This window comes from Triticum urartu, chromosome 7, assembly GCF_003073215.2.
Source record: "Triticum urartu cultivar G1812 chromosome 7, Tu2.1, whole genome shotgun sequence".
NCBI classification, from domain to species: domain Eukaryota; kingdom Viridiplantae; phylum Streptophyta; class Magnoliopsida; order Poales; family Poaceae; genus Triticum; species Triticum urartu.
Window position 1 is genome coordinate 516,442,236 of NC_053028.1, and position 72,089 is coordinate 516,514,324.

The following is a 72,089-nucleotide window of genomic DNA, read 5'->3' on the forward strand; positions in this document are numbered from 1 at the left end:
CTCGGTGCAGTGGTGATTCACGCCGAAGGTGGTGAAGTAGCATCGTATTCATCATCGATGACACATGCATTCACTGTTGCAGCAGAGGAGGAGAACTCAGAGTCTTCAAGAGACGGAGTACGCCGCAGCAAGGTCCTTCTTGGAGGTGTTGAGTCAAACTTGAAGCGTTCAGAGAAACCATCCTCTTGAAGATCATCTTCAGAACACATAAGCGTCAGCCCTTTCCATGTACGCCGACAAGTTTCATGGGCGACAAAGGCATTCTTGGTGGCAAGGTTGCGAATCCTGTTTACGTCCACCAAGAGGCTTTGCATTTGGCGCTTCAGCCAGTCATGATGCTTATCCTGTTTCTGATGAAGGGCAACCAGAAGCTCTCGGTCATTGAGAACACGGGATCGCTTCTTGGGCCATTGTGCAATGGTGCTTTCAGTGGCTTCAGTGAGGACACGATGAGGTGCACGGGTAGTACCAGCCAGAGGATAAACACGAGTGACTGCTGGGTCGCCTTCAATGTGTTGAGAGAAACTTTGCTTATCAGTATTCTGAAGACTAAGGGGCTCCTTGGCAGGCTCTGTATAGATGGCTTCAACTGACATGTCGACGTCAGGCAGAAAAATCCAATGATTGCGAGCAGAGGGCTGATAGGTGACAGCTGAGTGTAGTTTGATCAGACGCATAATCCATGGGGCGTAAAACTTCAAGCCAAAGAGATCAGATCCGGATGCAGCAAGTTGGCGGATGAAGAAGTCTTGTGCATTGAAGCTTTTGCCGTGAAGAATATGGAAGACCAAAGTCTTCATTGCACCTTCCAGCTTTGCATGTGGAGAATGTCCTTTGATGGGCCAGAGAGTTCACCTTATGATGTGATAGATAGTGCGTGGCAGATACTCAAGGTCTTCAACAAAGAACTCCTTAGGATATTCAGCATTTGGAGGCAAAGGCTTCATCATGCTAAGCATCTGACTCATGTTGGGTTCAGGCTTGTGAAAAATGCTTTCCATAGCAGCACTGTGAAGCTGACAACCAGGTTCATAAAGATCTCCTAGAATGGGCAGGCCAGTGAGCTCAATGATATCTAAGGCTTTGGCTTCGTGATGAACATTGCCTGTCATCCACTCAAGGACCCAAGTCTTCGGATCCCTGTTGTAGCCACGAATATGAAGAGTGGCATAGAATTGGAGCAGCAATTCTTTGTTCCAGTGCTCCTTGTCAGTGATGAACTGCAACAAACCAGATTCTCTGAAGCAATCCAACGCTTCTTCCAAACAGGGCGGATGTAACGACCCGTATATTTTCACATAGTATTTCCACCCTTAACTAGATAATTAAGTAGAATCCATTAAGCAAATACATATCAGATTTCTTCAACAAGCATTCGTAACCACTCAAGTATATATATATTTATAATATATATAGAGAGAGAGAGAGAGAGAGAGAGACTAGACTATGCTAAGCTATACAACAAAGGGCACACCAAACTTAGACCAACCCAAAAATATCTCGTGGTCAAAGCAGTAAACAGTGAGACATATTTGGGATACACATTGACCACCACCATCACGTGCATTATAGATATCAGTAGTCAATTGACCAACAGTTGGTCTAGGCATGGGCTGCAACTCCTAGCCAATAGAGAGACTCCACAAATGACTACACTGTACAGCAGGGATGGGCAGCCATAACTAGCTAGGTACTAGAAAGAGAGGAGGAGTAACCTGGCTAAGGTTTCACCGTAGCACACTCTTCACTCTGCTTCCAAATAGCCAGACCAAGCTCTCTTCTTCTTCTCTGTAGCATTTCCATTCCCCTGTTCACAACCAACAAAGATCCAAGATCAATAAGTGAAGATGGTGACCTGAGAAATCATCAGTAGACTGAAGGGGACAGGCTGGAGCTACAATCTAGCCTACTGGAGTGGAATTGGAGCGTAGGAGCAGCAAGAGTAGGACCAACAGAGAGGGCAAAAGAAGAAAGGTGAGTTCTTCTTCTTCTGTCACTATATATTTCTCACATACACAAAGAAGACCAGCCCAGATGCACACACAAGTCTCATAGTCATTCACAGATGCACGCAGAAGTATCCTAATTATTCATAGGTGCACAAAAGTCACAGCAAGAACATCTACCCCAGATCTTGGAAGCAACAGTACTAGGAAACATGGATAAGGCATTAAGATGTAAAATAAAAAGTTCCCAGATTAATTAGGCAGCAGAAATACACCAAGATTATTCAAGGGGTGAACATGTTCAGTACACCCACATGGGAGCCATTTTAATCTACTAAATCTGAGAACTTGACTATCCTAAATATTGAGAAAGGAACAAGGGCACCACTAACCTGCACCCATGGTGGATCTGCTCCACGGACATGCACTGGAGCTCTGACCTGCACCATCCAGCATCACGGCGGCGCCCAACGCCAACCACTTCAATCTGGAGCAGGGAAATCACATCCCCAATAGGGTTTGACCTGCAAGCCAAAAGAACACACACACAGAGGGGGATTAGAGAGTTGAGGCTGAAATTCATGGGGATAATATGGGGATTCACGTCAGGGGAGAGAGAGTGTGGAGGATCTAGCAGCGGCATCTTTCCCGTCGCTGGCAGCGGCGCCGATCTGGGCAAGGAGCAGAGGAGCATCAGTCTGTATTATTACTTGTGCTCTCGCTGGACTAGTAGTACTAGTGGGTGCTCTGTTCGGTTGAGACTACTACATATAGAACTAGTACAGGGAAGAGAGAGATAGGCTTAGTTTAGAAGATAGGCTTAGTTTAGAGAAAGGGAGAGGGCACGTGGAGGATAAATTAGCTTAGTAACTTATCCAGGTGCACACCTAGTACGCGTACTAATGCAAGCTTAGTAAAAAGACATTAGAAAAAAAGTAATATTTGACTGTAGGATGACCACACTGCACCGACGTATATTTTTTCATTTTCCTAGTATTCACTCGACTTAGTCTCAAAATATATATTTGCCGAACTGCAGGAAGCAAGTACAGTCAGGAGAAGGAGATGCTACAGAAGCAACCTGAGTCCGGGTCTGAGTACGAGAACTCAGGCAAGCTCTCCTTGATCATGCTGAGTAGAGCTATTTTTGAAAAACACTATTCTTTGCTGCATCTTATCATCAACTTGCATAAAATGTTTTGGTAATAAATTGTGTGGAGTGACTATTGCCAAAAAGTTGGGTTAGCTGATGGAGCAGCTAATCCATTGATTTATTTATTTTTTTATAATTATTTGGTGGGTAGAGGGTGCCCTGGATGGACATACTGGAAGGTGGGGCCCTCTACATATGGCTAGTATATTAAGAATTAAATAACTTTCACTCGTTTTATGCGCCGTACTACAACCGTATCAACCATGGTCTCGTCTAAGACGAGTTGAGCCCAATACCATCAAGTTATTATACTCTCCACATGGGTAAGTAGTAGTAGGATGGGCGATGAGTTCCCACGCTAATGCCGGATGGGTGCATTAGCAAGCGCTATATATATTAAGCGTTGGTGGAGTGCGGGTTCCGAAACCCGACACAACGGCTAGTGACACTAGCCGGGTGGAGATATAATATACAAATGGGAAAAAGCTTAGGTTCTGAACCATGTCTCGCATCTAAGGAAATGCAGATGGCAATTATGGTTTCGAGCTCTATGGGTAAAGTGATACAAACTCTGCAGAGTTAAAGGAAAACATGAATTCATGCCAGTCTCTTGGATTGGGGATTATGGGGACCTATTGGTGGTCTATCTCGCAATACGAGTGTTTGATAGCTTTTATAAATTGAAATAAACTTTCTGCAACAAATGGTTATTTTGAAAGGTGTTGAGTTGAGGTAGGACTTGTTGATTTATATTGAGCTATCATGAGTGTTGCATTTTGCTTTTTGAGCTTGCTGAGTACTTTGTACTCACTCTTGCTATTAATCATCTTTTTCTTAGAGCAAAGCTTGTATGAGAATCCTACTGGACCAAGTGAGGAGAGCAATGGTGATGACTACAACTACACAGGGGACCTAGATGTGGATCCATCTAGTGCTATGTACGATCTGGATGCCACATATGGGGGTTGGGATGAATAAGTAACTATGATCTAGCTATGTAATCCAGAAACTATTTTATCATCATCTATCTAGTACTGCTAGTTGGAACTCCGGTGTTAGGAGATGTAATAATTTGGCAAAACATGTGAGAAGCCTACTTGAGACTTTTAGCCCTGTGTGGCAAGGTATTGTAATATAAATGACCATCTCTAGCTATTTCCCTGTTGCATATCTCTGACATGGATTATTATTTGACAAGACAAGATTTTGTCAAGAAATAATCCAAGGACTAGTGTCATTATCTATAGTAATAATGACACGGGTCGTCACAGGTGGTATCAGAGCCTCAGGTTTCGAGGGCCACGCAGATAGTTAGAGACGGTAGGAATACTTTAATTGGAACCCATACTTGCTATATTGCACTACCAATAAATCCCACATCATAATTATTCTGTCTAGTAACTTTAGATGACTACCATGCTAATTAGAAGCCTGTTGCAGGATGGTTCGAATTAGAATTCCACCATCAAGGGTTCGTGGCCAGCATGTCCTACTACTTTGGCAAATGATGCAGGAGCTTGGGGCACCATGTCCTCAGTTCTTTGAAGAAATGCCAGATGATGGAACACACTCCTACAGGCGTGTAGTTGTGGTGCTCAGCGGCGTTCCATCAGACATGGACTTCTATGTGGAGCTCTCCACAATGCAGCGGTCATCCGATGACACTCTACCCATGCAGGAGGTTGCCAAGGAAGCTATGCTTGGACTACGAGCACGCTTTGGAGAGAAACTGCGCACCACCGGATACCGAGACTTGCCAGCACTTGATTCTGGGGGTTTTGGGCAGAACCATCAGCAAGGACCTAGAGGAGCAAGCCTGGGTGTTGGGTCTTCATCAGCTCAGCCTACACCTGTCGCTTCAACAGTTAGCACTACTTCTAGTATGACAATGATTGCTGATACAATGATGTATCATACAATGAAGGAGGAGCTTATTAGACACCAGGAAGCAACCCAATTCTGGTATCAATGCTATCAGATGAGCGAACATGATAGGATTGTGCTTCAGGGAGCACTAAATGCTATGCCGGGAGGTCCTCTTAATCCTATAATAGTACCAGGTGATGTTCAAGAGGAAGAAGAGGAGGATCCAGAGGAAGTAGAACTAGAGGAACAGGAAGAAGTTGAGGGAGTAGAGAACCCAAATGAGCCACTAGTTCCACCCTCACCAAACGTACCACATGCACCACCCCAGCCGCTACCTGAACATATAGTTGAACCAGAACCAGCCCTACAGCCAGATATAGAGCAGCAGCAGCTACCCCACTTCCCTATTCCACGACCACACCAACCTGACTTTATCCACCCGCACATGAGTGTCAGCACGAGGGAGTACAGGGAGGCTGCTACCTATGCAAGTGTACTTGGGCTTGGCGCGAGTGGCAGTGGCAGAAGCAATGGAAGTGGCAGCGGTAGCAACAATGGCGGTGGCAGCGGCATCGCCTAATCAAGTTCCAATCTTCCAGACTCTTAGGCGTGGGACGCCTTGGCCATAGACTAATCTTTTGGGATCAGCAGTAGTTAGTGTAGTGGCAGCCTGAATATGTGTGTTTATGTAAGATATGTGTGAATTGCAAGGTAGAGTTTGTCCCCTATGTACTAGTAGGGACTGAACCCTACGTGGTGTGTGCTCTAGTTGTAATGCAGTTATGCCCTTAAGCAAGACTTATGTGATGTACTGATTGTAATATAAGTGCTTGTTCTGTAGTATATAACTTGTGTGCATTAGGAGGCTCATAGTACCCTACTATTGTGTGCTTTAGTGAGTAATCGGAGTGGTATCATTCTGGTTAGCAAGAGGCATTTGCCACCATGATTGCACTTCATGTTGGGTTACTGCAAATTTAAGGACAGCATGCTATTTATTGGTATCACTTGCACTTGTGCTTGCTGATTTGAATCAATAATCATGCAAAGAAGTAACCAACTAACTAGAAAAAAAATGCAGGATGAATAACAATGGTTTGACTGAGCAAGACCTTGTCTTTCGTTTGGGATCAAGCACCCATGATCAGCATGGGGGTACTCCAGTTTCAGAAAATCAAAGTGCCCTACCCGGAGCGGCACAACTTCCAAGCAATCTAGAAGTGGGCAATGCTGGAACTTCTGGACTTATGGGTGGAGAAGGCAATCTAGGAGATGTCCTTAAGTTCATGGAGAATTCTCGAAGGGAGTCCCAAGAGAACCAGAACCGCTTCCTCGAAGCGATACTAACAAGACTAGTTCCTGGAGGAGCACACCTACCCGTTGCAGGAGTTAGCTTGGGAGAATTTTTGAAAACTCAGCCACCCACATTCTCCAAGGCGGTGGATCCACTAGAGGCAGATGACTGGCTGTTAGAAGTAGAACACAATCTGGAAACCGTGGGGTGCTCAGATGAAGAGAAGGTGAGATATGCATCACACCAGCTAACCGGACCAGCAGCAGCTTGGTGGAGAAATTTCAGCCTTAACCGAGCAAATAATCAGCCTATCACTTGGGAGGAGTTCAATGAGAATTTCCGTCAGACCCATATTCCAAAGGGAAAGATGGATATAAAAAAGAGGGAGTTTCGCAATCTGACTCAAGGTAGCAAGAGGATAAACGACTACCTAAACCAGTTTAATGATTTGGCAAGATATGCTCCAGATGATGTGAACACTGAAGCTAAGAAAGTGGAGAAGTTTATGGAGGGGCTGCATCCATTCCTGAAAATGCACCTCTCAATTCACGGGATCACCCAGTTTCAAGACCTTGTCAACAGGGCCTTCATACTTGAGAATGAGCATGCCAACCTAAGTGAAGAGAGAAGGAAGAAAGCAAGGGTAGATCCACGCCCCATGATGCATCACCCACATCCTATGATGCCTGGACCAATGCGTCCTCATATGCCACCACCACGGCCTAGATTTCCTACTCAGCCAATCTTTGTTCCTAAATGTGGGAAGTGTGGAAAAGGTCATGCTACTCGAGATTGTATGACGGGTACAGGACTTTGCTTCAATTGTGGGAGACCAGGACACCACAAGCTCAATTGCACCTCTCCTCCCACGAATCCTACAAGGCCACCTATACAGCAGACTCAAGTGCATCGTCCACCAGCTGGGCGAGGACAAGGCGGACCTATGAACTATGCAGCAAGAGGAGCTGGGCGGGGAGGACAAGTAGGAGGACAACCAAGGCTGAATTATGTGGCTGCAGAGCAACTAGGAGAAGCTACAGATGTTGTCATCGGTAAACTACTCATTCCTCCTTCAGTTGGTACAGTTCTTTTTGATACTGGTGCCACACACTCATTTATTTCCCAAGATTTCGTGAATAAGAATGGATTAACATGCACACCGTTGGAAAAGGCTTTAGGAGTTAACTCACCTGGAGGGAAGATTACAGTAGAGGCAATGCGCAGAAATCAACCAATAATAATCCACAACACCAAATTTTCAGCAGACCTGCATGTTATAGAGATGTCAGGGTTAGAAATAATCCTTGGGATGGATTGGTTAGCTGCTAATGGAGTAAAAGTAGATTGTGAACTTAAAAGTGTATCCATAAGGAAGTCTGATGGCTCTAGGCTGATATATTTTGGAAGTAGAACCAGACCCAACAATCCCTTAGTAATGGCAGCAAGTGGACAAAAGAAAGAAATAAAGGATATACCTATAGTTTGTGAGTTTCCTGATGTATTTCCGGATGAACTGCCGGGTATGCCGCCTGATAGGGAGTTAGAGTTCAGCATTGTTTTAATGCCTGGGGCATCACCCATCTCCAAAAGACCCTACAAAATGTCACAGCCAGAGTTAGTGGAGCTAAAGAAACAATTGGATGAGCTGAAGGAAAAAGGATTCATTAGGGAAAGCATGTCACCATGGGGAGCACCAGTATTATTTGCAGAGAAAAAAGGATGGAGGGTTGAGGCTATGCACAGATTTTCGAGACCTTAACAAGGTAACTGTAAAGAATAAGTATCCGTTACCGAGAATAAATGATTTATTTGATCAACTCAAGGGTGCATGTGTCTTCTCGAAAATTGACTTGAGATCTGGATATCACCAAATGAAAGTGAAGGAAGAGGATATTGAGAAGACGGCATTTGTATCTCGATATGGACACCATGAGTACACTGTGGTTCCATTCGGTCTAACTAATGCCCCAGCTATGTTCATGAACTTGATGAACAAGATTTTTATGCAATATTTGGACAAGTTTGTAGTGGTCTTTATTGATGACATATTAATATATTCAAGAAGCAAGGAAGAGCATGTTGAACACTTGAGGATAGCACTTCAAATCTTAAGAGAGAATCAGTTGTATGCAAAATTTAGTAAGTGTGAGTTTTGTCTGGACCAAGTAGCTTTCTTGGGGCACGTAATTTCAGGAAGAGGAGTTGAGGTTGACCCATCCAAAATTGAGACAGTTGTGTCTTGGGCTCGTCCGACCAACCCAAGTGAGATAAGGAGTTTCTTGGGCTTTGCTGGATACTACCGCAGATTTATAGAAGGGTTTTCGCAGATTACAGCACCAATCACCAAATTGCTTAGGAAAGAAGCTAAATTTATTTGGACTGAAGAGTGTGAGAGAAGTTTTGAGGAACTAAAGAAAAGGTTAACTACCGCACCAGTGTTGGCATTACCTGAAAGTGGACAAGATTATGTGGTGTATTGTGATGCTTCAAAATCTGGACTAGGATGTGTTCTGATGCAAAATGATAGAGTGATAGCCTATGCTTCTAGGCAATTAAAGACACATGAAGTAAATTACCCTACCCATGACTTGGAGTTGGGAGCTGTTGTGTTTGCACTGAAAACATGGAGGCACTACCTATATGGTTCTAAGTGCACACTGTACAGCGACCACAAGAGTCTCAAATACATATTTACACAAAAAGAGTTGAACATGAGGCAGAGGAGGTGGCTGGAACTAATCAAGGATTATGATCTGACAATTAACTACCACCCTGGTAAGGCAAATGTAGTGGCAGATGCACTTAGTAGAAAGAAGCAATGCAACCACATATCAATTGAAGGGTACGGCAAAGAGCTACTGCAGGATCTTGCAAAGATGGGAATAGAGCTGAGAGAGGCCACATCTAGTGCTAATATAGCAGCCATGACATTTCACCCCACATTGCTAGATCAGATTAAGGAAAAGCAAGCAATGGATGCATCCATCAAGGAGGAAACGAGAAGAATTCAAGCGGGACAGCCTTCACAATTCAGGTTGGACCAGGAAGGAGTTCTTTGGAACCATAGTAGGATCTGTGTGCCAGATGACCTACAGATCAAGGAAATTATTTTGCATGAAGCTCATGACACTTTGTACACTATCCATCCTGGGAGCACGAAGATGTATAAGGATGTGAAGGGAAATTTTTGGTGGCCTGGGATGAAGAGGGAAATCGCAGAATATGTCAGCAAGTGTGACACTTGTCAGAGGGTAAAAGCGGAGCATCAAAGGCCTTTCGGGTTATTAAAGCCATTAGAGACACCAGAGTGGAAATGGGAAGATATTTGTATGGATTTTATTACTGGTTTGCCTATGACACCGAAAATGAAGGATGCTATATGAGTTGTGGTCGACCGACTCACTAAGTCAGCACACTTCATTGCTACAAACCAGAAATATTCCTTTGATAAGTTGGCTGAACTGTACTTAGAGAGGATAGTTACCCTCCATGGTGTGCCAAAGACCATAACGTCTGGCCGAGGTTCCGTGTTTACATCAAGCTTTTGGAAGAGCCTACAGAAGTCTCTTGGAACTGAGCTCCACTTTAGCACGGCTTATCATCCCCAAACTAATGGCCAGACAGAGCGGGTAAATCAGATCCTTGAGGATATGTTGAGAGCATGTGTAATGAACTTTGGAGAATCATGGGATAAGAATCTACACCTAGCAGAATTTGCTTACAATAATAGTTATCAATCCAGCATACAAATGGCTCCATATGAGGCATTGTATGGGAGGAAATGCAGATCACCTATATGCTGGTATGAAGTTGGAGAGAGACCATTACTTGGTCCTGACATAGTGAGAGAGAATGATGAGAAGATCCAACTAATCAAAGAACGACTCCAGATTGCACAAAATAGGCAAAAGAGCTATGCTGACCGGAATAGGAGGGTTATGCAATTGGCAGTAGGAGACTTGGTGTATCTAAAAGTATCACCTATGAGAGGGGTTAGACGCTTTGGAATCAAAGGAAAGTTGAGTCCTAGATATGTTGGGCCATTTAAAATTTTGGAGGAAAAGGGAACATCTGCTTATAAGTTGGAGTTACCAGAACGTTTATCAAGAATTCACAATGTCTTCCACATATCTCAACTTAAGAAATGCAACAAGCCACCACCACAAGTATCAGACTTGGAAATTGAATTACAACCAGACCTGAGTATGAAGAACGACCATTGAAGATCTTAGAAGTTGAAGACCGCAAGCTCAGGACAAGGACCATTCGGTTCTGCAAAGTGCAATCGAAGAACCACTCAGTTCGTGAGGCGACGTGGGAGAAGGAGGAAGACCTACGAGTAACCTACCCCAACCTTTTTAAGTAAGTTTTCGATTTCGAGGACGAAATCTTTTTCTAAGGAGGGTAGGATGTAACGACCCGTATATTTTCACATAGTATTTCCACCCTTAACTAGATAATTAAGTCGAATCCATTAAGAAAATACATATCAGATTTCTTCAACAAGCATTCATAACCACTCAAGTATATATATATTTATATTCATAAACCTCAGACAGTATAGCTGTACAGGTGTATTACAAATCTTTGAGAATATATATATATATATATATATATATATAGAAAGAGAGAGAGAGACCAGACTATGCTAAGCTATACAACAAAGGGTACACCAAACTTAGACCAACCCAAAAATATCTCGTGGTCAAAGCAGTAAACAGTGAGACATATTTGGGATACACATTGACCACCACCATCACGTGCATTATAGATATCAGTAGTCAATTGACCAACAGTTGGTCTAGGAATGGGCTGCAACTCCTAGCCAATAGAGAGACTCCACAAATGACTACACTGTACAGCAGGGATGGGCAGCCATAACTAGCTAGGTACTAGAAAGAGAGGAGGAGTAACCTGGCTAAGGTTTCACCGTAGCACACTCTTCACTCTGCTTCCAAATAGCCAGACCAAGCTCTCTTCTTCTTCTCAGTAGCATTTCCATTCCCCTGTTCACAACCAACAAAGATCCAAGATCAATAAGTGAAGATGGTGACCTGAGAAATCATCAGTAGACTGAAGGGGACAGGCTGGAGCTACAATCTAGCCTACTGGAGTGGACTTGGAGCGTAGGAGCAGCAAGAGTAGGACCAACAGAGAGGGAAAAAGAAGAAAGGTGAGTTCTTCTTCTTCTGCCACCATATATTTCTCACATACACAAAGAAGACCAGCCCAGATGCACACACAAGTCTCATAGTCATTCACAGATGCACGCAGAAGTATCCTAATTATTCATAGGTGCACAAAAGTCACAGCAGGAACATCTACCCCAGATCTTGGAAGCAACAGTACTTGGAAACATGGATAAGGCATTAAGATGTAAAATAAAAAGTTCCTAGATTAATTAGGCAGCAGAAATACACCAAGATTATTCAAAGGGGTGAACATGTTCAGTACACACACATGGGAGCCATTTTAATCTACTAAATCTGAGAACTTGACTATCCTAAATATTTGAGAAAGGAACAAGGGCACCACTAACCTGCACCCATGGTGGATCTGCTCCACGGACACGCACTGGAGCTCTGACCTGCACCATCCAGCATCACGGCGGCGCCCAACGCCAACCACTTCAATCTGGAGCAGGGAAATCACATCCCCAATAGGGTTTGACCTGCAAGCCAAAAGAACACACACACAGAGGGGGATTAGAGAGTTGAGGCTGAAATTCATGGGGATAATACGGGGATTCACGTCAGGGGAGAGAGAGAGTGTGGAGGATCTAGCAGCGGCATCTTTCCCGTCGCTGGCGGCGGCGCCGATCTGGGCAAGGAGCAGAGGAGCATCAGTCTGTATTATTACTTGTGTTCTCGCTGGACTAGTAGTACTAGTGGGTGCTCTGTTCGGTTGAGGACTACTAGTACATAACTAGTACAGGGAAGAGAGAGAGATAGGCTTAGTTTAGAGAAAGGGAGAGGGCACGTGGAGGATAAATTAGCTTAGTAACTTATCCAGGTGCACACCTAGTACGCGTACTAATGCAAGCTTAGTAAAAAGACATTAGAAAAAAAGTAATATTTGACTGTAGGATGACCACACTGCACCGACGTATATTTTTTCATTTTCCTAGTATTCACTCGACTTAGTCTCAAAATATATATTTGCCGAACTGCAGGAAGCAAGTACAGTCAGGAGAAGGAGATGCTACAGAAGCAACCTGAGTCCGGGTCTGAGTACGAGAACTCAGGCAAGCTCTCCTTGATCATGCTGAGTAGAGCTATTTTTGAAAAACACTATTCTTTGCTGCATCTTATCATCAACTTGCATAAAATGTTTTGGTAATAAATTGTGTGGAGTGACTATTGCCAAAAAGTTGGGTTAGCTGATGGAGCAGCTAATCCATTGATTTATTTATTTTTTTATAATTATTTGGTGGGTAGAGGGTGCCCTGGATGGACATACTGGAAGGTGGGGCCCTCTACATATGGCTAGTATATTAAGAATTAAATAACTTTCACTCGTTTTATGCGCCGTACTACAACCGTATCAACCATGGTCTCGTCTAAGACGAGTTGAGCCCAATACCATCAAGTTATTATACTCTCCACATGGGTAAGTAGTAGTAGGATGGGCGATGAGTTCCCACGCTAATGCCGGATGGGTGCATTAGCAAGCGCTATATATATTAAGCGTTGGTGGAGTGCGGGTTCCGAAACCCGACACAACGGCTAGTGACACTAGCCGGGTGGAGATATAATATACAAATGGGAAAAAGCTTAGGTTCTGAACCATGTCTCGCATCTAAGGAAATGCAGATGGCAATTATGGTTTCGAGCTCTATGAGTAAAGTGATACAAACTCTGTAGAGTTAAAGGAAAACATGAATTCATGCCAGTCTCTTGGATTGGGGATTATGGGGACCTATTGGTGGTCTATCTCGCAATACGAGTGTTTGATAGCTTTTATAAATTGAAATAAACTTTTTGCAACAAATGGTTATTTTGAAAGGTGTTGAGTTGAGGTAGGACTTGTTGATTTATATTGAGCTATCATGAGTGTTGCATTTTGCTTTTTGAGCTTGCTGAGTACTTTGTACTCACTCTTGCTATTAATCATCTTTTTCTTAGAGCAAAGCGTGTATGAGAATCCTACTGGACCAAGTGAGGAGAGCAATGGTGATGACTACAACTACACAGGGGACCTAGATGTGGATCCATCTAGTGCTATGTACGATCTGGATGCCACATATGGGGGTTGGGATGAATAAGTAACTATGATCTAGCTATGTAATCCAGAAACTATTTTATCATCATCTATCTAGTACTGCTAGTTGGAACTCCGGTGTTAGGAGATGTAATAATTTGGCAAAACATGTGAGAAGCCTACCTGAGACTTTTAGCCCTGTGTGGCAAGGTATTGTAATATAAATGACCATCTCTAGCTATTTCCCTGTTGCATATCTCTGACATGGATTATTATTTGACAAGACAAGATTTTGTCAAGAAATAATCCAAGGACCAGTGTCATTATCTATAGTAATAATGACACGGGTCATCACAACAGACCAGTTATGGCTTCAGTGCCAAGACGCATATGGGGAAAATGCGACATTGATTGTACAAGATGCATGAGTAATAATTGCACTGCTGATAGCTCCAGAACCGATCAGAAGATATTCTTGCCTTTGAGTAGGGGTTCTTGACGCTATTGAAGAAGGTGTTGTGTGCTTTGAAGCCATTGATATTGAACAATCCAGGTGCAGATGCAGTGCCTGGAAACCTAGGCAGCCTTGGCATTGGCTTCTGAACCTGAGGCCTGCGCTCGACGTGATAGCCAAATTGAGGACCAGCAGTAGGTGGAGGAACAAGAAGAGGCCATTTGACATTGATGAGCTGACCATAGTTGTGTGCTTGCTCAATAGTATGTGGCCTTGGTGGCAGAACAGGAGTAGTGGCATCAACAGAGGCGTCAGGCTGCACATCTGTTGCAGGTGCATCATTGGCTTCATTGACCTCTGGCACAGTGTTAGGTGCAGGCTCCACAGTGTCTTCAGCCATGACCACGTCATTGGCTTCAGTGGTGTTAGTGGTGGTAGCCTCAGGATTCTCAACCTCCACTTGAGGAGCTGGAGGGTCGGTCATGTTCTCCTCGAGAACAACATCTTGGTGAGACGGGGGTGTAGCAAATCTTGTGTCTCTTGGGGATTCTTCTTCATCTTCTTCTTCATCGGCTGATGCAGCCGGAATGTCTTCAGCAACTTTAGCTTCAGACTCGGAAACATTCACAGTAGGAGTGGCTTCGGGGAACACCTGACGTGCAACAGATTGGTGGTGCACTTCTCCTTCTGGAAAGCTCGAAAGAGGGACTTGGGGCCTTGGTCCTTTGCGAAGCCTGCATAACGCTGGCGACGCCTGTGGAGATGGAGTTGGCTGGGCCTCAAAGTCATCTTCTTCTTGCACATGTGGGGTGACGTGTTGTTGGGGATTACTCAGGGTGTCTTGTTGTTGTGGGTGATCAGCCCATGATGCATCCTGAGCAATTGGCGTCAGAGGACGACCAATGCTAATGAGTTCGTTGTTCGTGAGAACAGGCGATGATACCAAGTTGTGCTCGATCTGAGGAAGAACTACATCATCTTCAACATTGTCATGGTGACCAATGTCTTCAGCAGCGATGGGGTCAACTGCTGGAATGTCTTCAGCTTCAAGAGCCTCTGTAGAAGCAGGCTCATGAACTATCATCTATCGTTCTTGATGCGAAGATTTAGGACGAGCAACCGAGATGGGCTCGACAACAGGTGGCTCTGTGGGAGCAGCCCGATCTTTCTTGGTTTTGCGCTTCTTCTTGGAGGGAGCGACATCAGAACCTTCAGAATGTTTCCTCTTTCTGGCTTCAGCCTCGACAACCCTTGTCTTCTTTAATTCTGAAGCCACTATGGGGACCTTAGGCTTCGAGCCTGTCATACTGGCTGGGAAGACAATGGGATGTGCTTCCTGCCTTGTTGCTTCGGGTTCGGCCACAACTGGCTTCTTCTTCTTCTGTGCAGCCATCCTGGGATCGATACCAGGATGCCCAAGAGCCTTGCGCTTTTCAGCTTCATTGTAGGCTTGCACGCACTTGTCAGCCAGACTCTTCATGCGCTCACGAGAACCTTTAGCTTCTTCGTGTTTCTTGAGAAAGGCTTCCTTGAGCTCGTGCAGCATAGTCTTGAAGTTCTTGACATCTTGCACACTGAGCTTTGCCATGTGCTACTTGAACTGAGCTTTCTCATAGTCGATCTTTTGCTTCAGTTCAATGATGCGCTGAGCTAGAGCTAGCTCAGAAGCAATGGCGCCAGTGAAAGCGACGTTGAGGCCAATTGGAAGTTGCAGATCTTCAAAGCTGAGATTGGGGGTTTGAAACCACTCGTCAATGAAGTTGTGGATGATTGCCACGTCAAAGAGAGGCAAATCATTGAAGATTTCTGCTTCTTCCTTGCTCTTAATCAGTTGCTCAAGAGCGTCATCTGCAAGATCTTCATCGCTGGACAGATCAATGGCGTCGTTGTGCAGAATAGCAGCAGCAGTTAGTGTCTGATCAGTATTATTTCTCATCTCAATCTTTTTGGAGATACGTGATAGATCTTCAGACTGCACACTTTCTTCAGGAGGTGCAGTAGCCAGTGGCTTCGCCCGTAAGATTTTTGGTGCTGAGGCAGACTTTGAAGCTTTAGGCTTCTTCAGCTTCGTTGGCCTCGGTGGTGCAGGTGCTTCGTCAGATTCAGCATCATCTGCAGGTTGATCCACGACTGCCCCTTGAACCACAATATGAGTGATGAGACCTTCTAGGTTGTAGAAGGGCCCAACCAGATTGGGTTCAGCATCGCGTGTGCCGTCAGCCCGGGGAGCAGAAGGACCAGGGTTGAAGTCTAGTCCCAATGACTTCTTGTTTTCCTTGGCCGATGCCTTTGCATGCTGGAAGTTGCGCTTGAAGAGATTATCGTCACGACACCAGAGCAGTGATGATGGGTCGGCATTTTCAGGCTGTGGTCCACGGACCATACAAGGATAGAAACCCTGAGCAATAGCTTCAGCTCTGGTCTTCGGTGGAAGGCTTCAGAAGAGAATGTCACCCAAGGACTCTTGATGGCATTCTTCTCAGCATACTCCTGGGTCACAAACTTGTATTTAAACCATTGTTCGGCCCAATATCTTTGAATCCATTGGATTCGTGTCTTGCGCTGATTGTAATCCTCTTCTGGATCTGTCTTGTACAGCTCTGAGAGGTCATCGGGCAGATCTCTTGATGTTCCCCCTCGACGCTGTCTGCCACCCTTCCTTGCAGATTTCTCTGTAGCCATGAACTTCAAACTGAATGGCTTCAACACATTCAAAGGCTTCCGCTTGCTGGTCAAACAGGAACTGGCTTCGGGAGAGTTAATGTGATGTTGTAAGAATTCTGTAAACGAATGCAGACTATGAGAACCAAGGGATTCTCCCACGGACATGTACCTGTGATAGCATTAAGGTGCGAGGGAAGGGGAAGAGGTCATATGCATTCTCAGAAGATTTTGAAGATAAATCAGTTTAGAAGACATTGACCTCATAGTGCGAAGACATTCACTCATAGATAGAGAGTTGGTTCCAGATTTGTACGAATCCACGAATAAGTACAAGTGAGGAATCTAACTACTTTGTGAAGCATAAGTGAACATACTAGGCATATTATGAGATGAAGTATGAAATAGATCCAACTTGTGTGAACAGAAACTGCTTGTGGTAGAAAGTGATGAATCTATAGGATCAAAAGGGCCGTAAAAAGGAAGTTTTATTTGCCACACGAAGAACTGCTAGACGGAGTGGGAGAGGAGGCCGAGCAGTTCGATCGTCTGTGCCCTAACTTGGCGACGGAGGACACCTACGACGACGGCGGAGAAGATGATGTCCGCGGCCGGCGTGAAGACGGCGTCGGTGAGGTCGCGGCAGCTAAGCGCTTCGTCGCCGGCATCGTCGAGGGCTAGCAGTGGCGCTAAGGTTTGTGCGAGAGTGAAAGAAAAGATAATGACTGTGGTGAGACGTGTATTTATAGGGACAGGGACGGCACACTGTTATTACACAGGTGCCCCTGGCGATTCACATCTGGAGGACACGTGGCCATCATGCAACATATCAGAGGTTGTTCCACGTTCCCGCGCACGCCTGGATTGTCGGGTGGTTGTTCCCACTTCTCCTGGTTTCAGGTGAAGGAATTAGCATTGGAAACGGACTTAATGTTTGTCTCTGTATCTTCTACTGACAAGGACGCAGAGAAGACATTCGACAGTTTCAATAGAATGCATATGATTTGGACAGATAGAGTTTGAGATAGAAAGCATAGAGAGATTAGGGTCCGATCACATTCACTTAGTTCAAAAAATTCAACAAGGAAAACGTAGCTATAAGTGAATGCTGTAGAGGACAGAACACTAGTATGTATATATCAGAAGACAATCAAGTCAACATAGTGAAGATAATCATGAAGACAAGTTGAAATCGAAGAAAAACCAAATGTGAAGACATAGCAAATGTAACGCCATGGGTAAAACACTTCAAACAGAAGAATTTGGTGGTGGTGTTACCCACCGTATAGGAAGTATTAGACCCAGACACGACGCACAATTATCGTGGTGCTCCGAAGTCAAATTCCACGTTAATGTATTCACACTCAGAGTGTAAGTCTTCATTGATTGAAGATATACTTTACTTCGTGTGTTGCACATCTAAGTCATCAACGTGCATAAGTGTTAGGATGTGTGCCTGATCACAGGACATTTGAGGATTCCAAGATATTTAGCTCACACCATAACTTGCAAAACCTCTCTCATCCAAGGGCTTGGTGAAGATATCTGCCAATTGCTCTTCAGTGTTGACGTGTATGATATCAATATCTTCCTTCACAACATGATCTCTGAGAAAGTGATGACGAATTTCAATGTGCTTTGTCTTCGAGTGCTGAACTAGGTTGTTGGCAATCTTGATGGCGCTTTCGTTATCGCAGTAGAGTGGTACTTGCTTCAGGTGAATGCCATAGTCTTTGAGTGTTTGCTTCATCCATAGAAGCTGAGCGCAGCAAGATCCAGCAGCAATGTATTCAGATTCAGCAGTGGAGAGAGATACACAGTTCTTCTTCTTTGAAGACCAACATACAAGTGATCGTCCCAGAAAATGACATGTGCTTGATGTAGACTTGCGATCCACCTTGTCACCAGCATAATCAGTATCCGAGAATCCAACTAGATCAAACTCTGAGCCCTTTGGATACCATAATCCTAGTGTTGGGGTGTGAGCCAAATATCCGAGAATTCGCTTCACAGCTAAGTGATGCGATTCCTTTGGTGCTGCTTGGAACCGGGCACACATGCAAACACTAAGCATGATATCTGGCCTAGATGCACATAAATAAAGCAAGGAACCAATCATGGAGCGATATACCTTTTGATCGAACTCTTTACCATTGTCGTCGGGACCCAGATGATGTTTGGCTGGCATTGTCGTGTAGCCTTTGCAATCTTGCATTCCAAATTTCTTCAGGCAATCTTTGAGGTATTTCTCTTGAGATATAAAGATGTCGTTGCGTTGCTGACGTATTTGAAGACCAAGGAAGAACTTCAGCTCACCCATCATGGACATCTGATATTGCTCTTGCATCATATATCCAAACTCGTCAGTGTATTTCTGATTGGTGCAGCCGAAGATAATGTCATCCATATATATTTGGCACACAAACAGTTCACCATCATATGTCTTCGTGAAGAGAGTGGGGTCGAGGGAACCAAGTTTGAAGCCTTTGCTCTTTAGGAAGTCTTTGAGTGTGTCATACCAAGCCCTAGGGGCTTGTTTGAGGCCATACAGTGCCTTGTTGAGCTTGTACACCATATCAGAATGTTTTGGGTCTTCAAAGCCAGGCGGTTGTGCAACATACACTTCTTCGTCAATCTTGCCATTGAGAAAAGTGCTCTTCACATCCATTTGATGCATAAGAATGTTATGATGATTTGCATAGGCCAGCAGTATGCGTATGGCTTCAAGTCTAGCCACAAGAGCAAATGTCTCATCGAAGTCAATCCCTTCAACTTGAGTATATCCTTGAGCAACGAGACGAGCTTTGTTTCTGATAACTTGACCATGCTCATCTTGCTTGTTGCGGTATATCCATTTGGTGCCTATTATATTGTGCTTGCGAGGATCAGGACGCTTAACTAGTTCCCATACATTATTCAGCTCAAACTGTTGAAGCTCTTCTTGCATAGCTTGAATCCATTCAGGTTCCATGAAGGCTTCATCAACTTTCTTGGCTTCAGATATTGAGACAAATGCGAAGTGTCCACAGAAATTTGCTAGCTATGTTGCCCTTGTACGAGTGAGTGGACCTGGTGCATTGATACTATCAATTATTCTCTCAATCTGCACTTCATTTGCAACACGAGGATGTACAGGACGAAGATTTTGCTCTTACTGATCATTTTCATCGTTAGAAGGATTGTCTTCAGGCTGAGCATTGTTTTCAGGTTGATCAGGTGCGGAGATGATAAGTTCCTCTTCAGGCTGAGCTTCAGATGGTATGATTTCTCCAGTTCCCATAAGTTTGATTGATTCACTGGATGGAACTTCATCTAGCACATTTGGCAGGTGCTCTCTTTGCGAGCCGTTAGTCTCATCGAACCGCACATCCACAATTTCAACCACTTTATAGTGAAAGAGGTTGAAGACTCTGTAGGAGTGCGAATCCTTTTCATATCCAAGCATAAAACCTTCATGTGCTTTTGGTGCAAATTTTGAAGTGTGATGTGGATCCTTGATCCAGCACTTGGCACCAAATACTCTGAAGTAACTGACATTTGGCTTCTTGCCAGTAAGGAGCTCATAGGAAGTCTTATTCAAAAGCTTGTGAAGATAAACACGGTTGATGATATGGCATGCAGTATCAATGGCTTCAGGCCAGAATTTTCTTGGAGTCTTGTATTCATCAAGCATCGTCCGAGCCATCTCAATAAGTGTTCTGTTCTTGGGTTCGACGACGCCATTCTGCTGTGGCGTGTACGGAGCTGAGAATTCATGTGTGATGCCCAAAGTATCAAGATATGTATCTAGCCCAGTGTTCTTGAATTCAGTGCCATTGTCACTTCTGATGTGCTTTATCTTGACGCCATAGTTGTTCATGACTCGATTTGCGAAGCGTCTGAAGACATCCTGCACTTTAGTCTTGTAGAGGATTATATGCACCCAAGTATATCTTGAATAATCATCAACAACGACAAAGCCATAGAGACAAGCAGTAGTAGTAAGAGTTGAGTAATGAGTGGGACCGAAAAGGTCCATGTGGAGAAGTTCGAAGGGTTGAGTCATTGTCATGATTGTCTTTGAGGGATGCTTGGCCCTCATCATCTTTCCTGCTTCACAGGCACCGCATAAGTGATCCTTCTTGAACTTGCCGCCCTCGATGCCTATGACATGCTTCTTTCTTGCAAGAGTGTGCAAGTTCCTCATGGCAACATGCCCTAGCCTCCGATGCCAGAGCCAGCATTCTGAAGCTTTTGCTAGAAGACATACGGTAAGTTTTTGGTCCTGCTGAGAAATCTACCACGTACAAATCATCTTTTCGATACCCTTCAAACACTAGAGACTTGTCAGATTCCATTAGAACAAGGCAACGATATTTTTCAAACATCACAATCATGTTTAAATCGCAAAGCATTGAGACAGACATTAAGTTGAAACCAAGGGATTTAACAAGCATGACTTTATCCATGTGTTGATCCTTTGAGATTGCAACTCTACCTAGACCCAATACCTTACTTTTACCAGTGTCAGCAAATGTGATGTGACTTTTGTCAGATGGACATAAGGTTGAGTCCATAAGAAGGCTTCGCTTGCCAGTCATGTGATTGGTACACCCACTATCAATAATCCATTCTGAAGCAGCTGGTGTCGTACCCTACAGTGCAGTTAGGGGGATAGGCTTCACGAAGAGAATTGTGAAGTAAAAACATTTGACAAGCCAGTGGATTATGAAAGCTTAGATCAAGATTAGGACTGATAGGGCAAGTAGCAAGCGACTCAGGAACAAAAGTACATAATAAGACTATTTGGGCATTTGATCTTGCGCCCTACAAGATGTTTAAGGTCCCCAGCAATAACGACAGACGATTTTGGTTTTCGGCTGGAGACCTTTCCCTGCAAAAGAGAGTTAGCTTTCTTAGCCACCCACATCTTCAAGGATGGCTTCGAAGCAATGAGTCTAAGTGCAGCATCTGAGAACTTTGGATTTGGAGCCCTAGCAAAAAGTCTTGCAGGTGGACAATAGTACTCATAAGAATAAGCAGAATAGTTCTTGGTCTTATGAACATGGCGATTTGATGAACCGCGCTCATATTCATAGGCCTGAGTATGGCTTTCCTGCAAAACATTTGCATTAGTGCGACTCAGGTGAGTCCTCTGTCTATATGAAGCCTTTGGGCCGTATGAAGCCTGTGGTCTGGGGTTTGTCTTCTTCACTTGTGGTGTCATGACGACATTCACAGGAAGATTCTCCAAACACCTTTTCGGCACCCAGACCTTCTTCATAGGCGGCCCATTCCTGCAGTTAGTACCAATATACCTGGCAAACACTTCACCATTCTGATTCTTAAACAGTTTATAGTTTGCATCAAAGGATTCATCAATAACAATGGGATTAGCACAAGTGAAGCTAGATAGGGTGGATGGATCCACTAAAGGTCCCTTTGCAGCAACCCATGTGGTTTTGGGGTACTGCTCAGGTTTCCAGTAAGAGCCATCAACATTCATTTTTCTTTCGAACCCAATACCCTCTTTCCTAGGGTTTCGGTTCAGGATCTGCCTTTTGAGGACATCACATAGTGTCTGATGCCCTTTGAGACTTTTGAACATCCCTATTTCAAGCAATGTCTTCAACCTAGCATTCTCATCAACAATAGCAGTGGCATCCTCAACAGAGGGGTTAGTTATCACATCAACAGTTGAAGATATTGCAACAGTAGCAGCAGTAGAACATTCAGCAACAGAAGTAGCGTTATCACGCTCAATGCATTTAAGACATGGTGGTTCAAAACCTTCCTGAACGGAACTGATCTGTTTGGCATGAAGTGACTTGTTTTTCTTTTGAAGATCTTCATGAGCCGCTCTCAATTTTTCAAGGTCTTGCTTCCTTTGAAGATAATCATAGGAAAGCTTTTCATGAGATGTTGAGAGCGTTTCATGACGACTTTCAAGTTCCTCATACTTAACATGAAGATTTTTTGTCTTCAATTAAGGACTAAGATCGAGTCATTTCATCGTCCAACAGGTCATCGCTTTTGTCTAATAGTTTTTGAATATGTTCCATAGCTTTTTGTTGTTCAGTTGCAATTTTAGCAAGTGTTTTGTAACTGGGTTTGGAACCACAATCAGAGTCATCTTCACTTGATGTTTGATAGTGAGTGGCGCGTGAGTTTACCTTGGCACCGCGTGCCATGAAGCAGTAGGTGGGAGTGGAGTCGTCCTTGTCATTAGCATCGGCGTTGGTGACATTGTCTTCAGTGTTGAAGATGGACTTGGCAACGTAAGTTGCAGCCAGACTTGCAATGCCAGAATCGGACTCCTCCTCAGACCCCACCTCTGCCTCCTCAGAAGCGGACTCCTCCTCTGAATCCATTTCCTTGCCAACAAACGCACGTGCCTTGCCAGATGAGCTCTTCTTGTGCGATGAGGACTTTGAGGAAGACTTGGCAGAAGACTTTGAGTATTTCTTCTTCTTCTTGTCGTCAGAATCATACTCCTTGCTCTTCTTTTTCTTCTTGTTCTCATTGTCCCACTGCGGACACTCAGAGATGTAGTGGCCAGGTTTCTTGCACTTGTGGCATGTTCTCTTCTTGTAGTCATGAGCAGAAGCTTCATCATTCCTTGAGCTTGATCTTGAGGACTTTCTGAAGCCTTTCTTCTTGGTGAATTTTTGGAACTTCTTCACAAGCATAGCAAGCTCCTTTCCAATGTCTTCAGGATCATCAGAACTGCTGTCAGATTCTTCTTCAGACGAGGAGACAACTTTTGCCTTCAAGGCACGAGTTCACCCATAGTTAGGACCGTAGATATCTCTTTTCTCAGAAAGCTGAAACTCATGTGTGTTGAGCCTCTCAAGTATGTCAGACGGATCGAGTGTCTTGAAGTCAAGACATTCTTGAATCATCAGGGCCAGGGTGTCAAACGAGCTATCAAGTGATCTCAGGAGTGTCTTGACGACTTCATGCTTGGTGAACGCCGAGGGCTTGAAGCTCATTTGTGATGTTAGTGAGTCGATCAAACGTGAGCTGGACATTCTCATTGTCATTTCTCTTGAAGCGGTCGAAGAGGTTGCGAAGGACACTGGTTCTCTGATCCCCCTGGGTTGAGACGCCTTTGTTGACCTTGAAGAGCCAGTCCCAGACTAGCTTAGATGTTTCCAAAGCACTCACGCGGCCATACTGTTCTTTGGTCAGATGATCACATATGATGTTCTTGACAGTGGAGTCCAGTTGAACAAACTTCTTGACATCAGCAGCGGTGACACCTTCACCAGCCTTGGGAATGCCATTCTTGACGACATACCATAGGTCGACATCAATGGCTTCAAGATGCATGCGCATCTTATTCTTCCAGTAGGGATATTCAGTTCCATCGAAGACGGGGCACACAGCGGAGACTTTAATTATCCCTGCAGTCGACATAGCTAAAACTCCAGGTGGTTAAATCGAATCACACAGAATAAGGGAGTACCTTGCTCTGATACCAATTGAAAGTGCTAGTGATCGACTAGAGGGGGGTGAATAGGCGATTTTTATGAAAGTCTTCAAAACATGAAAGTTTGGAAGACAAACGATAGAAATAAACCTATTACCATGCAGCGGAAGGTAGACTACACTAGGCAAACCATAGTCAAGTATTCAATGAAGTGAAAGCACAATGACTAATAGCAGCTAGACAGTAAAGATCAGGTAGGAAGATATTGTGAAGCCAATCAGAACAAGCAGTCACTCAGTAAGTAAAGGGAAGGAAATGATGAAACCAGTGACTCGTTGAAGACAATGATTTGTTGGACCAGTTCCAGTTACTGTGACAACTGTACGTCTGGTTAGGGAGGCTGAGATTCAACTCAGAAAACCTCGTCTTCACCTTATTCCCCTTGAGCTAAGGACACCCAGTCCTCGCCCAATCACTCTGGTAAGTCTTCAAGGTAGACTTCCAAACCTTCACAGACTTCGTTCACCGGCGATCCACAATGACTCTTGGATGCTCAGAACGCGACGCCTAACCGGCTGGAGGATTCACAGTCCTCAAGTGTAATAAGTCTTTAGATCATACAGACAGGAAGACTTAAGTGATGCCTAACACTCTTTGGCTCTGGGTGTTTAGGGCTTTATTCTCGCAAGGAATTCTCTCTCAAAGGCTTCGAGGTGGGTTGCTATCAAACGACAAAAGCCGTGTACTAACTCTGAGCAGCCAACCGTTTATGGTTGTAGGGGGTGGGCTATTTATAGCCACTAGGCAACCCGACCTGATTTGTCCGAAATGACCCTTGGTCACTAAGGAACTGACACGTGTTCCAACGGTCAGATTTCAAACACACACGACAACTTTACTTGAGCTACAAGCAAAGCTGACTTATCCAACTCTGGACAAGATTTGCTCTCATAGTCTTCACTCGAAGACATAGGATTTTGGTTAAGCATCACTTCAGTCATTCTGACTGTTTCTCTTGGACCCCACTTAACAGTACGGTGGTTCCTATGACTCAATAAGGAAAAACACAGAACGACGAAACTGCTAAGTCTTCTCGCTCCATAGTCTTCATGCGATGTCTTCTCTTGTCATAGTCTTCAATGTGAATGTCTTCACATACCACCTTTGACTTCAATGTCTTCATACATTTTTAGGGGTCATCTCTGGTAGGAAAACCGAATCAATGAGGGACTTCTACCTGTGTTATCCTGCAATTCTCACAAACACATTAGTCCCTCAACTAGGTTTGTCGTCAATACTCCAAAACCAACTAGGGGTGGCACTAGATGCACTTACATTATTGCAGTATTTTCTACAGCTGAGGTCTTGTTACAGATTTTTTTTGCAACAGAGCTCTTGTTGCATAATTTTTTCGCAACAAAGATCTTGTTGCTGAATCATTTTTATGAGTTTTTCCGCAATAGAGGTCTCGTTGTATATATTTTTCGCAACAAAGGTCTTATTGCAGAATCATTTTTACGAGTTTTTCTGCAACGGAGGGCTTGTGGTAGAATTTTTTCGCAACAAAGGTGTTGTGCGAGAATCATTTTTACGAGTTTCTATGGAACAAAGATCTCATTGTAGATTTTGTTTACAACAAAGGTCTTGTTACAGAATCATTTTTATGAGTTTTTTAATACTGCAATAGGTCCCTTTTGCAGAAAAGCCTTGTTGCAGTAACAACCCCTTTGTTGCAAAAACAAATATCTTCTATCTTCTCCTTACGCCATGGCTATAGTTTGGGTTATGGATAATCTAAAAAGCAGATTGACACCGCCATTCACCATTGCTGGAGCTTGGCCCATGGATGATTTAGGAAACAGATCAACACCACTGTTCGTTCTGGTTGGAGCTTGGGTTGTGGATGATTTGGGAAGTAGATTGACACCCCCATCCGCCATGGCTGGAGCTTGGCTCGTGGATGGTTTTAGAAGCAGATTGAGTGAAGGAAGTGTTAGAGCATCATGGGGAGAGAGACGAGATCGAGGGGATCGAAAGCGGGGAAACAAGGGAGTAGGTGCTAGATTCGTCGAGCGGATCGAACGATTGTTTTCTGTTTCTGCAACATCGTTGCCTCGCACATGTGGTCATCGTTGCCTGTTATCGCTAGAGGCAAGCGGTAAGTGGTCCCAAGCTGCACGCGCAACCACGATCTAGTGGACCAGTGGATCGCAATCTGACGGCCGCGCGAGCGGCGGATGCGGCGAGAAGATCAATTGGCTTTTTTTTGAGACAACAGAAGATCAGTTGGTTGATTGGAAGGTTTTTCCAATAAAAATGGTTCAGGAAGGTTTTTCCAATAAAAATGGTTCAGGAAGGTTTAGACTTTTCAAAACCTTTGGGTGTATCGTAAATGGCCAGGACTTGGTCTTACCAGAAACCCTAGACACCACGGAACTTGGCCAGGCCCATGTGCTCATCCCGGCCCAAACCACAGCCAGGGTTTTGCCTGAAGCCGCCAGAAGTTCTCAAGTGGAAGCACGAAGAAGAAAGCACCACAAACCCTCGCCCCCGCGGCGCGTCCTCCCTCCAGAAACCTACCGCCGCCTCATTCTCCCCCACCACAGCACCCCTCCCAGTCCTCGTCCGATCCGCCCTTCCGGAGGTTTCTGGGAGAAGCGGCGCCAGCGCTCCGGCGGCCATGGCGCTCGCCTTCGACGAGTACGGGCGGCCCTTCATCATCCTCCGGGAGCAGGAGAAGAAGTCGCGGCTGCAGGGGCTCGACGCGCAGAAGGCCAACATCGCCGCCGGCAAGTCCGTAGCGCGCATCCTCCGCACCTCCCTCGGGCCCAAGGGCATGGACAAGATGCTCCAGTCCCCCGACGGCGACGTCACCATCAGTAATACCCGCTCCCTCTCGCTTTCTCCTGGTTTTAGGTTTTAGGTCTGGTCTTTCCGGTTAGCCTGGTACGAGATCCGGAAGTTTTCGCCTGCCATTGGATCTTCGACGTTGGTGGCAATGGCTGTGCGTTGAGGATCAGGGTTTCTCTTAGGTGTCACAGCGAGTCTTATGATGGCGAGATCTAGCTTTGTGGGATGCCCCTTACTTTCGTGCTGTTATGTTGTTGCTTGGGGAAGGAGATGGTACGATTTGTAGGGCTAGTTTGTTGCTTTCGTTATGTCTCTGCTCGGATTGGAATACTGTGTATCGGGGAAATGCTAGGTTGCCATTTCTGTAGCTATCTCTATCTAGTGGGTACGAGCGTGCTCTTACTTTTACTCCTGCAAATGTTATGCTGAAGTGAGGCGAGGTGCCCCATCCTATGTGGATCTGGAGATCCGGTTGTGTTTTTAGCACTTCATTTATTGTGCTCACGTACTGAATTGATTTGTCTCATGTTTTGTTTACTGACCTTCTTTCCAATGGATTTTCAGCAAACGATGGGGCGACGATCCTGGAGCTAATGGATGTTGACAACCAGATTGCGAAGCTCATGGTGGAGTTGTCCCGCAGTCAAGACTATGACATTGGAGATGGTACCACCGGGGTTGTGGTCCTGGCTGGGTCGCTCCTGGAGCAGGCTGAGAAGCTGCTGGAACGTGGTATTCACCCAATAAGGATCGCCGAAGGTTATGAGATGGCGTCGAGGATAGCTGTTGATCACCTTGAAAGCATCTCCACGAAATATGAGTTCAGTGCTACAGACATAGAGCCTTTGGTGCAGACCTGCATGACAACTTTGTCCTCAAAGATGTGAGTAATAACATATTGTGCTTAATCAGTCAGCTGCTTTAGAACCGAGTTATAAGATATTACCTCTGTCCCAAATTAGTTATCTTAGATTTGTGTGCATATGGATGTACCTAACACTAAAACGTGTCTAGATACACCTGTATCTAGACAAATCTAAGATAACTAATTCAGGACGGAGTGAGTATTATTTTGGCTTGAATCAGGCTTCACATTTTTCTACAACATGAAGGCTGTCAGGGGGAACATATTGACAGTTTAGTTCCCTTTGTTTTGCGAGAACCCAATTTATGGACAGTATACTTGCCTACAGTTTGGGAGAATTTCTGGTGTCATTTTAATTGCAGATGTTACTGTCTTGTACCGTTGTCTCTTGAGCTCATTTTGTACAATAATATCAATTCCGCAGTTCTACTTCTAAAATGGACATTACATGAAAGAAATATTCTGGTATAGCAGAAAAACTATTTGTTACAGCCTTATAAGTTGGAAGTATCCCTTCCGTTTTAGTATAACTGTCCTTGACCTCAAGTGAAATCTGTTTCAAATAACTCTAGCCTTGCTTTATTGCCTTACTAGATGTACTCATTTTTTGCTAACTCTTTCTTAGTGTTAGCGTTGGTCTGTGTGCATGGTGGGCTGATGATATAGTGGCAATGTGTAATGGATGGAGTATTTCTGCATGGGTACATTTTACATAGGTTATTTCAAACCTTTCTGATCTGTCCAATTATTCTGATTCTACAGTGTTAGCCGTTGTAAGAGGGCTCTAGCTGAGATTGCTGTCAAAGCAGTCCTTGCGGTCGCTGATTTGGAAAGGAAGGATGTAAATTTGGACTTGATTAAGGTGGAAGGTAAGGTTGGTGGGAAGCTCGAGGATACTGAGCTAGTACAAGGAATCATTGTTGACAAAGATATGAGCCACCCCCAAATGCCAAAGAGAATTGAGGATGCTCACATTGCCATTCTGACCTGCCCATTTGAGCCCCCGAAGCCTAAGACAAAGCATAAGGTTGACATTGACACTGTAGAGAAATTCCAGACACTGCGTGGGCAAGAGCAGAAATACTTCGATGACATGGTTCAGAAATGCAAGGTAAAAGCCTATAAAGGACAAACTGTTTATATATTGTGGAGTAGCTTGTTTTTGTATTCTTGGTTTGTGATGTGTGCTCTTTTACAATAACTAGATGGTACCTCACGTGTTGCGGGAATTGGTTGCAATATATTAATTTTAATGAGATTGGATTGTGTGGAATATAAATATTTTGATTGATAAGACGTGAACCAAAGTTAAAAATACGTAAGACTTATTGTATTTGATTATGTATAGTTGTAAATATTTATGAATACAAGTAGAATAATAGAATGAAAAATAATCCCATGCACAGTTGCATGTTGAGGTGGGCCTTGTCCCGTCTATAATTGTATGGTGGTGTGGCATGCTTGCATGTTGAGATAAATAAGTTAGTGGGGATGGCTCTTTTAGATATATATAGGATACATTATTGTTAATACCCTTAGGCTGCAAAAAACACTTTCTACCTCCCCTTATTAACATTTATGTTACTAATGCTATGCTGTACGAAGTGTATGCACATCAATCTGTTTTTTATGTTCAGTGTATGATTTGCTCAAAACATAATCACGTAACTATGTACATTTTATAGGATGTTGGTGCAACCCTAGTTATTTGTCAATGGGGGTTTGATGATGAAGCCAATCACTTACTAATGCAAAGGGAGCTGCCGGCTGTCAGATGGGTTGGTGGTGTTGAATTAGAATTAATTGCCATTGCGACAGGTAACCTACCTCTCTTCATGTGTTTCTAAATTATATTTTATGGCAGTACGTAACATTTAAGAACTGAGTGCAGGAGGGAGGATTGTTCCAAGGTTCCAAGAGTTGACTACCGAAAAGCTTGGGAAGGTATAACCTGATCTGTCTATATCTTTCTTCAAACAAGTAATATGCATGCTATCTTGTGAGGGTTCAACTGAGAGTGAATGTAACCGTCTGTGGGTTTCTGAGGGCGACCATTCACCACTACTTGATATGCTGAATGTTTATCTCCAACCCTAAATTCAACCATCATGCTATCTTGGTAGCCGAGTTAGTGGTTTAGTCAGTTTCTTGAAAACACCATGTGAATGCCTTGCACTTCTGAACAGCAGTTACATTAGAGAATGCAGAGGATGTATTGTTTGAACTTTGAATTGCATATGCTTGGTAGCCATCTTAATTTGCTTTGTAAAGCATAAGATTTATGTTTGTTTGCTTGTCCTGCTTAAATAGGCTGGATTAGTCAGAGAGAAGTCATTTGGAACAACAAAAGATCGGATGCTATACATCGAGAAGTGTGCCAATTCCAAAGCTGTAACTATTTTCATCCGTGGTGGTATGTTCTGATGTATATGTTTTTTCTTTTCTTCATATTGACACATGTATGCTCAGTGATTTGTTGGGCCATGGAAGCATTATCCCACCAACCACGAATCTGTTCGAGACACACTTTACAGTTAATACTGGATAGCCTGGATATTGTTATATCAATTGGCAGTATTCGTATGAATTTTCAAAGCAATGGTTTTAGAAGAAAATTTTAATGCATGTCAACTCCATATTAGATCGTACCAACTGTTAATTGTAATACATGAGAAATAATTCTTGTTTTCACTACAACTGAAGAAATGCTAACATGTTTTTAATCGTGATTATATTTTATCGTACTTGCCATACCTCAAGACGGCTTATAAAATGACACCAGTTAACTACAAAATTTCTAATTTATGCCATGAACTATCCAAAGTCGTCCAATAGACCCTCAAATGTTGATCTGGGTGATTTGGGAGTCTGTTGGTAACTAATCCACATCATTGAGCTATATATTCAATACCTCACTGGTATTGAATATAACTCCTTGCCTGTTTGGATCTCACTGGTTATGTAGTTCTGGGGCTTTTAGTAAGGACATGTTTGGTTTGTGCCCAAAGTTGCCCTGTCAAAAAAGTTGGCTAGCCAAAAATTTTGTTGAGGTTTTGCTTGCCAACAAATTGGATAGAAAATGAACTAGAGTTGGTAAATGAACATTTGCATGCCAAACAGTTGGTATCATCCAAACAAAAAGCCAATGCTTTTGTGATGACCGACAAATTGGGAAGGTACACTTTGGTCACAATCTGAACATAACCTAGGCACCTCTGTTGTTCATGATAATGTCCATATTTCTTGTTGAATCGTTATACAGTCATATCATAACATTAAAGTCATCTGTACTATTTAGCTTTGTGCTGTTACTTTTTTAGGATTATAAGATTGAAGTCCTCAAAATATTTGAGAAACACCAAGCCTAACTGCTGTCTTCCAGTCTTAGTTAGTATACATTTCAGTCATATTTAGGCTAATAATGTATATGGGTATCTTCTGATTGGTATTCTGGTATTGCACAGGCAACAAAATGATGATTGAGGAGACCAAGCGAAGTATTCATGATGCTCTATGTGTTGCAAGGAATCTGATCATCAACAACTCAATTGTGTATGGTGGTGGCTCAGCAGAAATATCTTGCTCAATTGCTGTTGATGCTGCAGCAGATCGGCATCCTGGAGTTGAGCAGGTAATTGTGGTTTTGGAACTGGTACTACAAAAGAAATCCATATATGTTTTCTTCTAATTGTGCTTCTTTGTATTTTCAGTATGCAATCAGGGCATTTGCTGATGCTTTGGATGCCATTCCACTAGCTTTAGCTGAAAACAGTGGTTTGCCGCCTATTGATACTCTCACTGTCGTAAAATCCCAACATGTCAAGGTATTTTGTTTTCTCTGTTGATTTTGACAGTCACTTTAAAATGTCGGTTGTCAGCCTGTTCTTCTCTCTTTAAAACATCCTCCTTGTTCTGTTATACTCCTACTAATTAGCCGCCTGTGTTTTTGTTGGGCTTGTGATAGAATTTATTTCAGAAGTTACTTTTGGCTAGTGCCTGTGCTTAGTCCTTATAGTCCTTAGTCCTTCCCCACCTGGCATTGATTGTGCTTGATGCTGTACACGTTGTACCATCATGTAAGTCATATTATGTAGTGTACGATGTGAGGGTTCCAGAAACCAGCACTAGGCATGTCACTGCCAGTCACCAGTGTTTTTGAGCTCATATCTACTACTCCCTCTGTAAACTAATAGTGATCTAAAAGATCTTATACGTATTAGTTTACAGAGGGAGTAATTGTTATGGCATTCCTTCTGAATTGAGGGTAACATTTCATTTCTGAACATATTTCTAGGAGAACAATTCCCGCTGTGGCATTGATTGCAATGATGTTGGTACCAACGACATGAAAGAACAGAATGTTTTCGAGACTCTGATCGGCAAGCAGCAACAGATCTTGCTGGCAACACAGGTGGTCAAGATGATCCTCAAGATTGATGATGTCATAACGCCTTCTGAGTATTGATGACGCCTTCAAGAACGGGAATCGACTGTGCTAAGTGGCATGCGCTCCATTAGTCAGCATATTTTATATGGGTTGATTTTGATTTGCTCCTAGAATTCTTACATGGAGTGGTCACTTGTTTTGTTTGATGAGCTATCTAGTTTTGTGACGTGCGTTCACACTTTGTAGAGCTTGAGACAGTAGCACAAGTCATGTCGATACCAGACCATTCGTTGTGTTGTTCAGATGCTTAATGTATGGTTTTGGACCACTAATTTGTCTGCTTTATCGTAATTGTTTCATTTTTTTGTTTGCTTTGTCTAAAGTATCTCAGGTAAAGTTGGTGTGAGTCAGACTTACTATATGTATCGAGTTGCTTGTTTTTGTACCGATCAGTGCCAGGAACGGTGCACATGTCTTCAATTTACTTACCTCTGAAAACTAAATTATACGTGACATAAACTGAAAAGCTACTTGTCTTACGGAGTCTGTTGGTGACTTTAGATGTTAGTAACGGTAGTGAACAAAACATCTGTGTTTACAATTAACTTCATGAGTAAAATGCGCCTCTTATGCTCCTTGGAAGAACCGGAATTAGCCATTTGCGATCAGTTCCGAACAAATCCTATGCCAGTTGAGATGAAACACGCCTCTGAAACTAGGTAGATTTTGCTGCCTATTCCCTCTCTCGAGTAAGTGGCCTCTATTTGTTGCCGCTCCCCGTCCATACACCTGCAAAACGGAGGGGAGATTCTTGAAAGATTTCGGCTTGTAGGTTTTTGTGCCCGGGATTCTGAAGCTAGCAAATTTGTCTTCAGTAGAATCACGGCAGTGCCTGTGACTTCTGGAAATGGGACATCTCTACAGAGATTTTTCGGGTCGCAAATGGAGTTGATCCTACACCTGTTCATGAAATAATTAAGGAGATAGCAGGGGGCAGTCACACATTTGCAGGAGGTAAGCAGCAGTGCATGCTAGATAATGTTGCAGGTGACTAGAGGCATGGAATGACGGTTGGAGAACGCAACAGCTTTATTGAAAGAGAAGTACTCTAACTGGATGTTGAACGCACTTGCCAGATAGTGCAAAGGCTAGACGATGCTGTTAGGTTGCTTGTGTGTATTCTAGTCGTTCAGCTAGTTAGGCTTATCAAATGAGGTAGTTGGCTATGGACACACTTTGCTATGTGTGTGTTAGTTGGGAAATAAAACTCAGTGTACCGTTATTATGTTCATTGGGGTCACAATGTGTGAAGATGAATTGAGCACTTTTGCGGAAGATGATCATTATGCGTGTTTCCTAGAGATTACTTGTTGTGCATGTGCTCTTCAACAATACAGACAACAACATTGCTTTTAAGTGACTATAACAAAAAGATCATCACAACAAGTTAATCACATGATGTAACAAAAGCAGCATCACCACATTGCATCCAAGAAAGCTAACAATTGTCCAAACCAAATATTGCTCTAGTTTGAGATGCTTGAGCACTAGAAGTTCTTCATTTGCATCTGCCTCTGCCTCTTCTACCATCCCTTTTGCCATTGCAACCACAAATACCGAGTCGCTTCTCCCATCTTCGCGGCATGCAAGCACAAGCGATGGACTATGCATGAGGACATGAGGGACAATGCTTGGCCGAGCAAGATAAACCCTTCCGTGGAGATCACTTTGGGCCACATTATCGAGTTTGTGGTCCTTTGGGTCCGCTTAGAGCACTTCCATCTTCATATGAGTACTCCGCGATGTCCGCGTATGAGGCACAATTCATGGGCTCAACGTTGACCACCATGGACAAGACTGTTTGTAAGGTTTGCCCTCCACCCCTGGTCAAGTTCTTCGCCTGGCTAGCATTGCAAAATAGGCATTGGACGGCGGACCGATTGCAAAGGCAGGGATGGCCTAATTGTGGGCTATGCATGCTATGCAAGAGCCAACGAGACAGCCCCACCTTTTCTACAAATGTCGTTTCACGTTGCGAGTGTGGAGGATAGTGAAGGATTGACTCGGTTCGGCGAACCTACCGATGGATCAATGGTCGAATGGATATTGTCAAGAAATGGTGGACCAACATGTCAAGGCCCAACACAGCTCTTCGTAAGGCCATGGCCATCCTCACCATGCTTGTCACTTGGGTGTTGGGTCATTTGAAACGAGAGGAATGCCAGAGTGTTGCGAAAGAAATCGACACCACCATTCTACATTCTAAAGCTCATTAAGGATGATGCCAAACTTTAGGTCACCGTGGGGGCTAGGCACTTGGGCGCTATTATGCATGCCACCAGAGTAATCTGATGATGTAATTTTTGTTGATGAGCTAGTTGGGCCGCCCATTGATGACCCACAAGTATAGGGGATCGATCGTAGTCCTTTCGATAAGTAAGAGTGCCGAACCCAATGAGGAGCAGAAGGAATCAATAAGCGGTTTTCAGTAAGGTATTCTCTGCAAGTGATGTAAAGTAGCCGTGACAGATAATTTGATGCCAAGATAATTTGTAGCAAGTAACAAGTAACAAAAGTAGAAAGGTGCTTGAGGAAACATGGTAATTCTGTCTAGTCATTTTAATCACGATTCATTGACTCACATTCATTGCTTTGATAAATTGTTATGTGGGTGGACTGATGCTAAGGTGTTGTTCTTACTTGAATAAACAATCTACTTATGATTAGCCCCTCTCGCAAGAATCCGCAATTACGAAAGAAGAATTAAGATAAATCTAACCATAACATGAAATATATGGATCCAAATAAGCCCCTTACATAATAGCGCATAAACTAGGGTTTAACCATCTGTCACTCTCGCAAACCATCATCTACTTATTAATTCTACAATACCTTCCCCTAGGCCCAAGCATGGTAATGTGTCATTTAGTCGACGTTCACACGATACCACTAGAGGAAAAATAACATAAGACATTATCAAAACATTGAACAAAAACCAACTTCACATGATTACTCATAACGAGACTTCTCTCATGTCCTTGAGAACAAACAGAACTACTCAAATCATATTCATGTTCATGATCAGAGGAGAATAATATATTACTAACAATCTGAACATATGATCTTCCACCAAATAAACCAACTAGCATCAACTACAAGATGTAATCAACACTACTAGCAACCCACAGGTACCAATCTGAGATTTGAGACAAATATTGAATACAAGAGGTGAACTAGGGTTTGGAGATGAGATTGTGTTGGTGAAGATGTTGATGGAGATGAGTCCTCCCATGATGAGAGCAACATTGGTGATGAGGATGGCTTCTATTTCCCCTCCCGCAGGGAAGTATCCCCGGTAGAATCGCTCCACCGGAGAACAAAAGTGTTCCTGCCCAAGTTCCACCTCGAGATGGCGGCGCTTCCTCCCGAAAGTTGTCTCTTTATTTTTTAGGGAAAATGGCTTCATATAGAAGATGGGCCACAGAGGCTTGATGTGGGCCCCACAAGTTCTAATGATGCGCCCTAGGGGGCGCTGATACGTCTCCAACGTATCTATAATTTATGAAGTATTCATGCCATGTTTGCAACAATTTTATATGGTTTTGGTATGATTTTATTAGAACTAAACCGGACTGATGTTGTTTTCAGCAGAACTACCGTGATGTTGTTTTTTGTGCAGAAATAAAAGTTCTCGGAATGGGTTGAAAATTTACGATGATTTTTTATGGACCAAAAGAGATCCCCGAAGCACCGGAGTTGGACCAGGAGGTGACCGAGGAGGCCACAAGCCTGGGGGGCCCGCTCCAAGCTTATGGGCCCCTCAAGCACCCCCTTGACGTGAGACCGATGCCAAAAATTCTTATAAATACCCAAACCTTCGAAAAGAACCCTAGACCGGAAGTTCCACCGTCGCAAGCCTCTGTAGCCACAAAAAACAATCGGGAGCCCGTTCCGGCACCCTATCGGAGGGGGAACCATCACCGGAGGCCATCTCCATCATCCCGACGGCTACCATGATGAGGAGGGAGTAGTTCACCCTCGGGGCTGAGGGTATGTACTAGTAGCTATGTGTTTGATCTCTCTCTCTCTCTCTCTCTCTCGTGTTCTTCACTTGGCACGATCTTGATGTACCACGAGCTTTGTTACTATAGTTGGATCATATGGTGTTTCTCCTCTCTATATTCTTGTGATGAAGTGAGTTTTACCTTTGAAGTTTCACTATTATCAGATTGAATACTTTCATGGATTTGAGAACACTTGATGTATGTCTTGCGTGGGATACCAGTGGTGAGAATGGGGTGTTCTATGTATGTTTTGGCACTCAACTCGCGGATTCCCGAGGTGACATTAGGGTAATCTATGCATAGGAGTTGATGCACGTTTTCATCCTTGTTTCTCCGGTAGAAATCTTGGGGCACACTTTGAGGTTCTTTATGTTTGATTGAATATCATGAATCTGAAGTTGTTTGATGCATATCGTATAATTGACCCACAGATATTTGTGGTGACATTGGAGTATCTAGGTGACATTAGGGTTGATTGATGTGTATCATATGGTGTTATTTCAGGACGAACTCTAGGGCGGTTTGTGACACTTATAGGAATAGCTCAAAAGATTGATCAGAAAGAATAACTTTGAGGTGGTTTCGTACCCTACAAGCAATTTCATCTTATGTTCTCCGCGATAGGAACCTTGGAGTAACTCTTTTTCGCACACTGAGAGATTTCCATATGATTTAATTATGTTATCATTGTTGAGATACTTTGCACTAGTGAAAGTATGAACCCTAGGCCTTGTTCTCAAGCATTGCAATACCGTTTTTGCTCACTTTTGTTACTAGTTACCTTGCTGTTTTTATATTTTCAGATTACAAAAACCTATATCTACTATCCATACTACACTTTTACTATTGTATTGGGTGTGTTGGGGACACAAGAGATTTCTTGTATTTGGTTGTAGGGTTGTTTGAGAGAGACCATCTTCAGCCTATGCCTCCCATGGATTGATAAACCTTAGGTCATCCACTTGAGGGAAAATTGCTACTGTCGTACAAAACTTTGCGTTTGGAGGTCCAACACGAGTCTACAAGAAGAAAGGTTGCGTAGTAGATATCAAGCTCTTTTCTGGCGCCGTTGCCGGGGAGGTGAGTGATTGAAGGTATATCTTTAGATCTTGCAATTGAATCTTTTAGTTTCTTGTTTTATCACTAGTTTGGTTTATAAAATAAAACTACAAAAAAATGGAATTGAGGTTGCCTCATATGCTTCATCTTTTTAATGTCTTTCTTGAAAATGATGGAGAGAAAACTTGTGCTCAATTGTTAGAAGAAGTTAATAAAATGTTTGGCACTAAATCTTTGAATGATGAGCATGATTGCAATGTTGTTAGTATGAATTCTTTTAATACCCATGATGCTAATGACATGCAAAGCCATAAGCTTGGGGATGCTATATTTGATGAAGATGATATTTTGATTCCCCAAAGTTTTGATGTGCAAATTTATGATGATGATAGCATGCCTCCTATTTATGATGATTATGTTGATGAAAGTGGGTTTGAAAGAGTGTCAACTCTAGTTAATGATCCCACTATTTTGGAGGATGTTGAATCTTTTCACAATATTTATAAAAGTGGATTTGGAGAGGTCATGACTTTATTTAGTGATGAATCCACTATTTTGGAAGAGGTTTCAATTGATTATGAGAACAAAGTTGCTATCTATGATGATTATTGTGATGACATGTATGTTATAAATAATGATGATAACCATGAAATTTGTCATCATGATTTTAATGTTCAAATTGATTATGTGAATCAAGTATCTCATTATAGTAATTTTGTTGAGTTTGCTCCCACTATTATGAATGAGAATAAATTTGCTTATGTGGAGAGTAGTAAAATTTCTATGCTTGTGGATCATGAAAAGAATGCTTTATGTGATAGTTATACTGTTGAATTCATTCATGATGCTACTCAAACTATTATGAGAGAGGAACATGTGCTTGTAGGGTTGCAATAATATCAAGTTTCCTCTCCATGTGTTGAAAGTTTTGAAGTATTGCTTGTTTTGCCTTCCTATGCTAGTTGATTCTTGTTCCCATAAATTGTTTGCTCACAAAATCCCCATGCATAGGAAGTGGGTTAGACTTAAATGTGCTATTCATATGCTTCATGATGGTCCCATTATGTTTAAATTCTTATCTTTTATGTGAGCACCATTAAACTCATTATGGCTAGTTAGGGGCATAAAACAATAGCGCTTGTTGGGAGGCAACCTAATTTTTATTTTGTGTTTTTGTTTTTGCTTATGTTTTCAGTAAATACACATTATTACATCTGTAGTGATTGTGTTTTAGTGTTTTAATTAGTGTTTGAGCCAAGTAAGACCTTTGGGATGGTCTATTATGATAGTTGATTTGATCTTGCTGAAAAACAGAAACTTTTGCGCTCATCGACAGAATTTTAGAAAATCACAGAAATGTGCTTTTGATCTGAATTTTTACAAAGGATTTATGTAACATCCTAAATTTTCAATTTGGAATGTTATACATTAGATCATCATTTGCATATCATATTTTATTGCATTTGGCTTGATCCTAGAAATTCTACGCAACTCAAGGACCTACGGAGAGAGTTTGGGATTTCATTATTTTCATATTCGAGTTTTCTCGAATTTTGGAAAGAGAATCGTTTGATTTTAATTATTTTCTATTCGATTATTTCTTTAATAAAAATAAAAGAGAGAGAATAAAATGACTTCCTCAAAATAGATAAATATCAAAGATTTCATATTAAAATCAAATAAGATTTTCATTCGGAGATTTATTGCTATTTTATTTGAATTAGGAAAAAATATGCATTTTCCAAAATTGCATTTTAGGCCCAAATAAATGTTCACCTTGTCCGTCTTATTTTTAGATGATGGGGAGAATTTATTTCGGAATTTTTGGAATCCGTTTAGTATTTCTTTTCTTTCTTTTTCTGCATGTCGGAATTATTTAAAAAAAAGGACAAACCGACTTCAGGCCGTACCCGGCCAGGAGACCTCGGGCCGACCCTCTTATATGCCGCACCTGAGCCAGCCCAGCCGTGCCTCGCCCCGAACCCTTACCCTAGCCGCCGCGCCGCCGCCGCCGCTGCCGCCCCGCGCCGCCCGTCGCGCGCTGCCGCCGCCACCCGCCGCCCGCGCCGCTGCCGCTGCCGCACCGGAGCCACCCGCCGTCACCGGACCTTGCCGGACCCGAGGTAGCCGCCTCGGTTTTCTGAGAAAACCGTTTTTTTTCGAAATCCTAAATCCGTTTTTATTAGATCTCGGTTTATTTTCGGTTTAGTTGTTTAGGGAACGTCCGTTTTTACGTTCGTTTTAACGAACGGTTTTCACCGTTTAGCCACAGACAGCGAACGTTCGTTCGTTAGCCTGTTCATCAGTTTTTTCTTTTTCTTAGATTTTCCACGATTTTTTTCGATCGTGATTTCTAATCTGATTTTCGCTTTAGTATAACTTTTCGCTCGTTTATCAGAATCAGGCGATTCAAGCGCGTAGAGTTTCGTCTCGAAACCCTCTTTCCGTTTAACCAACTTGAACAAGATTTTGATACAGTAAAATTTGACTTTAGTCCAGATTAGTATTCAGATCTGGTTTCTTTCGCAGTTTGAGTTTCGTTGCTCCGTTTGATTTGATTCTTTTTGCAAACCGGAGTTCTTAAGTTGAACTTTCTGGTTAGATCTCTTATTTGAGTTTTACCTGTGCCCTTGTTTGATTGCTGGTTAGATCTCTTATGCTTGTTTGATTGTGATAGAGTACCCGGAGTGCGAAGCGTGCTACATCGAGTCTCTAGGTTTCACGGATCATCAGCAAGGGAAGTAACACTTTGATCATATCCCTTTATCACCCAGTTTTTATGCATTAGTTTCAACCCTCAAACATTGCATGGCTAGGACTTGATAACATGTGGGATTGGGAAGTAGATGAGGTAGTACCTATTCACCTGTTCATTATCAAACCTTTGGGAGTTACTTCTACGTATTGCTTATATTGTATGCTATGCTCGTAGACGTGGATTGAGTTTGAGTGAAGGCATGACAGATGTGAGATTGTTAATTAATGGTTCAACTTAAGGTGGCAACTTTAATACACATCTGGGTGGATTGCTTGTCGGGCACCTGGAGAATCCAGTGTTGTCCTAGGATATCCCGGAGTACCCATGTGATAATCTTAGGGTCCGCCACCCAGGCTCAAAGGGAACTGAGATATTTCATGCTAGAAACTTCCGTGTGCAGCCACAAGCTATTATGGGCTCTAGCATAGTTGAGTAAGTTGCGTGAAGCTCTTGAAGAGGTAGACTAGCAGATGTAGTGGGTTGTAGGTGGTATAGTCTATCCGGAGTAGAGAGTTAATGCTTCTGAAAGACTATGTCTCGGTCATCCGTTTCTCAAACACCATGTAGTGCGAGAAATCCAATGGAGGAGATCGAGTCTTGTGGGGAAAAGTGCGCAAAACCTCTGCAGAGTGTACAAACTAATCATGGTTAGCCATGTCCCCGGTTATGGACATCTTGAGTATCTAGTACTTGGATTATCATATGTATCTCATCACTCTAAATTAATATTGTTTGGTTGATAATTAATTTTTAATTGGGATTGAGTTGGAGGAACCTTCTCAATGATGTTTCAACTACCATGATAGTTAAATAAAATCTATTCCTTTGTTGTAGGGAAAAATTGGCTTTTCGCAAAACTTTAACCGTAGAGCTTTTCACCAGCCAAATATGCATATAGTGATAGCATTATTCTGTTCTTGCTCTATCGTGTTATATTGCCAGCATATTCCATGTGCTGACCCGTTTTCGGGCTGCAACGTATTATGTTGCAGACTTTTCAAACGAGGAGTAAGGTTTGTTAGGTCGTTTCCGTGCAGCTCAGCTATGCCGTTGGAGTTGATGGACTCACTTTATCTTCCAAGCCTTCCGCTGTTATCGTATTAGATGGCCTTAAGCCATATTTATTGTAATAAGTTCTCTTTTGAGACATTCGATGTAATAAGTGTGATTGCTACTCTATTATAAATCCTTCGAGTACTGTGTGTGTCAGCATTACCAATCCAGGGATGACACTGAAGTACAGAGACTTGACCGTTTGAGGTCGGGTCACTACAATTTATATACAAATTGCCTAGATTGTCCTAATTTTTTAAAAAAATTGGAGTTACATAAGTATACGAAATTTCCATATTACTACAGACTGTTCTGTTTTTGACAGATTCTGTTTTCTATGTGTTATGTGCTTATTTTGATGAATCTATGGGTAGTATCGGAGGGTATGAACCATGGAGAAGTTGGAGTATAGTAGATGTAACACCAATATAAATTTAGAATGAGTTCACAATAGTACCTAAAGTGGTGATTTATTTTATTATACTAACGGATCTTACGAGTTTTCTGTTGAGTTTTGTGTTGTGAAGTTTTCAAGTATTAGGTAAAGTTTTGATGGACAAAGGAATAAGGAGTGGTAAGAGCCTAAGATTGGGGATGAACAAGGCACCCCAAGGTAATATTCAAGGACAACCAAGCATGTAGGCTTGGGGATGCGCCGGATGGCATCCCCTCTTTTGTCTTCAATCCATCGGTAAATTTACTTGAGGCTATATTTTTATTCACCACATGATATGTGTTTTGCTTGGAGCGTCTTGTATGATATGAGTCTTTGCTTTTTAGTTTTCCACAATCATCCTTTCTGTACACACCTTTTGAGACGGACACACATTAATCGTGAATTTATTAGAAAACTCTATGTGCTTCACTTATATATATTGAGCTAGGTAGTTGCTCTAGTGCTTCACTTATATCTTTTTAGAGCACGGCGGTGGTTTTATTTTGTAGAAATTGTTGAACTCTCATGCTTCACTTATATTATTTTGAGAGTCTTTAAACAACATGGTAATTTTCTTAGGTTATGAATTTAGTCCTAATATCATGGGCATCCAAGAGGGATATAATAAAAACTACCATAAAGAGCATTGAATATATGAGAAGTTTGATTCCTTGCATTTGTTTTGAGATATAAAGATGGTGATTTAGAGTCATTCTAGTGAGTAATTGTGGATTGATAGAAATACTTGTGTTAAAGTTTGTGATTCCTGAAGCATGCATGTATGGTGAACCGTTATGTGATGAAGTCGGAGCATGATTTATTTTTGATTGTATTCCTTATGAGTGGCGGTCGGGGACGAGCAATGGTATTTCCTACCAATCTATCCCCCTAGGAGCATGCACATTAGTACTTTGCTTCGATGGCTAATAATTTTTTGCAATAAGTATCTGAGTTCTTTATGACTAATGTTGAGTCCATGGATTATACGCACTCGCACCCTTCCACCATTGCTAGCCTCTCTAGTACCGCACAACTTTCACCGGTGCATTAAACCCACCATATACTCTTCCTCAAAACAGCCACCATACCTACCTATTATGGCATTTTCATATCCATTCCGAAATATATTGCCATGCAACTTCCACCGTTCCGTTTATTATGACACATACCATCATTGTCATATTGCTTTTTGCATGATCATGTAGTTGGCATAGTATTTGTGGCTTGGCCACCGTTCATACTTTTTTATACATGTCACTCTTGATCATTGCACATCCCCGTACACCGTCAGAGGCATTCACATGGAGTCATATCTTTTGTTCTAGTATCGAGTTGTAATTCTTGAGTTGTAAGTAAATAAAAGTGTGATGATCATCATCATTAGAGCATTGCCCCATGTGAGGAAAGGATGATGGAAGCTATGATTCCCTCACAAGTCGGGATGAGACTCCAGACTTCAAAAAAAATTAAAAAGAGGCCAAAGAGCCCAAACAAAAAAAAGAGAGAAAGAGAAAAGGGACAATGTTACTATCCTTTTACCACACTTGTGCTTCAAAGTAGCACCATGTTCTTCATGATAGAGAGTCTCATATTTTTTCACTTTCATATACTAGTGGGAATTTTTCATTATAGAACTTGGCTTGTATATTCCAATGATGGGCTTCCTCAAATTTCCCTAGGTCTTCGTGAGCAAGCAAGTTGGATGCACACCCACTTAGTTTTCTTTTGAGCTTTCATACACTTATAACTCTAGTGCATCCGTTGCATGGAAATCCCTACTCACTCACATTGATATGTATGATGGACATATCCATAGCCTGTTAATATGCCTAGTTGATGTGAGCCTTTCTCCTTTTTGTCTTCTCCTCACAACCTCCACCATATTCTATTCCATCTATAATGCTATATCCATGGCTCATGCTCATGTATTGCGTGAAAAGTTGAAAAAGCATGAGAACATTAAAAGTATGAAATAAGTGCTTGGCTTGTCATTGGGGTTGTGCATGATAAAATACTTTGTGTGATGAAGATAGAGCATTGATGTCGGCTAGGACAACGTCGGTATTTCCCCAAAGAGGAAGGGATGGTGCAACACAGTGACGATAGGTATTTCCCTCAGTGAAGAAACCAAGGTTCTCGAACTAGTAGGAGAACCAAGCAACACAACGTAAACAACCCCTGCACACAAATAACAACCACTCGCAACCCGACGTGTTAAAGGGGTTGTCAATCCCTTTCGGGTAACGACGCCAGAAATTGGTGCGCAGACGGGATAAAGTTGTAATAGACTGAATAAATAGATCGTAAATAGAATAAAGTGCAGCAAAGTATGTTTGTATTTTTGGATTAATAGATCTGAAAATAAATGGCAAATAAAAGTAGATCGCAAAGGCAAGTATACGAGAAAGAGACCCGGGGGCTGTAGGTTTCACTAGTGGCTTCTCTCGAGAAAAATAGCAAACAGTGGGTAAATAAATTATTGTTGGGCAATTGATAGAACTTCAAATAATCATGACGATATCTAGGCAATGATCATTACATAGGCATCACGTCCAAGATTAGTAGACCGACTCCTGCCTGCATCTACTACTATTACTCCACACATCGACCGCTGTCCAGCAGGCATCTAGTGTATTAAGTTCATGGAGAAATGGAGCAATGCAATAAGAATGATGACATGATGTAGACAAGATCTATCTATGTAGAGATAGACCCCGTCATTTTATCCTTAGTAGCAACGATACATACGTATCGGTTCCCCTTCTGTCACTGTGATCAAGTACTGTAAGATCGAAGCCACTACAAAGCACCTCTTCCCATTGCAAGATAAATAGAACAAGTTGGCCAAACAAAACCCAAATATTGGAGAAGAAACACGAGGCTATAAGAGATCATGCATAAAAGAGATCAAAGAAACTCAAATACTTTCATGGATATAAAAAGATAGATCTGATCATAAACTCAAAGTTCATCCGATCCCAACAAACACGCCATAAAAAGAGTTACATCATATGGATCTCCAAGATACCATTGTATTGAGAATTCAGCGAGAGAGAGGAATCCATCTAGCTACTAACTACGGACCCGAAGGTCTACAAAGAACTACTCACGCATCATCGGAGAGGCACCAATGGAGGTGGTGAACCCCATCCGAGATGGTGTCTAGATTGGACCTGGTGGTTCTGGACTCTGCGGCGGCTGGATCAATATTTCATCGACTCCCCTAGGGTTTTGGGAATATTGGGGTATTTATAGAGCAAAGAGGCGGTCCGGGGAGCACCCGAGGTGGGCACAACCCACCAAGGCGCGCCTGGGCCTCCTGGCGCACCTTGGTGGGTTGTGCTCTCCTTGGAGCACCCCCGGCATAGCCAGGGCCCATTAGGTGTCTTCTGGTCCATAAAAAAATCTTCGTAAAGTTTCGTGGCATTTGGACTCTGTTTGGTACTGATTTTCTGCGATGTAAAAAACATGGAAAAAACATCAACTGGCACTTGGCACTATGTCAATAGGTTAGTACCAAAAAATGCTATAAAATGACTATAAAATGATTATAAAACATCAAAGATTGATAATATAACACCATGGAACAATCAAAAATTATAGATACATTGGAGATGTATAAGCATCCCCAAGCTTAACTCCTACTCGTCCTCTAGTAGGTAAGTGATAAAAACAGAATTTTTGATGTGGAATGCTGCCTAACATGTCATATCATACTCTTTTCTTTATAGCATGGACATTTGGACTTTTATATTTTTCAAATCAATAGTCTAGTTTTGACATGATAATTTAAATACTCAAGCATATCAACAAGCAACCATGTCTTTCAAAATATCAATGCTAAAATAAGTTATCCCTAGCCCATCATTCTCAATCATTGATCCATTGATCATATTGCCTCCTAGTTGGTGCTTTTATAAGAGAATATGGAGACTCAAATTCCAAAAAAATTGTATAAAGTAAAAGAAAGGCCCTTCGCAGAGGGAAGTAGGGATATGTAGAGGTGCCAGAGCTCAAAGCGAAAAATTAGAGATAAAAACATTTTGGGAGGTGTATCCATCCCACCAACGGAAACGACTTAGAGTTCCCAACACTTTCCATGCTAGATATATGATAGGCGGTGCTACCTCTTGAGCACTATGTTGGTTTTCCTTGAAGAGGAAAGGGTGATGCAGCAAAGTAGCATAAGTATTTCCCTCAGTTTTTGAGAACCAAGGTATCAATCCAGTAGGAGACTACACGCAAGTCCCTCGTACCTACACAAAGAAATAAGAACCTCGCAACCAACGTGATAAAGGGGTTGTCAAGCCCTTCACGGTCAATTACGAGAGTGAGATCTGATAGAGATAATAATAATAAGATAAATATTTTTGGTATTTTTATGATGTAGATTGAAAGTAAAGATTGCAAAATAAAATAGATGGGGAACTTATATGATAAAATATAGACACGGGGGCCATAGGTTTCACTAGTGGCTTCTCTCAAGATAGCATAAGTATTACGGTGGGTGAACAAATTACTGTCGAGCAATTGATAGAAAAGTGCGTAATTATGAGAATATCTAGGCATGATCATGTATATAGGCATCACATCCGCGACAAGTAGACCGAAACGATTCTGCATCTACTACTATTACTCCACACATCGACCGCTATCCAGCATGCATCTAGAGTATTAAGTTCATAAGAACAGAGTAACGCATTAGGCAAGATGACATGATTTAGAGGGATAAACTCAAGCAATATGATATAAACCCCATCCTTTTATCCTCGATGCCAACAATACAATACGTGCTTTGCTGCCCCTGCTGTCACTGGGAAAGGACACCCCAAGATTGAACCCAAAGCTAAGCACTTCTCCCATTGCAAGAAAGATCAATCTAGTAGGCCAAACCAAACTGATAATTCGAAGAGACTTGCAAAGATAACCAATCATACATAAAAGATTTCAGAGAAGAATCAAATATTGTTCATAGATAAACTTGATCATAAACCCACAATTCATCGGATCTCGACAAACACACCACAAAAAGAGTTACATCAAATAGATCTCCAAGAAGATCAAGGAGAACATTGTATTGAGATCCAAAGAGAGAGAAGAAGCCATCTAGCTAATAACTATGGACCCGAAGGTCTGTGGTAAACTACTCACACATCATCGGAGAGGCTATGGTGTTGATGTAGAAGCCCTCCGTGATCGATTCCCCTTCCGGCGAAGCTCCAGAAAAGGCCCCAAGATGGGATCTCTTGGGTACAGAAGGTTGCGGCGGTGGAAATAGGGTTTCGTGGTGCTCCTAGATGTTTTCGGGGTATATGGATATATATAGGTGGAAGAAGTAGGTCGGTGGAGCTGCGAGGGGCCCACGTGGGTGGGGGCGCGCCCAGGGGGGCAGGCACGCCTCTCTGCCTCATGGCTCCCTCATTTCTTTCTTGACATCCACTCCAAGTCCCCTGGATCACGTTTGTTCCAAAAATAACTCTCCCGAAGGTTTCATTCCGTTTGGATTCCGTTTGATATTTCTTTTCTGCGAAACACTGAAATAGGCAAAAAACAGCCATTTGCACTGGGCCTTGGGTTAGTAGGTTAGTCCGAAAAATAATATAAAAGTGTATAAATAAGCCCATTAACATCCAAAACAGATAATATAATAGCATGGAACAACCAAAAATTATAGATACATTGGAGATGTATCAAGCATCCCCAAGCTTAATTCCTGCTCGTCCTCGAGTAGGTAAATGATAAAGTTAGATTTTTTTGATCTGGAATGCTACGTAGCATAATTCTCAATGTAATTTTCTTTATTGTGGCATGAATGTTCAGATCCAAAATATTCAAGACAAAAGTTTAATATTGACATAAAAATAGTAATACATCAAGCATACTAACAAAGCAATCATGTCTTCTCAAAATAACATGGCCAAAGAAAGTTATCCCTATGAAATCATATAGTCTGGCTATGCTCTATCTTCATCACACAAAGTATTTAAATCATGCACAACCCCGATGATAAGCCAAGCAATTGTTTCATACTTTTGACGTTCTCAAACTTTTTTAATCTTCACGCAATATATGAGCGGCGAGCCATGGACATAGCACTATATGTGGAATATAATGGTGGTTGTAGAGAAGACAAAAAGGAGAAGATAGTCTCACATCAACTAGGCGTATCAACGGGCTATGGAGATGCCCACCAATAGATATCAATGTGAGCGAGTAGGGATTGCCATGCAACGGATGCACTAGAGCTATAAGTGTATGAAAGCTCAACAAAAGAAACTAAGTGGGTGTGCATCCAACTCGCTTGCTCAAGAAGACCTAGGGCATTTTGAGGAAGCCCATCATTGGAATATACAAGCCAAGTTCTATAATGTAAAATTCCCACTAGTATATGAAAGTGACAACATAGGAGACTCTCTATCATGAAGATCATGGTGCTACTTTGAAGCACAAGTGTGGTAAAAGGATAGTAACATTGTCCCTTCTCTCTTTTTCTCTCATTTCTCTTTTTTTATTTGGGCCTTCTCCTTTTCTTATGGCCTCCTTTTTTTCTCTTCTTTTTTTCGTTCGGAGTCTCATCCCGACTTGTGGGGGAATCATAGTCTCCATCATCCTTTCCTGGGACAATTATCTAATAATGAGGATCATCACACTTTTATTTACTTACAACTCAAAAATTACAACTCAATACTAGAACAAAATATGACTCTATATGAATGCCTCCGGCGGTGTATCGGGATGTTCAATGACTCATGAGTGACATGTATGAAAGAATTATGAACGGTGGCTTTGCCAGAAATACGATGTCAACTACATGATCATGCAAAGCAATATGACAATGATGTAACGTGTCATAACAAACGGAACGGTGGTAAGTTGCATGGCAATATATCTCGGAATGGCTATGGAAATGCCATAATAGGTAGGTATGGTGGCTGTTTTGAGGAAGGTATATGGTGGGTTTATGGTTCCGGCGAAAGTTGTGCGGTACTAGAGAGGCTAGCAATGGTGGAAGGGTGAGAGTGCGTATAATCCATGGACTCAACATTAGTCATAAATAACTCATATACTTATTGCAAAAATATATTAGTTATCGAAACAAAGTACTAAGCGCATGCTCCTAGGGGGATAGATTGGTAGGAAAAAACCATCGCTCGTCCCCGACCGCCACTCATAAGGAAGACAATCAATATATAAATCATGATCTGACTTCATCACATAACGGTTCACCATACGTGCATGCTACGGGAATCACAAACCCTAGAACAAGTATTTATCAAATTCACAACTACTCAACTAGCATGACTCTAATATCACCATCTTCATATCTCGAAACAATCATCAAGTGTCAAACTTCTCATAGTATTCAATGCACTTTTTATGATAGTTTTTATTATACCCATCTTGGATGCCTATCATATTAGTATTAATTTTATAACCAAGGAAAATTACCATGCTGTTCTAAAATACTCTCAAAATAATATAAGTGAAGCATGAGATATCAATAATTTCTATAAAATAAAACCACCACCACGCTCTAAAAGATATAAGTGAAGCACCAGAGCAAAATTATCTAGCTCAAAAGATATAAGTGAAGCACATAGAGTATTCTAATAAATTCCAATTCATGTGTGTCTCTCCCAAAAGGTGTGTACAGCAAGGATGATTGTGGTAAACTTAAAAAGCAAAGAATCAAATCATACAAGACGCTCCAAGCAAAACACATATCATGTGGTGAATAAAAATATAGCCCCAAATAAAGTTACCGGTGGAAGAAGACAAAAGAGGGGATGCCTTCTGGGGCATCCCCAAGCTTAGGCTTTTGGTTCTCCTTGAATTTTACCTTGGGGTGCCTTGGGCATACCCAAGCTTAGGCTCTTGCCACTCCTTATTCCAGAATCCATCAAATCTTTACCCAAAACTTGAAAACTTCACAACACAAAACTCAACAGAAAATCTCATGAGCTTCGTTAGTATTAGAAAACAAACCACCACTTAAGGTACTGTAATTAACTTATTCTTTATTTATATTGGTGTTAAAACTACTGTATTCCAACTTCTCTATGGTTCATACCCTCCGATACTAGCCATAGATGCATCAAAATAAGCAAACAACACACGAAAAACAGAATTTGTCAAAAACAGAACAGTCTGTAGTAATATGTAGGTTTCGAATACTTCTGTAACCACAAAAATTATGGAATAAATTGGTGGACGTGAGGAATTTGTCTATTAATCATATGCATAAATAATAAACCTAATCTCACTCTCCAGTAAAAAATGGCACCAAATCTCGTGAGCGCTAAAGTTTCTGTTTTTTACAGCAGGATCGCTAAACTTCCCCCAAGTCTTCCCAAAGGTTCTACTTGGCACAAACACTAATTAAAAGCATAGAAAACACATCTAAACAGAGTCTAGATGAATTATTTATTACTAAACATAACCAAAAAGCAAGAAACAAAAATAAAATTGGGTTGCCTCCCAACAAGCGCTATCGTTTAACGCCCCTAGCTAGGCATAAAAGCAAGGATAGATCTAGGTATTATCATCTTTGGTATGCAATCCATAAGTGGCTCTCATAATAGACTCATAAGGTAATTTAATTTTATTTCTAGTAAAGTGTTCCATGCCTTTCCTTAACGTAAATTGGAATCTAATATTCCCTTCTTTCATATCAATAATTGCACCAATCGTTCTAAGGAAAGGTCTACCAAGAATAATAGGACATGAAGGATTGCAATCAATATCAAGAACAATGAAATCTATGGGCACATAATTCCTATTTGCAACAATACTAACATCATTAATCATTCCCATAGGTTTCTTAATAGTGGAATCCGGGAGATGCAAATTTAAAGAACAATCATCAAATTCACGGAAACCTAACACATCACACAAAGTTTTTGGAATCATGGAAACGCTAGCACCCAAATCACATAAAGCATAGCATTCATGATCTTTAATTTTAATTTTAATTGTAGGTTCCCACTCACCATGAAGTTTTCTAGGGATAGAAACTTCTAATTCAAGCTTTTCTTCATAAGATTCCATTAGAGCATCAACGATATGTTTGCTAAAAGCTTTATTTTGACTATGAGCATGCGGAGAATTTAGCACAAATTGCAACAAGGAAATACAATCTATTAAAGAGAAATTATCATAATTAAATTCCTTGAAATCCAAAATAGTGGGTTCATTACTATGTAAAGTTTTGACCTCTCCAATCTCACTTTTACCAATTTTTGCATCAAGATCTAAAAACTCCGAATCATTTGGACGCCTTTTAACTAGAGTTGACTCATCTCCAGTCCCATCATTATCAAGATTCATATTGCAAAACAAAGATTTAATAGGAGACACATCAATCACTTCTAGATCTTCATCCTTATCATCATCAAAACTAGAAGAACACGCTTTTATAAAGCAATCTTTTTTAGCACGCATCCTAGCGGTTCTTTCTTTGCACTCATCAATGGAAATTCTCATGGCTTTGAGAGACTCATTTATATCATGCTTAGGTGGAATAGATTTAAGTTTCAAAGAATCAACATCAAGAGAAATTCTATCCACGTTCCTAGCCAACTCATCAATCTTAGACAATTTTTCTTCAATCAAAGCATTGAAACTCTTTTGCGAACTAATAAATTATTTAATACTAGATTCAAAATCAGAGGGCATCTTATTATAATTTCCATAAGAATTGTTGTAGGAATTACCATAATTATTGGAGGAATTACTAGGATACGTCCTAGGATTAAAGTTTCCTCTATACGCGTTGTTACCAAAATTGTTCCTACCAACAAAATTCACATCCATAGATTCATTATTATTCTAAATCAAAGTAGACAAAGGCATATAATTAGGATCATAAGAAACACTCTTATTAGCAAACAATTTCATAAGTTCATCCATCTTTCCACTCAAAACATTAATTTCTTCTATAGCACGAACTTTTTGACTAGTAGATCTTTCGGTGTGCCATTGAGAATAATTAACCATAATATTATCTAGGAGTTTGGTAGCTTATCCTAAAGTGATTTCCATAAAAGTGCCTCCCGCGGCCGAATCTAAAAGATTTCTAGAAGCAAAATTCAATCCAGCATAAAAAATGTATGATCATCCATAAATTCAAACCATGTGTAGGGCAATTACAAATCATTAATTTCATCCTCTCCCAAGATTGTGCAACATGCTCATGATCTAGTTGCTTAAAGTTCATAATATCATTTCTAAGAGAGATGATCTTCGCCGGAGGAAAATACTTAGAAATAAAAGCATCTTTGCACCTGTTCCAAGAATCAATACTATTTTTAGGCAAAGACGAAAACCAAGTTTTAGCACGATCTCTAAGCGAAATCGGAAATAGCTTCGATTTAAGTATATCATTATCCACATCTTTCTTCTTTTGCATATCACACAAATCAACGAAGCTGTTTAGATGGGTAGCGGCATCTTCACTAGGAAGGCCAGAAAAAGGATCTTTCATGACAAGATTCAGCAAAGCAGTATTAATTTCACAAGATTCAGCATCGGTAAGAGGAGCAACCGGAGTGCTAATAAAATCATTATTGTTGGTATTGGAAAAATCACACAATTTAGTATTATCTTGAGCCATCGTGACAAGCAATCCAACACACAAGCAAGCAAGAGGCAAACAAAAGAGACGAACGAAAAAGAGGCGAGCGGAAAAAGAGGGCGAATAAAAGGGCAAGGGTGAAGTGGGGGAGAGGAAAATGAGAGGCAAATGGCAAATAATGTAATGCGAGGGATAAGAGTTTGTGATGGGTACTTGGTATGTCTTGACTTGTGAGTAGATCTCCCCAGCAACAGCGCCAGAAATCCTTCTTGCTACCTCTTGAGCACTGCGTTGGTTTTCCCTTGAAGAGGAAGGGTGATGCAACAAAGTAGCGTAAGTATTTCCCTCGGTTTTTTGAGAACCAAGGTATAATCCAGTAGGAGACTACACGCAAGTCCCTCGTACCTACACAAACAAAGAAGAACCTCCCAACCACCGCGATAAAGGGGTTGTCCTCACGGTCACTTACGAGAGTGAGATCTGATAGAGCTAATAATAATAAGATAAATATTTTTGGTATTTTTATGATGTAGATTGAAAGTAAAGATTGCTAAATAAAATAGATGGGAAACTTATATGATAAAAGATAGACCCGTGGGCCATAGGTTTCACTAGTGGCTTCTCTCAAGATATCATAAGTATCATGGTAGGTGAACAAATTGCTGTCGAGCAATTGATAGAAAGTGCATAATTATGAGAATATCTGGGCATGATCATGTATATAGGCATCACGTCCGCGACAAGTAGACCGAAACGATTCTGCATCTACTACTATCACTCCACACATCGACCGCTATCCAGCATGCATCTAGAGTATTGAGTTCATAAGAACAGAGTAACGCACTAGGCAAGATGACATGATGTAGAGGGATAAACTCAAGCAATATGATATAAACCCCATCTTTTTATCCTCGATGGCAACAATATAATATGTGCCTTGCTGCCCTGCTGTCACTGGGAAAGGACACCACAAGATTGAACCCAAAGCTAAGCACTTCTCCCATTGCAAGAAAGATCAATCTAGTAGGCCAAACCAAACTGACAATTCGAAGAGACTTGCAAAGATAACCAATTATACATAAAAGATTTCAGAGAAGAATCAAATATTGTTCATAGATAAACTTGATCATAAACCCACAATTCATCGGATCTCGACAAACACACCGCAAAAAGAGTTACATCAAATAGATCTCCAAGAAGATCGAGGAGAACATTGTATTGAGATCCAAAGAGAGAGAAGAAGCCATCTAGCTAATAACTATGGACTCGAAGGTCTGTGGTAAACTACTCACACATCATCGGAGAGGCTATGGTGTTGATGTAGAGGCCCTCCGTGATCGATTCCCCTTCCGACAGAGCTCCGGAAAAGGCCCCAAGATGGAATCACTTGGGTACAGAAGGTTGCGGCAGTGGAAATAGGGTTTCTTGGTGCTCCTAGATGTTTTCGGGGTATATGGATATATATAGGAGGAAGAAGTAGGTCGGTGGAGCTGCAAGGGGCCCACGAGGGTGGGTGGCGCGCCTCCCTACCTCATGGCTCCCTCGTTTCTTTCTTGACGTCCACTCCAAGTCCCCTGGATCACGTTTGTTTCAAAAATAACTCTCCCGAAGGTTTCGTTCCGTTTGGATTCCGTTTGATATTCCTTTTCTGCGAAACACTGAAATAGGCAAAAAACAACAATTTGCACTGGGCCTTGGGTTAGTAGGTTAGTCCCAAAAATAATATAGGAGTGTATAAATAAGCCCATTAACATCCAAAACAGATAATATAATAGCATGGAACAATAAAAAATTATAGATACGTTGGAGACGTATGAGGCGATTCCCAGACAGAAAATAAAGTTTATTCCTTTTTCAACCATAGTTTCACTTTCCATGGCTAGCCGTATCCACGGTTGCCCTCCATACCAACACTTTCCAAGGAATTTATTATTTGACAACATAAAGTAAATTCATTTTTCATTTCGGGACTGGGCATCCCTAATACATTTGCCTTACTCTCGTGCAATGACAAGTGAATAAACACTCATCGCGAGAATATCACATCTAGCATGGAAAATATTAGCCACCCCTCACCGCTCCGTGAGCGAAACGAACACACAAAAGAGAAGTTTATTTTGAAATTTAGAGATGGCACATACAAATTTTCTTAGAACAGCAAAAGAATACCGCATATAGGTAGATATAGTGGACTCATGTGGCAGAACTGGTTTAAATGTTTTTGGGTGCACAAGTATAGATCATACTTAGTGCAAAACGAAGGCTAGCAAAAGATTGAGAAGTGACCAACCAAGAAATGAATAATTTCGTAAGCAAGCATTATGCATAGTTAACACCGAATAATGCACCACAAGTAGGATATAATTTCATTGCATAATTATTGACTTTCGTGCTTGCATAGGGAATCACAATCCTTAACACCAATATTCTTACTAAAGGATAATTACTCATTAACATAACTCACATATCACATCATCATATCTCAAAACTATTACTAAGAATCAAGTTTATTTTGTCCAATGATCTTCATGAAAGTTTTTATTATATCCTTCTTGGATATCTATCACTTGGGCATGAATTTTCATATGTTGCTTTTGATAAGCTCAAAAAATATAAGTGAATGTCATGAGCATAATTTTTCTTTCTCTCAAAATAGTTAGTGAAGCAAGAGAGAATTTCTTGAAAATTTTATTGACTCTCAAATAAATCTAAGTGAAGCAAGAGAGCATTTCTTCAAAAATACTAAAGCACACCGTGCTAAAAAATATATAAGTGAAGCACTAGAGCAAGTCCATAGCTCATAAAAAATTTAAGTGAAGCATAGAGAGCAATTCTAACAAGTCATGACATAATTTTGGCTCTCTCAAATAGGTATTTCCAGCAAGGAATCAAGACTTAAAACACAAAATAAAACAAGCAAAGACTCATATCAAACAAGACGCTCCAAGCAAAACACATAGTATGTGACGAATAAAAATATAGCTTCGAGTAAAATACCGATGGTTGTTAGAAGAAAGAGGGGATGCCACTCGGGGGCATCCCCAAGCTTAGTTGCTTGCTCTCTTTTGGATAATAGCAGGGGATGCCGGGGCATCCCCAAACTTAGGCTCTTCATACTCCTTATTCCTTCATCCATCGTAAGATAACCCAAAACTTGAAAACTTCAATCACATAAAACTCAACAAAACCTTCGTGAGATCCGTTAGTATAAGAAAAATAAATCACTACTATAAGTGTTGTATCAAACCAATTCATATTTTGTTCTTGCATTATATATACTGTATTCCAACTTTTCTATGGCAAAAACTCATCAAAGAAAACTATAGAGCCATCAAAACAAGCACACGACGCAAAGAAAAAAGAATCTGTCAAAACAAAACAGTAGGTAGCAATCTGACTATTTCAAATACTTATGTAACTCAAAAAATTCTGAAAAATTAGGACTGCCTGAGAAATTTGTATATTGATCTACTGCAAAAGGAATGGATATTTTATCGCTCTCTGGTTAAAAATGAGAATTATTTTCGCGAGTGCAAAAGTTTCTGTTTTTTCAGCAAGATCAAACAACTGTCACCCAAGAAGATCCTAAAGGCTTTACTTGGCACAAAAAATAATTAAAACATAAAAAACACAATCATAATAGTATCATAATTGTGCAAACACTCAAAAACAGGAAGCAAAAAGAAAAAATAAATTTTATTCATTGGGTTGCCTCCCAAGAAGCGCTATAGTTTTACGTCCTTAGCTAGGCATAAAGCAAGGATCTATGTTTTATCTTCCGAGGTTTTGGCAACTTTTGTAAGGGTTTTATCAAATCCGGGAGGCTCTTTGTGCTTCCCCAAATTCTCCGGAAAAGAAACCATCTTTAGATCCAAAATATCCAATCGCTTGTTACAAAGAGTAATCAAGGTATTCATGCGATTGATACTACCATTGAGGTGTTTGAGGGGTTCATTATATTTCTGTATTTCAACCATATGTTTATGTAAATCACCAAGTTTGTTCAACATTTGAACTCCCTCAGGGGTGAAAGAAAACCCCTTCTTTTGTGGTGGAACTCCCAAAATCCCTTCTAAAATTTCATAGGCAGCATTGGCATCAAGCTCAATAAAATTCTCTTTGGCAGCAAAATCTAGGAGTTGTCTATGATGCAAAGCCAATCCTATGTTAAAATTATGAAGCAAGATATTAGCTTCCCCCTTTAAATTGCAAATACGATAAGATTCCATAAGCCTATACCAAGCATCTTTCAAATTTTCTCCTTGTCTTTGCTTGAAGTAAAGAACTTCAAAATCAGGTGACAAAGGAGGAGTAGGCACACTATCCATTATGACTAGGAAGCGAAAACACAGATAGATCTGACGAGAAAACGGCGAACGAAAAAGAGGGGCGAATAAAACGGCAAATTTTGGGAAGTGGGAGGGGAGGAAAACGAGACCCAAATGGCAAATAATGCAAATTGCGAGGAGATGAGATTTGTGATTAGGAACCTGGTATATGTTGAAGATCCTCCCGGGCAACGGCGCCATAAATTCCTTTTGATGTCGGCTAGGACTACGTCGGTATTTCCCAAAAGAGGAAGGGACGATGCAACACATCGACGGTAGGTATTTCCCTCAGTGAAGAAACCAAGGTTATCGAACCAGTAGGAGAACCAAGCAACACAACGTAAACAATCCCTGCACACAAACAACAACCACTCGCAACCCGACGTGTTAAAGGGGTTGTCAATCCCTTTTGGGTAACGGCGCCAGAAATTGGTGCGTGGATGGGATAAAGTTGTAATAGATTGAATAAATATATCGCAAATAGAATAAAGTGCATAAAAGTATTTTTTTTGTATTTTTGAACTAATAGATCTGAAAATAAATGGCAAATAAAAGTAGATCGCAAAGGCAAATATATGAGAAAGGGACCCGGGGGCCGTAGGTTTCACTAGTGGCTTCTCTCGAGAAAATAGCAAACGGTGGATAAACAAATTACTGTTGGGCAATTGATAGAACTTCAAATAATCATGACGATATCCAGGCAATGATCATTACATAGGCATCACATCCAAGATTAGTAGACCGGCTCCTGCCTGCATCTACTACTATTACTCCACATATCGACCGCTATCCAGCATGCATCTAGTGTATTAAGTTCATGGAGAAACGGAGTAATGCACTAAGAAAGATGACATGATGTAGACAAGATCTATCTATGTAGAGATAGACCCCATCATTTTATCCTTAGTAGGAACGATACATACGTGTCGGTTCCCCTTCTGTCACTGGGATCAAGCATCGTAAGATTGAACCCACTACAAAGCACCTCTTTCCATTGCAAGATAAATATATCAAGTTGGCTAAACAAAAACCCAAACGCCGGAGAAGAAATACGAGGCTATAAGAGATCATGCATAAAAGAGATCAAAGAAACTCAAATACTTTCATGGATATAAAAAGATAGATCTGATCATAAACTCAAAGTTCATCCGATCCCAACAAACACACCGCAAAAAGAGTTACATCATATGGATCTCCAAGAGACCATTGTATTGAGAATTCAGCGAGAGAGAGGAATCCATCTAGCTACTAACTACGGACCCGAAGGTCTACAAAGAACTACTCACGCATCATCGAAGAGGCACCAATGGAGGTGGTGAACCCCATCCGAGATGGTGTCTAGATTGGATCTGGTGGTTCTAGACACTGCGGCGGCTGGATCAATATTTCGTCAACTCCCCTAGGGTTTTGGGAATATTGGGGTATGTATAGAGCAAAGAGGCGGTTCGGGGGGCACCCGAGGTGGGCACAACCCACCAGGGCACGCTTGGGCCTCCTGGCGCGCCCTGGTGGGTTGTGCTCTCCTCGGAGCACCCCCAGGCATATCCAGGGCCCATTAGGTGTCTTCTGGTCCATAAAAAATCTCCGTAAATTTTCATGGCATTTGGACTCTGTTTGGTACTGATTTTCTGCGATGTAAAAAACATGGAAAAAACAACAACTGTCACTTGGCACTATGTCAATAGGTTAGTACCAAAAAATGACTATAAATGATTATAAAACATCCAAGATTGATAATATAACATCAAGGAACAATAAAAAATTATAGATACGTTGGAGACGTATCAAGCATCGCCAGACTATATGATTTTGTACGGATAACTTTCTTTGGGCGTGTTATTTTGAGAAGACATGATTGCTTTATTAGTATGCTTGAAGTATTATTGTTTTTGTGTCAATATAAAACTTTTTTTGAATCTTATGGATCAGAACATTCATGCCACCATAAGGAAGATTACATTGATAAATATATTAGGTAGCATTCACACTTCAGAAATTATTTCTTTTATCATTTACCTACTCGAGGATGAGCGGGAATTAAGCTTGGGGATGATGATACGTCTCCAACATATCTATAATTTATGATATAGGCTTCCTAGAAGGTTTGGCAAGCACATTTTTAACAATGGCACTCTAGGAACAATATTAAGGAATTTGTTCTCAGTGATAGGTACCTTTATCAATTTGATGAAGTTGTGATGCATGCTATGTGACACCCCAAGACCGGCGCTCCAGATGCCTTCCATGGATTCCGAGATTCATCGTGTCATTTGTTTGGTCCGTTGCATTCATCTTTGCATCATGTGCATTGCATCATGTCATCTTGCACCTGTTTTTTTAAAACTCAGCTAAATAAATTGCATGGATCTTTGATCCGTTTAAACCGAGGGAATTCACAGTGATTTCTCTTTACGACATATCCTCCCAACATTTAGGGAGCTACTACAAATATTCCATTGATTTCGAAATTACCCATGAACTCACTTGCATTTCAATTCCACGCCTCTTCTGCCTCAAGTTGCACCTCCAAACTTTGCCAACAATTCTTTTCCCATTTATCGAGGCTCCTCCTAAATTCTCAATATTTTTGGACCTACCGAATACCCACTTCTTATTCAAACTCATTTGAATTTAATTCAAATGAGTTCGAATCCAATCTTCACACACATACTCACTTCTATTTTCTTGGATCAAGCTCATTTATATGAGTTCGGGAAAAAATATCCGCATGCTCAAATTCTTTCCCTATCCCCCTCTTCCTTTTCTTCTCTCTAATGCTTTTCTATTAAAGGAAATAAGAGAGAGGGAGAAGAGAGTCCAGCCCAGCTGGGCCTCCCAGTAGCCAACCAATTCGGCCCAAGGCCCATCTACACCTATAACCCTAGCCCGATCCCCTCGCAGCATCTCCACCCTCTCGATCTATCCCTCTCGTTCCCGTGCCCGCCGCCACACCTGCATCGCGCCCGATCCCATCACCCGCTCGACCTCTTTCTTCGTCCTGATCGAGAACAGAAGCGCCGCCGAGCCCTCGTGCCCATGAACGTCCTCCGCCGCCCGCCTCCGTTCACCGATGTCCGTCGCCGCGGGACCTTCCCTCGCATCGCTCCTCTGCTTCCATGCCGCGCGCCACCCAAGCCACTCACTGCTTCCACCACCCTCCATCGCCGAGCTTGGCCCGGCCTCAGACATGGCGCTCGGCCGCCCCTTGTCCCGCCTGCGCCGGCGACCAACAGCAGGTCGCTGCTCCGCACCGTCTGTGTCTTCTCCGTCGCTGGACTGCTGCCTCCGCCGCGCCCTTCCATCCTTTCGTCTCCCTGGTGGCCGGACGCCTCGACCTCCTCTGCAAGGACAAGCCGCCGCCACGGCAAGTCCCCTGCTCCGGCATCCTACACCTCCCCTTGCCAGATCCGTGCCTCTCCGCCATTCCTCATCGTCCCGACGCCCCTCGCCTCATCGAGCGACCTGGTCATCTCCCGTTGTCGCCATCCTCCTGCCATGGCGCGGTTGTGCCCGAAGAGTCACCCGTGCCGTCCACATTGAGCAGCCGCTCGATCGCCTGCGTTGACTGCTCGTGCCGCGTCACCCCATGGGCCACTACTTCACGGGCAGCCCTAGGCCCCATGGCCACCACTGAGACCCTCAAATCCTGTACCCGGAGCCCAAGTCTGAAGACTCCGTGGATGTGCATCTCACTTGTGCCACGTTGGATCGTCAAGACCGTTTCGGGATTCGCCAAATATCACTACGCCCGGAGACCACGGATCTGTGAAATTCCACTACCGTCGCCATGGATCAGACAAGTTCGCGAGTACGACTACATCCCACGACGACCTTGTACCACTATCGTCGCAATACTGCGAGTACCTCTACCGTCGTCATGTACCACTACTTCCCTCAACGAACTTGATCCGTTTTGAAAATGCATGCTTTGAAGGTATAACCTTGAGACAACGCCCGTGAACGAATGCATGTGTTTGGCCGTGTTCGATTTGTCCCTCGTATGCCTTGCCACCGACATGTGGGAACCCGGCATCCGGGATCACCCCACCATCCTTGCATAATACGCTCCTGTCACACTTCTTTTGCACCGGTCTCTCAACGAGTTACGGGAACCGATATGTGAAGGAAATATGCCCTAGAGGCAATAATAAAGTTATTATTTATTTCTTTATATCATGATAAATGTTTATTATTCATGCTAGAATTATATTAACCGGAAACATAATACATGTGTGAATACATAGACAAACAGAGTGTCACTAGTATGCCTCAACTTGACTAGCTCGTTGATCAAAGATGGTTATGTTTCCTAATCATAGACATTAGTTGTCATTTGATTAACGGGATCACATCATTAGGAGAATGATGTGATTGACTTAACCCATTCCGTTAGCTTAGCATTTGATCGTTTAGTTTGTTGCTATTGCTTTCTTCATGACTTATACATGTTCCTATGACTATGAGATTATGCAACTCCTGTTTACCGGAGGAACACTTTGTGTGCTACCAAACGTCACAACGTAACTGGGTGATTATAAAGGTGCTTTACAGGTGTCTCCGAAGGTACTTGTTGGGTTGGCGTATTTCGAGATTAGGATTTGTCACTCCGATTGTCGGAGAGGTATCTCTGGGCCCTCTCGGTAATGCACATCACCTAAGCCTTGCAAACATTGCAACTAATGAGTTAGTTGCGGGATGTTGTGTTACAGAACGAGTAAAGAGACTTGCCGGTAACGATATTGAACTTGGTATTGAGATACCGACGATCGAATATCGGGCAACATACCGATGACAAAGGGAACAACGTATGTTATGCGATTTGACCGATAAAGATCTTCGTAGAATATGTAGGAGCCAATATGAGCATCCAGGTTCCGCTATTGGTTATTGACTGGAGACGTGTCTCGGTCATGTCTACATAGTTCTCGAACCCGTACGGTCCGCACGCTTAAAGTTCGATGACGGTTATATTACGAGTTTATGTGTTTTGATGTACCGAAGGAGTTCGGAGTCCCGGATGAGATCGGGGACATGACGAGGAGTCTCGAAATGGTCGAGATGTAAAGATCGATATATTGGACGACTATATTCGGACTTCGGAAAGGTTCCGAGTGATTCGGGTATTTTTTGGAGTACCGGAGAGTTATGGGAATTCGCCAGGGAGTACATGGACCTTATTGGGCCATACGGGAATAGAGGAGAGAGGCCAAAAGGAAGGAGGACTACGCCCCCCCTCTGGTCCGAATTGGACAAGGGGTGCAGCCCCCTTTTTCCTTCTCCCTCTCCTCCTCTTTCCTTCACTCCTACTCCAACAAGGAAAGGAGGAGTCCTACTTCCGGTGGGAGTAGGACTCCCCCCTTGGCGCGCCCTCCTCCTAGGCCGGCCACCTCCCCCCTTGCTCCTTTATATACAGGGGCAGGAGGGCACCTCTAGACACAACAATTGATCTTTTGAGCTCTTAGCCGTGTGCGGTGCCCCCCTCCACCATAATCCACCTCGGTCATATCGTAGCGGTGCTTAGGCGAAGCCCTGTGTCGGTAGAACATCAACATTGTCACCACGCCGTCGTGCTGACGAAACTCTCCCTCAACACTCGGCTGGATCGGAGTTAGAGGGACGTCATCGAGCTGAACGTGTGCTGAACTCGGAGGTGCCGTGCGTTCGGTACTTGGATCGGTCGGATCGTGAAGACGTACGACTACATCAACCGCGTTGTGCTAACGCTTCCGCTTTCGGTCTACGAGGGTACGTGGACAACAATCTCCCCTCTTGTTGCTATGCATCACCATGATCTTGCGTGTGCATAGGAATTTTTTTGAAATTACTACGTTCCCCAACAATATGTTGCCTTGGCACCATTTCCGTTGTAGTTGCCGTGGCACCCCTTTCGTTCCGTCACGGTGAAAAATGCTTCATAACATGCTCATGTCACCATTTTCATAATTTGCATAAAACTTGTACATGTCATCCGCATCATGATAACAATATTTAAAATATTTAAAATTGTGTTTGCATTAAATTGCTAAATGACATAGGGATTTACCGGAATTGTTGTTTATTGTTCCGACCTCATTTAAACTTGCCAAAATAGTTAGTTTAGTTATGCCTCACCTCTTGCCATGTTAAGAACATTTAAACATGTTGAGTTCATAACAAGAACGAACTAAATAATTGAATGTGGTTTTTCGTCAATATGCAACTCGTTGTATATTGAACTCCACTTAACTTGTAGTATTGTTTGTTGCACTTTGCCCTGGCATGATTCATTAAACCGGACACGCATCATACTTGATTGTGCATCATGCCATGATTATGCTTGCTTGTTTACTATGTCGTTTGCTTCTTTCCGGTGGGGCTTCTCCTTCCGGTTACATTGCGATTGTGACGATCCATTCAACTACGTTGGTTTGTCTTCTTCATGGACTGGGTCTTCTTCCTAGCGGGATTTCAGGCAAGATGACCGTCACCTTGGATCTCACTACTATCTTTGCTTTGCTAGTTGTCTCGGTGTTATCGCTGTGTCGCGCTACCTACCACTTGGTTATCAAGCCTCCCAAATTGCCATGATAGCCTCTAACCTTCCCCCCTTCACAGCAAACCATTGTTTGGCTATATTACCGCTTTGCTCAGCCCCTTTTATAGCGTTGCTAGTTGCAGGTGCAGTTTGTTCCATGTTAGGACATGGATATCATGGGATATCACAATATCTCTTATTTAATTAATGCACATATATACTTGGTAAAGGGTGGAAGGCTCGCCTTTTGCCTGGTGTTTTGTTCCACTCTTGTCGCCCTAGTTTCCGTCATATCGGTGTTATGTTTCTTGATTTTGCGTCCCTAACACGATGAGGGTTTATGGGCCCCTCTTGACAGTTCGCTTTGAATAGAACTCTTCCAGCAAGGCACAACATTGGTTTTAACATTTGCCCAACCTAATAGCTAAACATGATAATAAATTTGACGCATAGGGAGTTAGCGCTACCCGAGGTTCGCTATTCAACCTAATACAGGGGGGCCAGTGCTGATGGTGTTGGTCCCAAACTAGAGCAGCTTGTGGTGCCGCTGATGTCTACTACACAACCTTCTTCTTGTAGACGTTGTTGGGCCTCCAAGTGCAGAGGTTTGTAGGACAGAGCAAATTTCCCACAAGTGGATGACCTAAGGTTTATCAATCCGTGGGAGGCATAGGATGAAGATGGTCTCTCTCAAACAACCCTGCAACCAAATAACAAAGAGTCTCTTGTGTCCCCAACACACCCAATACAATGGTAAATTGTATAGGTGCACTAGTTCGGCGAAGAGATGGTGATACAAGTGCAATATGGATAGTAGATATAGGTTTTTGTAATCTGGAAATATAAAAACAGCAAGGTAACTAATGATAAAAGTGAGCACAAACGGTATTGCAATGCGTTGAAATAAGGCATATGGTTCATACTTTCACTAGTGCAAGTTCTCTCAACAATAATAACATAATTGGATCATATAACTATCCCTCAACATGCAACAAAGAGTCACTCCAAAGATAAGCACGTGCAAGACATACATCAAGTGTTCCCAAGTTGATCACCAAAACGTACATCAAGTGGATCACATGATATCCTATTGTCACCACAGATAAGCATGTGCAAGACATACATAAAGTGTTCTCAAATCCTTAAAGACTCAATCAGATAAGATAACTTCAAAGAGAAAACTCAATCCATTACAAGAGAGTAGAGGGGGATAAACATCATAAGATCCAACTATAATAGCAAAGCTCGCGATACATCAAGATCGTATCACCTCAAGAACACGAGAGAGAGAGATCAAACACATAGCTACTGGTACATACCCTCAGCCCCGAGGGTGAACTACTCCCTCCTCGTCATGGAGAGCACCGGGATGATGAAGATGGCCAACGGTGAGGGATCCCCCCCTCCGGTAGGGTGCCGGAATGGGTCTAGATTGGTTTTCGGTGGCTACGGAGGCTTCTGGCGGCGGAACTCCCGATCTATTCTGCTCCCCGATATTTTTAGAGTATATTGATATATATAGGCGAAAGAAGTCGGTCAGGGGAGCCACGAGGGGCCCACGAGGTAGGGGGCGTGCCCGGGGGGTAGGGCGCCCCCACCCTCGTGGTGGCCTCGGGACTCTTCTGGCCCAGCTCCGGTACTATGTGGGCTTCTTCTCGTCCAAAAAAGATCTTCGTGAAGTTTCAGGTCAATTGGACTCCATTTGGTTTTCCTTTTCTGCGATACTCAAAATCAACGAAAAAACAGAAACTGGCACTGGGCTCTAGGTTAATAGGTTAGTCCCAAAATTCATAGAAAATAGCATATTAATGCATATAAAACATCCAAGATTGATAATATAATAGCATGGAACAATCAAAAATTATAGATACGTTGGAGACGTATCAGCCGCCCCTTGGCAACTTGGGGTATTTCGGTCGCTGTAACCATAGCTCATCCATCGTGGCATAAGACGAGAAACGCGCGGCTACTATCAGGGTGTCGGCACGTCGGGAGGTCTTGCTGGACTTGTTTTACCATTGTCGAAATGTCTTGTGCACTGGGATTCCGAGTCTGATCGAAGGACCCTGGGATGGAGGATTGTCTCCGCGGATCGTGAGCTTGTCATGGGCTAAGTTGGGACACCCCTACAGGGTTTAAACTTTCGAGATCCGCGCCTGCGGTTATGTGGCAGATGGGAATTTTTAATATCCGGTTGTAGAGAACTTGACACCAGATCCGAATTAAAATACACCAACCACGTGTGTAACCGTGACCGTCTCTTTTCGAGTGAGTTCAAAAAGAGAACACGGTGGGGTTATGTTTGAACGTAAGTAGTTTAGGATCACTTCTTGATCATTACTAGTTTGCGACCATTGCGTAGTTTCTCATCTTACTCTTATACTCGTAAGTTAGCCACCATACAATGCTTAGCCGCTTGCTGCAACCTCACCACTTATCCATTCCATACCCATTAAGCTTTGCTAGTCTTGATACCCATGGTAATGCTATTGCTAAGTCCTCGTGGGTCACAGATTACTACAACAACAGTTGCAGGTACAGGTAATACGATGATCATGGCGCGAGTGCGATGATTGCTTGTTTTGGAGTTCTTCTTCTGCTTCTTCTTCGATCAAGGGATAGGCTCCGGGTCGGGGAGCCTGGGATTAGCAGGGTGGATATTGTTCTTGTTTTTCGTTTGATTTCATCCGTAGTCGGATCCTGCTCTTCTGTATGATGATTGCTATGTATTGATGTAATTCATGTATTCATGTTTTAGCTTGTGGCGAGTGTAAGCCTTTATCTTGTATTCTCATCTATTCAGTACATGGTATGTTGTAATGATATCCACCTTGCTATGCGCTCGAAATGCGATTGTGCCCCGATCATGAATTCATCACATGATTAGGATAGAATCGCATCTATTCAGTACATGGAATGTTGTAATGATATCCACCTTGCTATGCGCTCGAAATGCGATTGTGCCTCGATCATGAATTCATCACGTGATTGGGATAGAATTGCATCTTGTGCTACATGCTAATCATTTTTAAATCATTCTTATCCCTACTAGATGTGGCACCGTTATCTTTAGGAACACACATAAGCTTAGGATTTCTGTTTGGAGGAGTCCTTTCAATAGTTCTAATGGAAGAAAAAGCTGAACCCAAATTACTAATGATTTCTTCCAATTAATCAATTCTAGCAGTACTTTGTTCTACTCTCTCGGTGATTATTGGTTCTTTTTTCCTTTAACATCTTTAATGTGGTTCCTACTGTTGAGCCAAATTTAGTAACTTGATTATGAACCTTCTTGTCTAGATTTTCAATATGTTCAACAGTGGACATTTTATTTTCATTAATTTCTAACCTTCGCATAACATGTTTCAAGTCAATGTTGTTTCATTTATAGTAATAGGTGGTGATCCCACTAAATTTCCCATGGCATTGAAAGCATATATAAGGTGACTACTTAGAAATTTTCCTCTGGTAATAATATCAAGCACAAATCTATACCAAATAGTAACACCCACATAAAAATTGCGAATAAGAATAGTAGTGGATTGTTTACGGGTTGATCTATTTTGAGCACCACAAATCCTATACCAAGCATCTTTTAAAATTTCTCCCCCTCTTTGTTTAAAATTAAGCACTTCATTTTTAGGGGTACAAGTAACAAGTGAAGAACTAGCCATAGTAGCAAAACAGGCAAGCAAGCAAAATAAAATATTTTTCTATTTTTGTTTTTTAGAGAAGTGGAGGGAGATGAAAAAGAGAAGGAAAGTAAAAGAAAGTAAAAAGTAGAACAAGTAAATAATAATGTGTATGAAGGAACCTGGAAGTGTTTGATGATGTCTCCCCGGCAATGGAAAAAGGAATTCTTTCTGCTACTTGTGAGTTGCGTTAGGATTTTGCTCGAAGAGGAAGGGTGAAGCAATATAGTAGCGGATGTTATTTCTTTTAGTAGAGAACCAAGGTTATCGAACCAATAGGAGAACCACACAAACACTAGTTGATAGTACCAACACACACAACAACAAATACTTGCACCCAACGCGGGCAAGAGGGTTGTCAATCCCCATGCACTCGTTAATTGCAAGGATCAAATCTGGTAATAGGTGATAGATAAATTTCAAAGTAAAATAAAAGATAGTAAGTTGCAACAAAGTATTTTTGGTTTTAGCAATATGATAAAATAGACCCGGGGGCCATAGTTTTCACTAGAGGTATCTCTCTCATAAACATAGCATATGGTAGATAGACAAATTACTGTTGGGCAATTGATAAAAAAGTGCATCGTTATGACATTATTCATGGCATGATCATGTACATAGGAATTACGTCCATGACAAGTAGACCGACTCCTGCCTGCATCTACTACTATTACTCCACTTCGAGAGCGCTGATGTGCTTGCCTCACTACGTATTAAGTTCATAATAAATAGAGTAATGCATGAAGTGTGATGATATAATGTAGACATAATAAAACCAAGCAATATGATTAAACCTCATCGTTTTACCCTTAGCAGCAACAATACAATATGTTCACCGCAATATTGAACCTACCATAAAGCACCTCTCCCATTGAAGATAAATCAGTCTAGTTGGCCAAACCAAACTGGTAGATCAGAGAGAAATACAAAGCTATAACAATCACACATAATAAAGTTCAGAAAAGACTTAGTTACTTTCAATGAATTATTTGATCATAAACTCACAATTCATCGGATCTCAACAAACGCACCGCAAAAGAAGATTACATCAAATAGAACACCAAGGAGAACATTCTATTATAGATCGGAGAAAGAGAGAGGGGGGAGAGAGAGATCTATATAATCATTATGGACTAGTAGGTCTGTGGTAAACTACTCACACATCATCGAAGGTGCAGCAAGGTTGATGTAGAGGCCCTCCGTGGCCCCCTCTGGCAGAGTACCGGAAATGGCCTCCATATGGGATCGCAGAAGAACGCAGACTTGCGTCGGCAGAAAAATTGTTTCGGTGGGTTCTATGGGGTTTTCCAATATTAGAGAATTTATAGCGTTGAATTGGGTCAAATGGAGCCACGAGGGGCCCACAAGGCATCAGGGCGTGCCTACCCCCAAGGTGCGTTGTGTTGCCTTGTCGTCTCCTCATAGGTCTTCTGGTCCTCCCCCGAAGCTTCTAGGGTCTCTTATGTCCAGAAAAAAATCATCAAAAAGTTTCGTCGTGTTTGGACTCCGTTTGGTATAAATTTTCTGTAAAACCAAAAACAAGCATAAAATAACAACTGGCATTAGGCACTGAGTTAATAGGTTAGTTCCCAAGAATGACAAAAAATTGCATATAAATTATGTAAGATTGATAATATAATAGCATGATGAAGGAAATATGCCCTAGAGGCAATAATAAAGTTATTATTTATTTCCTTATATCATGATAAAAGTTTATTATTCATGCTAGAATTGTATTAACCGGAAACATAAAACATGTGTGAATACATAGACAAACAGAGTGTCACTAGTATGCCTCTACTAGACTAGCTTGTTAATTAAAGATGGTTATGTTTCCTAACCATGGACAAAGAGTTGTCATTTGATTAACAGGATCACATCATTAGTTGAATGATCTGATTGACATGACCCATTCCATTAGCTTAACACCCGATCGTTTAGTATGTTGCTATTGCTTTCTTCATGACTTATACATGTTACTATGACTATGAGATTATGCTACTCCCGTTTGCCAGAGGAACACTTTGTGTGCTACCAAACGTCACAACGTAACTGGGTGATTATAAAGGAGCTCTACAGGTGTCTCAAAAGGTACATGTTGGGTTGGCGTATTTCGAGATTAGGATTTGTCACTCCGATTGTCGGAGAGGTATCTCTGGGCCCTCTCGGTAATGCACATCACTTAAGCCTTGCAAGCATTGCAACTAATGAGTTAGTTGCGGGATGATGTATTACAGAACGAGTAAAGAGACTTGCCGGTAACGAGATTGAACTAGGTATAGGATACCGACGATCGAATCTCGGGCAAGTAACATACCGATGACAAAGGGAACAACGTATGTTGTTATGCGGTCTGACCGATAAAGATCTTCGTAGAATGTGTAGGAGCCAATATGGGCATCCAGGTCCCGCTATTGGTTATTGACCGGAGACGTGTCTCGGTCATGTCTACATTGTTCTCGAACCCGTAGGGTCCGCACGCTTAAGGTTACGATGATAGTTATATTATGAGTTTATGCATTTTGATGTACCGGAGTCCCGGATGTGATCACGGACATGACGAGGAGTCTCGAAATGGTCGAGACATAAATATTGATATATTGGAAGCCTATGTTTGGATATCGGAAGTGTTCCGGGTGAAATCAGGATTTTACCGGAGTACCGGGAGGTTACCGGAACCCCCCGGGAGCTATATGGGCCTTAATGGGCCTTAGTGGAAGAAGAGGAGAGGCAGCTAGGGCTGGGCCGCGCGCCCCTCCCCCCTAGTCCGAATAGGACAAGGAGATAGGGGCCGGCGCCCCCCTCCTTCTCTCTCTCTCTTTTCCCACCTCGCGAATCCTATTCCAACTAGGATTGGGGGAGAAGTCGGGAGTAGGACTCCTCCTGGCGCGCCCTATGATGGCCGGCCGGCCTCCCCCTCTTGAGCCTTTATATACGGAGGCACGGGCACCCCAGAGAGACACAAGTTGATCCACGTGATCATATTCTTAGCCGTGTGTGGTGCCCCCTTCCACCATAGTCCTCGATAATATTGTAGCGGTGCTTAGGCGAAGCCCTGCTGCAGTAGTACATCAAGATCGTCACCACGCCGTCGTGCTGACGGAACTCTTCCCCAACATTTTGCTGGATCGGAGTCCGGGGATCGTCATCGAGCTGAACGTGTGCTAGAACTCGGAGGTGCCGTAGTTTCGGTGCTTGATCGGTCGGGCCGTGGAGACGTACGACTACATCAACCAAACGCTTCCGTTGTCGATCTACAAGGTACGCAGATCATACTCTCCCCTCTCGTTGCTATGCATCACCATGATCTTGCGTGAGCGTAGGAATTTTTTTGAAATTACTACGAAAACCATCAGTGGCATCCGAGCCTAGGTTTTATATGTTGATGTTATATGCACGAGTAGAACACAAGTGAGTTGTGGGCGATATAAGTCATACTGCTTACCAGCATGTCATACTTTGGTTCCGCGGTATTGTTGGATGAAGCGGCCCGGACCGACATTACGCGTACGCTTATGTGAGACCGGTTCTCCCGACGTGCTTTGCACATAGGTGGCTTGCGGGTGACAGTTTCTCCAACTTTAGTTGAACTGAGTGTGGCTACGCCCGGTCCTTGCGAAGGTTAAAACAACACCAACTTGACAAACTATCGTTGTGGTTTTGATGCGTAGGTAAGATTGGTTCTTGCTTAAGCCCGTAGCAGCCACGTAAAACTTGCAACAACAAAGTAGAGGACGTCTAACTTGTTTTTGCAGGGCATGTTGTGATGTGATATGGTCAAAACATGATGAGATATAAGTTTTTGTATGAGATGATCATGTTTTATTGAAGTTATCGGCAACTGGCAAAAGACTTATGGTTGTCTCTTTATTGCATAAGATGCAAGCGCCAAATAATTGCTTTACTTTATCGCTATACGATAGCAATAGTTGCAAGAGCAATAGTTGGCGAGACGACCATGTGACGACACATTGATATAGATCAAGATGATGGAGATCATGGTGTCATGCCGGTGACGATAGAGATCATGATAGTACTTTGGAGATGGAGATCAAAGGCGCAAGACTATGATGGCCATATCATGTCACATATTTTGATTGCATGTGATGTTTATCTTTTATGCATCTTATCTTGCTTTGATTGACGGTAGCATTATAAGATGATCTCTCACTAAATTATCAAGAAGTGTTCTCCCTGAGTATGCACCGTTGCGAAAGTTCTTCGTGCTGAGACACCACGTGATGATCCGGTGTGATAGGCTCTACGTTCAAATAGAACGGGTGCAAAACAGTTGCACACGCGGAATACTCAGGTTATACTTGACGAGCCAAGCATATACAGATATGGCCTTGGAACACGGAGACCGAAAGGTCGAGCGTGAATCATATAGTAGATATGATCAACATAGTGATGTTCACCAATGAAACTACTCCATCTCACGTGATGATCGGACATGGTTTAGTTGATTTGGATCACGTAATCACTTAGAGGATTAGAGGGATGTCTATCTAAGTGGGAGTTCTTTAAGTAATATGATTAATTGAACCTAAATTTATCATGAACTTAGTACCTGATAGTATCTTGCTTGTTTATGTATGATTGTAGATAAATGGCCCGTGCTGTTGTTCCGTTGAATTTTAATGCGTTCCTTGAGAAAGCAAAGTTGAAAGATGATGGTAGCAATTACACGGACTGGGTCCGTAACTTGAGGATTATCCTCATTGCTGCATAGAAGAATTACGTCCTGGAAGCACCGCTGGGTGCCAGGCCTGCTGCTAGAGCAATGCCAGATGTTGTGAACATCTGGCAGAGCAAAGCTGATGACTACTCGATAGTTCAGTGTGCCATGCTTTACGGCTTAGAACCGGGACTTCAACGACGTTTTGAACGTCATGGAGCATATGAGATGTTCCAGGAGTTGAAGTTAATATTTCAAGAAAATGCCCGGATTGAGAGATATGAAGTCTCCAATAAGTTCTATAGCTGCAAGATGGAGGAGAACAGTTCTGTCAGTGAGCATATACTCAAAATGTCTGGGTATAATAATCACTTGATTCAGATGGGAGTTAATCTTCCAGATGATTGTGTCATTGACAGAATTCTCCAATCACTGCCACCAAGCTAGAGCTTCGTGATGAACTATAATATGCAAGGGATGAATAAGACTATTCCCGAGCTCTTCGCAATGCTGAAAGCTGCGGAGGTAGAAATCAAAAAGGAGCATCAAGTGTTGATGGTCAACAAGACCACTAGTTTCAAGAAAAAGGGCAAAGGGAAGAAGAAGGGGAACTTCAAGAAGAACAGCAAACAAGTTGCTGCTCAAGAGAAGAAACCCAAGTCTGGACCTAAGCCTGAAACTGAGTGCTTCTACTGCAAGCAGTCTGGTCACTGGAAGCGGAACTGCCCCAAGTATTTGGCGGATAAGAAGGATGGCAAGGTGAACAAAGGTATATGTGATATACATGTTATTGATGTGTACCTTACTAATGCTCGCAGTAGCACCTGGGTATTTGATACTGGTTCTG

The 72,089-nt window shown here is 42.2% G+C and overlaps 2 protein-coding genes and 2 long non-coding RNA genes across 4 annotated transcripts; 2 read left to right on the top strand and 2 right to left on the bottom strand.

Moving 5' to 3' along the window:
- Window positions 1-1,715: 1,715 nt before the first annotated feature.
- Window positions 1,716-2,700, bottom strand: LOC125524740. Its single transcript, XM_048689776.1, has 2 exons — window positions 2,339-2,700; window positions 1,716-1,807 (listed from the first exon to the last, which is right to left on the bottom strand). The coding sequence occupies exons 1-2, from the start codon at window positions 2,638-2,640 to the stop codon at window positions 1,720-1,722; spliced, it is 390 nt and encodes a 129-aa protein (XP_048545733.1). The 5' UTR covers window positions 2,641-2,700; the 3' UTR covers window positions 1,716-1,719.
- An 8,057-nt stretch (window positions 2,701-10,757) lies between these two features.
- Window positions 10,758-12,432, bottom strand: LOC125524741. Its single transcript, XR_007290928.1, has 2 exons — window positions 11,799-12,432; window positions 10,758-11,265 (listed from the first exon to the last, which is right to left on the bottom strand). It is a non-coding gene; the product is annotated as an uncharacterized LOC125524741 (long non-coding RNA).
- On the top strand, window positions 11,265-12,628 carry LOC125524742. The gene is made up of 2 exons (XR_007290930.1): window positions 11,265-11,432; window positions 12,432-12,628. It is a non-coding gene; the product is annotated as an uncharacterized LOC125524742 (long non-coding RNA).
- A 13,864-nt stretch (window positions 12,629-26,492) lies between these two features.
- On the top strand, window positions 26,493-32,419 carry LOC125519116 (T-complex protein 1 subunit epsilon). Its single transcript, XM_048683996.1, has 9 exons — window positions 26,493-26,864; window positions 27,400-27,718; window positions 28,463-28,811; window positions 29,386-29,518; window positions 29,592-29,644; window positions 30,011-30,113; window positions 31,165-31,331; window positions 31,411-31,524; window positions 31,995-32,419. The coding sequence occupies exons 1-9, from the start codon at window positions 26,666-26,668 to the stop codon at window positions 32,163-32,165; spliced, it is 1,608 nt and encodes a 535-aa protein (XP_048539953.1). The 5' UTR covers window positions 26,493-26,665; the 3' UTR covers window positions 32,166-32,419.
- Window positions 32,420-72,089: the final 39,670 nt, after the last annotated feature.

What these genes read in the sequence shown, in the direction of transcription:
- LOC125519116 (XM_048683996.1), top strand. Translation starts at nt 26,666, where the DNA reads ATGGCGCTCGCCTTCGACGAGTACGGGCGGCCCTTCATCATCCTCCGG. An exon ending in ACAACTTTGTCCTCAAAGAT is followed by an intron (nt 27,719 to 28,462) that starts GTGAGTAATAAC and finishes CTGATTCTACAG; the next exon opens with TGTTAGCCGTTGTAAGAGGG. An exon ending in TAAAATCCCAACATGTCAAG is followed by an intron (nt 31,525 to 31,994) that starts GTATTTTGTTTT and finishes ACATATTTCTAG; the next exon opens with GAGAACAATTCCCGCTGTGG.
- LOC125524740 (XM_048689776.1), bottom strand. Translation starts at nt 2,640, where the DNA reads ATGCTCCTCTGCTCCTTGCCCAGATCGGCGCCGCTGCCAGCGACGGGA. An exon ending in CAGATCCACCATGGGTGCAG is followed by an intron (nt 1,808 to 2,338) that starts GTTAGTGGTGCC and finishes GGTTGTGAACAG; the next exon opens with GGGAATGGAAATGCTACAGA.